This window comes from Schistocerca nitens, chromosome 8 (assembly GCF_023898315.1).
Source record: "Schistocerca nitens isolate TAMUIC-IGC-003100 chromosome 8, iqSchNite1.1, whole genome shotgun sequence".
Lineage (NCBI taxonomy): Eukaryota > Metazoa > Arthropoda > Insecta > Orthoptera > Acrididae > Schistocerca > Schistocerca nitens.
Genome location: NC_064621.1, coordinates 138,206,386 through 138,278,474, shown reverse-complemented (window position 1 = coordinate 138,278,474; position 72,089 = coordinate 138,206,386).

Sequence of the window (72,089 nt, the reverse complement as noted above, 5' to 3'; positions counted from 1 at the left end):
TTATGCTACTGTTTCAAATTGTCCTGTTGAGCAATGCCGAGCATGATTAAATCGGTGGGCCAAAATGGAATGCGCTAGCCCTCCCAGACTTCTAATTCTGTTCGTGTGAAAATCATATTTATAATAAAAGTTGAGCACAAATTTTTTACATTATTAAACATTTATATTTCTAAGGGACTACACTAGATACAGCTACGCGGTTTGTTGAAGACGCTAGGTTAACTACTTACGTTTTTATGGATATACTTACACATGTGCTCCGTTTATTGCACATCTAATGCCTAGGCGATACGCAGTTTTCTCCATATCTTTGATAACATCTCTTCTACCTCTACACAGTCTAGTATTCTTGCCAGTAAATGATAAACAAAAAAGTCAAGTCAGCTTATGTTAATGAAGTGGTCATGATGCTAGACCGTCTATACTAATCCATGTGTATGGAAAGGTTCCATCCAAGAACTGTCGAACAAGTAACCCCCCGTGTAGCGGAGCTCCATTGTGTTGAAACATTATCCGCGGCTGAAGCTCAGAAATCGGGTTCAGTCAGAGCACATGTAGAAGTGTTTCCACAAAAACTTCCTGTCAGAAAGTTTACAGGTAGTACTAATCGATGGAAAGTCATCGAGTAAAGCTGAAGTGCTATTTGGCGTTCCTCAATGAAGTGTTAAAGGCCCTCTGCTGCTCCTAATCTATATAAACGATTTAAAACACAATCTGAGCAATCTTCTTATATTGTTTGCAGATGATGATGTCGTTTACTGTCTACTAAAGTCATCCGAAGATCAAAACTGCTCGAAAAATTCCTTCGCACCATATCCGTATGGTGCGAAGAGCGGCTATCGACTCTAAACGATAAAGAGAGTGACGTCATGCACATGAGTACCGAAAGGAATCCGTTACATTTCCGTTACACGATAAATCACTGAAATCTAAAGACTGTCACTTTAACTAAATACCTACGGATTACAGTTATGAAAAACGATCACATGGAAAGTGTTGTAGGAAAGACGAACGAAAGACTGCATTTTGTTGGCAGAGCACTTAGAAGATGCAACAGATCGTCTAAAGAGACTGCCTACATTACGCTTGCCCTTCCTATTCTGGAGTACTGCTGCACAGTGTGGGATCCTTCCCTGGTGGCTGATAGAGGACATCCAAAAAGTTCAAAGAAAGAGAGCTCGTTTTGTACTATCACAAAAAGGGGAGAGAGTGTCACGGTTGTGGTATGGGGGTTCGGGTAACAATCATTAAAACAGAGACTTTTTTTGCTGCTGCGAGATCTTTTCACGAAATTACAAGCACCTAGTTTCTTCGACCTACATGGGAAGTATTAATCATCGTAATAAAGTAAAAGAAATCAAAGCTTCTGCGAAGAGATTTAACCATTCTTCTTTCCCGCACGCTGTTCGAGAGTGGAAAGGTAGAGAAATAGTCTGCAGGTGATTTGATGAACCATTGACCAGGCATTTAGGTGTGAATTACAGAGTAGACATGTGGATATATATGTTAGGTAGCATTTGCAACAAACCGCTAGGCTGTTTTCTACCCTAGTTCCTTAGAAATACATGTCTATGATCGGGGAAATACCTTAAACTCACCCTGTATATTGACTGAACCGGGTTGACATAGGGATAGGAAGACAAGAAATGCAAGAAACGAAAATAAATTCAAACACGCTAAAATAAAAATTAAGCAGAATGTGGCTGATATTTTTATGAAATGACTGAAATTGATTAGTAGAGTGCAAATCTGGAATAGGATATTGTCAAGGCAAAGTATACCTAGAAATTTAGCGATGCATTTCTATCGATATTTTAACTCGCCATCATGAATTAAATAGTGCCTTCTGGGTGAATAGAGTTACGTATAAGGAGGTGTTTTGCTTTGTTTTTCGACTCTGCTACCTCAACTGTTTCAAAATGCTTTTTAAAGAAAGAGTCAGTAAATTAGTTGAACAGTGCTCTCATATCTCGTACCGTGGGATTAGTTCAGTGAAGCTGTCCCCTTCGAATGAGAGGCGGCTCTAACTTGCAGTAAATGTTAATATTATTGGGGATAATTTCTAAAAAGCAAACCAAATGCGAAATCTTGAATCACGCGATACGTAGATATAAAAGTTGATGTGAAAAGACATAGATAATTTCAAGTAATTTTTTGTTTTAGCCAAATCTGTTATATTATGTTAGATCAGAACTAGCTTTCGTCGCCCGAAAATTTAGGTTATACTGAACAAATCCTCTTCCGTATGAACCAATCGATTGGACAAAGATCGAATGCTGTCAAGTTACTTTAGATTGACGAAAAGAGCGGACAACGCTACAGAATTGTATCACAACATCAGAAAATTTACCATCGGAAGATTTACCACAGTAGGAGAACTGGAAGCGGGTTCTTAATCAGGCATGTAATGGCGGCTTAAGATCTGTTAGCAGGGGAAGTAGCGTTTGTGGTTTCTATAGCTCACACCGATGGCCAAGAGAACTCTTTGCTTACCTCATACACTTACGCTATCGCTTCGGGGGATACCTGAGACATGTCGACGCAGCGGATGACCATGGACTCCACGGTTTCTCCGACCTCGAACGCAGAGAGATAGCCCACCGAATTTTGAAAGCACAGATGCACGTGGCGCTGCTCAGATTGCGTCGTTGCGCTGGGCAAGGCGTTACCGGGGCAACGCTTGTTTACGCACTGTAATCAACAGTGTCTTTCGAAGTGAAGAGATGACACAATTCCTTGTAGTGAAAATACGCACCGGATGTTTTATTACGAAAGTCTCGCGCTCTTACTTGAAGGATGGAAAGTGGAGTATGTAGTAGAAGTCTACATCTGAACGGAATGCGAGTGGACGTTGCTGCAATTACGGTGCAGAGAACCCCGCAGCAGCCGTGGGTCGGCAAACAGACTAGCAATTCTGTTTTTCCATAATTGGTGCACGGAGGGTTGAAATGGAGCAATTAATCATGGGAGGACATTGACACGAACTTTTCGACTAAGTCAGCGCACAACAGGAAATCAGTGATCACAATGCAGTTAAAGCTTCACTGAACACGGTTGTAAATAAGAACATAATGAAAGGTAGGAAGATATTTCTGCTTAGCAAGAGCGACAAGAAACAGATTTCAGACTACCTGAATAGTCAACATCCAATTTTCATTTACAGCACTGACAATTTTGAGCATCTGGAGACAAAGTTCAAGAATATTGTACAATGCGCCCTAGACAGGTATCTACCGAGCAAAACTGTGTGAGATGTCAACAACGGCATGATTCGACATCCATGTTAGAAAGCTGCAACGAAAGCAAAGAGAGGTTCATTGAAAATTTAAAAGTAGCAAAAGCCTCACAGACAAACAAAACCCGACCGAACCCAAAATTAGCGTAAGAAGAGTCATCTTCAAGTGTTCAACGAATTCGAAAGTAAAATACTACGTATCGACTTGATAGAAAATCTTAACAAACTATTGTCTGATGTTAAATCATTAAACGGACCGAAGCCGTTCAGAAACTCTTTGACCATAACGGCATCTAAACGGGGGAATGACACAGAGAAGGCCGAAATAGCAAACGTCTGTTTCCAAAACTGCTTCACTGAGGAAGAGCGCACTGTAGTTTCTCCTCCAAATCGTTCTACTTACACCAGAACGATAGAAATGGATATTAGTGACTATGGGATAGAAAACGCCACTGGACTTGCCAGAAAATCAAAACGATTCTCCACAAAGTATGCGAAAGAACTTTTGTCTCTTGTAGCAGTACTGTACCGTAGGTCGCAGGAAGAGCGATTGGAATAGAGCGCAGGTTAATCCCATTTTGAACAAAGCTCGTCGAATAGTCACATAAGGATATAGCCCTACATCTCTGACATGGTTCTGTTTTAGAATTTTGGAACCTGTCTTATGCTTGCATATTACGACATTTCTGGAGATCCAAAATCTTCTCCGTAGGAAGCAAAATGTGTTTCGAAAACTTCTCTCGTGTGAAACCCAGTTTGCTCCCTTCGTCCACGACACCGAGAAAGCGGTAGATACCGGCGCACAGGTAGATGCCGTGTTCCTCGACTTTCAGAAGGCCATCTATGCAGTTCCGCATTGTCGCCAAAATACGACCAGCTATATGACTAGACTGTAGAGTTTTTGGCAAACAGAACACAGCATGCAGTTCTCAATAGAGAGAAATCTTCGGACATAATAGTTACTTCAGGCGTACCGCAAGGGAGTATTATGGAACCATTACTTTTCACGATATACGTAGATGACTTAGTGGATAACGTTGGAAGTTCCGTGGAGCTTTTCGAGGATGATGCGGTTATATACAGAGAAGTCACAACCTTCAGACGATCGACACTTGATGCAGCTATTGGCAGTTGACCTCTCGACATAAACGAATGTAGCGTATTGCACGTAAACAGGTAGAAAGACCCATTATTGTATGATCACGAATTTTCTGAAAAATCACTGGAAGCAGCCACACCCACAAAATACGTAGGAGTATGATTACAGAGCGATATGAAGTGGAACGATCACATAAAACTAACTGCGTTTAAGACAGCTGCCAGACTGAAATTCATTGGAAGAATCCTCAGAAGTGTAGTCCACCTACAAAGGAGATAGCTTACGAAAACCTCTTTCGACCAATATTTGATTATGTATCGTCAATCTGGGATCCGTACCAGATGGAGTTGGTAGAGGAAATAGAGAAGACCAAGTTTGGTTACCAGTCCATTTAATAAGCACGAAAGTGTCTCTGAGTTGCTGAGTCAGCTCCAGCGGTAGACGCTGTATCATTGTGTTCGAGGAGGTACGTTCATAGAAGAGTCAGCCGATGTATTGCTTCTGTTGTGACTTGGAAATAAGTACTTTTTCGTCTGGCCACATCCATGTCTTGTCTGATTGCTCCGGAAGAAGGCACATCATACATGAACATTAGTTCAGTTTATTACATACATTTATAAAAGATCCACTTTGAGACAGATCTTTGTCACAGGCTTGCTTGATAAGTGAAATGTGGTAATGGTAATGACACACCAAAATCACGATAGTAATCCGTTGTAGTTGCTACATATTTTATTACAAACAAAAGTATTATAAAATCACAATCACAGTAATACATAAGACTGCCTTACAAGGCCAGATCACTTGGACAAATAACAAATAAATTTATTTAACCGGAATAAGACCCATATAAATTGAAATTTGAATATGACTAGGTAAATATATTCAGGTAAAACTTTACTTAAATAGTACAAAAGTCCATACAATTCCCATCAGAACTCTCATTACTTCCAATCAGCTGAGGAACAGATTAAGGGTAAGAACACAGATCTTTTAAGGTTTGGCTAGCCAACTTTCCTAAATAAAACTATATACAAATGACTAAAACAATTAAGGAGGTGCTTTAATTTTGACCACGCCAATCTTCAAATTTACTTAGTTGATTAATCAACAATATTCTTAGAATGATTACAACTAGAACATGACCATATGACAATACTCCTAAAATGAGGTCGCTTCAATATTGCGTGTGAATTAGCGATAGACGCGAGCAGACCAAGGATTCAAATCAATACGAGAGATCCACAAGACAGGAAATGACAGAGAAATGTACTCAACTTTGCACTGCAATTGAACTTCGGATGCTATAATTCTCCACCGGAATTATGGAATCACGCAACAGTGACAACGTAACCCAGTATGCTCGCATCGACCGCTGCCAATTATCTGTAACACAACACACATCACCGGCAGACAATATTCTGAGACATAAACTACGCAATCTTATCTAGAGTGCAGGTGATCAATACAACTGAAGAGAAACAAATTACCCTTCGTGAGTTACTTGGCCAGTGCCAGCTCTTAATCTTCGATTAATAAGTGCGCTGAAAATCGTGCCCTAAAGTTAAGATGACAAGAATTGTCTCGGCGCACATTTACACGTCAAACTACCAAATGAATCACAAGGTAGAATAGAGGACGTATCTCGACGTGTCTTGAAACGCTAGAGCCGGACTTACTACTCGTTACACTTCTAGCCACGTCTTTAACCACACTTTATGTCGGTTTGTTGGCCGTAGCCACACTTCCTCAACTGCCGTCAAGACAGTTAGTCACGACACCGAGGTGGGTGATAAACAACTAAAACAATTCCAAAGGATTTTTAGTACACTGGCATATTGAATTAATCCGTACGCAACCCACCAAAACAACTCGGCGACTCCAATTCAATCGGCCGGCGTTAGCTTATAACAGACTCGAAGTAGCTTATCCTTCCGATGTCTAGGAAAACCAGATCACCATGGGCGGTGGATCTGCCCTCACGACTCAACACGCCGTAGCCGCTGGCCCCGTTCCTTCGCTGTCCGACTCGTCCTCTTGCCGTTCTGTCTACGTACACAGCCCCACGTGACTCCCGCTCACCGCCGATCCCGACACACCTCCCCAGCACAGAGCACGCGCTGTCGTTAAATCTGCGCCGCCAAAGATGAGCAGAAGACAAATAAGCATCGAAGTCGACTCAAATATCAAAATGACGATCGATGGGAACTGGAGCCAGAAAACGCACCAGCTCAATAAGTTGCAACTGTTACTGACTATTAAAGCATCACTTGATGCACAGATTAACAAACTGTTTTCTTGCAGTACAATGTTCCAAATTTAAATGAAGAAATCCATCAGGAACTTTATCTGTCACGTTGGTGCTAAAGTATGATGTTGACTCCTTCAGTTGAGGTCACGAACTGGATCGGAGCTTTTGCTAGCTCGACCCTATACTGATCTCGGTGTGAGGGGTGCCGCTATGCTGGAAGGAGAGGTGTGGTCTTAAAGAGCTACTTCCATACCTGGTTGTGGTCTGCAGGAGCCCTCTATAATGTGTGTGGTATCAATTCACGTTGCTAACTTTGGTGTGGCAACGAGGTATCTATATGAGACCGTAGCTTCCTCCTACTTATATCACACCAAAAGGCCATGACAGTAAAATTAGAGAGATTCGATCTCACGCGGAGGCTGACCAACAATCGTTCTTCTCGCGAACCATTGCTGACTGGAATAGGAGGAGGAAACTGGCACCCAAAGTATTCTCCGCCACGCACTGTGAAGTGGCTTCTGGAGTATGGAAGTAGAACCCACTTGTACTCCGATGTTGGGACAGCACGGGGGTCTAGTACAGCGATGCAATAAAAGCTTGCGTCAGGGCCAAAATGTATGACATTACATTAATTGTAATGTCATATTTAATTGTATTCAATGGAAACATGGACACTGTCTGGAATATCGAAAAGTGTCCGATATATACATTTTATTTATTTGTAGCATGATGTGGCATGACAGAATAACACACACACCAAAAAAAGTTTTGCATCACGCCGGTTTGCAGATCTCCTGAAGATAGACGTTGACTGTGGACATTTTATCACAGACACAGTCCCTTTGACTGTTCAGAGATGTCACTAAACCCACCCAAAGATGTCAGTAACCATGCGTGAGCAGCGCTTTTTAGAGGGAAGGGGTCCGACAGCCGATCAATTCCAGTCATTCCACCACGAAGGAGGTACACAGTTCGTGTTGTCTGTAGTTCAACCATGCGTAGACGGTCAATACCGCGGTTCGATCGTGTCCGCATTGTTACTTTGTGCCAGGAAGAGCTCTTAGCAACGGAAGTGTCCAGGAGTCTTGCAGTGAACCAAAGCGATGCTGTTCGGACATGGAGAAGATACAGAGAGACAGGAACTGACGATGACTGACGATGACATGCCTCTCTCAGGCCGCCCAAGGGCTACTACTGCAGTAGATGACCGCTACCTACGGATTATGGCTCGGAGAAACCCCCTCAGCAACGCCTCCATGTTGAACAATGCTTTTCGTGTAGCCACAGGACGTCGTGTTACGACTCAAACTGTGCGCAGTAGGCTGTATGATGCGCAGCTTCCCTCTTAACTTCCATGCCGAGATCCATCTTTGCAACCACGACATCATGCAGCGCGGTACAGATGGGCCCAACAACATGCCGAATGGACCGCTCAGGACTGGCATCACGTTTTCTTCACCGATGAGTTTCGCATATACCTTCTTACCAGACAATCAAATGATTCAAATGGCTCTGAGCACTATGGGACTTAACATCTGACGTCATCAGTCCCCTAGAACTTTTTTTTTTTTTTTTTTTTTTTGGTCATCAGTCTACTGACTTATTTGATGCGGCCCGCCACGAATTCCTTTCCTGTGCTAACCTCTTCATCTCAGAGTAGCACTTGCAACCTACGTCCTCAATTATTTGCTTGACGTATTCCAATCTCTGTCTTCCTCTACAGTTTTTGTCCTCTACAGCTCCCTCTAGTACCATGGAAGTCATTCCCTCATGTCTTAGCAGATGTCCTATCATCCTGTCCCTTCTCCTTATCAGTGTTTTCCACATATTCCTTTCCTCTCCGATTCTGCGTAGAACCTCCTCATTCCTTACCTTATCAGTCCACCTAATTTTCAACATTCGTCTATAGCACCACATCTCAAATGCTTCGATTCTCTTCTGTTCCGGTTTTCCCAAAGTCCATGTTTCACTACCATACAATGCTGTACTCCAGACGTACATCCCCAGAAATTTCTTCCTCAAATTAAGGCCGGTATTTGATATTAGTAGACTTCTCTTGGCCAGAAATGCCTTTTTTGCCATAGCGAGTCTGCTTTTGATGTCCTCCTTGCTCCGTCCGTCATTCGTTATTTTACTGCCTAGGTAGCAGAATTCCTTAACTTCATTGATTTCGTGACCATCAATCCTGATGTTAAGTTTCTCGCTGTTCTCATTTCTACAACTTCTCATTACCTTCGTCTTTCTCCGATTTACTCTCAAACCATACTGTGTACTCATTAGACTGTTCATTCCGTTCAGCAGATCATTTAATTCTTCTTCACTTTCACTCAGGATAGCAATGTCATCAGCGAATCGTATCATTGATATCTTTTCACCTTGTATTTTAATTCCACTCCTGAACCTTTCTTTTATTTCCATCATTGCTTCCTCGATGTACAGATTGAAGAGTAGGGGCGAAAGGCTACAGCCTTGTCTTACACCCTTCTTAATACGAGCACATCGTTCTTGATCGTCCACTCTTATTATTCCCTCTTGGTTGTTGTACATATTGTATGCGACCCGTCTCTCCCTGTAGCTTACCCCTACTTTTTTCAGAATCTCGAACAGCTTGCACCATTTTATATTGTCGAACGCTTTTTCCAGGTCGACAAATCCTATGAAAGTGTCTTGATTTTTCTTTAGCCTTGCTTCCATTATTAGCCGTAATGTCAGAATTGCCTCTCTCGTCCCTTTACTTTTCCTAAAGCCAAACTGATCGTCACCTAGCGCATTCTCAATTTTCTTTTCCATTCTTCTGTATATTATTCTTGTAAGCAGCTTCGATGCATGATCTGTTAAGCTGATTGTGCGATAATTCTCGCACATGTCAGCTCTTGCCGTCTTCGGAATTGTGTGGATGATGCTTTTCCGAAAGTCAGATGGTATATCGCCAGACTCATATATTCTACACACCAACGTGAATAGTCGTTTTGTTGCCACTTCCCCCAATGATTTTAGAAATTCTGATGGAATGTTATCTATCCCTTCTGTCTTATTTGACCGTAAGTCCTCCAAAGCTCTTTTAAATTCCGATTCTAATACTGGACCCCTATCTCTTCTAAATCGACTCCTGTTTCTTCTTCTATCACATCAGACAAATCTTCACCCTAATAGAGGCTTTCAATGTATTCTTTCCACCTATCTGCTCTCTCCTCTGCATTTAACAGTGGAATTCCCGTTGCACTCTTAATGTTACCACCGTTGCTTTTAATGTCACCAAAGGTTGTTTTCACTTTCCTGTATGCTGAGTCTGTCCTTCCGACAATCGTATCTTTTTCGATGTCTTCACATTTTTACTGCAGCCATTTCTTCTTAGCTTCCTTGCACTTCCTATTTACTTCATTCCTCAGCGACTTGTATTTCTGTATTCCTGATTTTCCCGGAACATGTTTGTACTTCCTCCTTTCGTCAATCACCTGAAGTATTTCTTCTGTTACCCATTGTTTCTTCGCATCTACCTTCTTTGTACCTATGTTTTCCTTCCCAACTTCTGTGATGACCCTTTTTAGAGATGTCCATTCCTCTTCAACTGTACTGCCTACTGCGCTATTCCTTATTGCTGTATCTATAGCGTTGGAGAACTTCAAACGTATCTCGTCATTCCTTAGTACTTCCGTATCCCACTTCTTTGCGTATTGATTCTTCCTGACTAATGTCTTGAACTTCAGCCTACTCTTCATCACTACTATATTGTGATCTGAGTCTATATCTGCTCCTGGGTACGCCTTACAATCCAGTATCTGATTTCGGAATCTCTGTCTGACCATGATGTAATCTAATTGAAATCTTCCCGTATCTCCCGGCCTTTTCCAAGTATACCTCCTCCTCTTGTGATTCTTGAACAGGGTATTCGCTATTACTAGCTGAAACTTGTTACAGAACTCAATTAGTCTTTCTCCTCTTTCATTCCTCGTCCCAAGCCCATATCTCCTGTAACCTTTTCTTCTACTCTTTCCCCTACAACTGCATTCCAGTCGCCCATGACTATTAGATTTTCGTCCCCCTTTACATACTGCATTACCTTTTCAATATCCTCATACACTTTCTCTATCTGTTCATCTTCAGCTTGCGACGTCGGCATGTATACCTGAACTATCGTTGTCGGTGTTGGTCTGCTGTCGATTCTGATTAGAACAACCCGGTCACTGAACTGTTCACAGTAACACACCCTCTGCCCTACCTTCCTATTCATAACGAATCCTACACCTGTTATACCATTTTCTGCTGCTGTCTTGTGACAGCCAGAGCGAGAGCACCAGCAGCAGCGAGTACTGTTTGTAGAAAGCGTTTATTTTGCATTTTGTTTACGACCTTCCACTAAGGAAGGGATTCTATTTGTGTTTATCTGCTCTGCATAGAAACTAACAGTTCTTGATCGTTAGGAAAGAAATTTATTTTGTACTTATTTGCTGCGCTTAGCTTTTAAATAGTTTTTCTGGGAAAACCTAGCGTAGTTTTCGCGTCTCGTATTTCAGTGAGTGTTTCTTGATTATCAGAGTAGCTCATCAGAAGATTATCTTGGGAATTTGTCACCGTATAGAGTAGGGTAAACATAGTCATGTGTAGGGACTGTGGTTGTTGTGAGCGGACGCAAGGAGAATTGGCCACTCTTTGGGGGCAGGTGGAGGCTTTGTCTGTTAGGCTCATCGAGCTCGAGGCGCAGGCGTCGGCTCGTAGTGGCGTTGGGGCAACTGTGGTGAGACCCATGCCTACTTCGGTGGCCTTGGAATCACATGGAACCCCTGATGTCGCTGCGTCTTCCGGCAGTGAGCATCTTACCGGTCAGCCATCACTCCAGGGTGAATGGCGGACAGTGGTGGGCTCGCGTGTGCCTGGCCGAAAGGCGAAGGTGGGATCTGGCCGCGTGGCAGCTGCCTTACCCCTTTCCAACAGGTACGGGGTGCTTCCTAGTGGTGATGACATCGTTTCCGAGCCACCACAGGATGCCTCGCCTGTTGGGCCAGTGGCCGATTGTCCGGCAAGGTCCCGACAGTCACAGAGGGCGGGCCTATTAGTTATAGGGAGCTCCAACGTTAGGCGGGTTATGGAGCCCCTCAGGAAAATAGCGGGTAGGTCGGGGAAGAATGCCAGTGTGCACTCGGTGTGCTTGCCGGGGGGTCTCGTCCGTAATGTGGAGGAGGCCCTTCCGGCAGCTATTGAACGCACTGGGTGTGACCGGCTGCAGATAGTAGCACATGTCGGAACGAATGACGCCTGCCGCTTGGGTTCTGAGGCCATCCTTGGTTCCTTCCGGCGGCTGGCTGATTTGGTGAAGACAACCAGCATCGCACGCGGAGTGCAAGCTGAGCTTAATATCTGCAGCATAGTGCCCAGAGTCGATCGCGGTCCTCTGGTTTGGAGCCGTGTGGAGGGTCTAAACCAGAGGCTCAGACGACTCTGCGACTATAATGGTTGCAAATTCATCGACCTCCGTTATTGGGTGGAGAACTGTAGGGCCCCCCTAGACAGGTCAGGCGTGCACTACACACCGGAAGCAGCTACTAGGGTAGCAGAGTACGTGTGGCGTGCACACGGGGGTTTTTTAGGTTAGAGGGACCCCCCCTTGGGCGAAACGATAAAATACCTGACGGCTTACCAGAGAGAACATCAGCATCGTTGATAAAGAACGTCCGTCCTCAGAGACCAAAAACAGGAAAAGTTAACGTAATATTGGTAAACTGCAGGAGTATCCAGGGCAAGGTTCCTGAATTAGTATCGCTTATTGAAGGAAATAGTGCGCATATAGTATTAGGAACGGAAAGTTGGTTAAAACCGGAAGTGAACAGTAACGAAATCCTAGACACAGAATGGAATATATACCGCAAGGATAGGATAAACGACAATGGTGGAGGAGTATTTATAGCAGTAAAGAATTCAATAATATCCAGTGAAGTTATTAGCGAATGCGAATGTGAAATAATCTGGGTTAAGTTAAGTATCAAAGGTGGGTCAGATATGATAGTCGGATGCTTCTATAGACCACCTGCATCAGCAACCGTAGTAGTTGAGCGCCTCAGAGAGAACCTGCAGAACGTCGTGAAGAAGTTTCGTGATCATACTATTGTAATAGGAGGAGACTTCAATCTACCAGGTATAGAATGGGATAGTCACACAATCAGAACTGGAGCCAGGGACAGAGACTCTTGTGACATTGTCCTGACTGCCTTGTCCGAGAATTACTTCGAGCAGATAGTTAGAGAACCAACTCGTGAAGCTAACGTTTTAGACCTCATAGCAACAAATAGACCGGAACTTTTCGACTCCGTGAATGTAGAAGAGGGTATCAGTGATCATAAGTCAGTGGTTGCATCAATGACTACAAGTGTAATAAGAAATGCCAAGAAAGGAAGGAAAATATATTTGCTTAACAAGAGTGATACGGCACAAATCGCAGAATATCTGAGTGACCACCATCAAACGTTCATTTCTGAGGAAGAGGATGTGGAACAAAAATGGAAAAAATTCAGAAACATCGTCCAGTACGCCTTAGATAAGTTCGTACCGACTAAGGTCCAAAGCGAGGGGAAAGATCCACCGTGGTATAACAATCATGTACGAAAGGTACTACGGAAACAAAGAAAGCTTCATCATAGGTTTAAGAGTAGTCGAATCATAGCTGATAAGGAAAAGCTGAACGAAGCGAAAAAGAGCGTAAAGAGAGCAATGAGAGAAGCATTCGACGAATTCGAACATAAAACATTGGCAAACAATCTAAACAAGAACCCTAAAAAGTTTTGGTCATATGTAAAATCGGTAAGCGGATCTAAATCCCCTATTCAGTCACTCGTTGACCACGATGGCACCGAAACAGAGGACGACCGAAGAAAGGCAGAAATACTGAATTCAGTGTTCCGAAACTGTTTCACTGCGGAAAATCGTAACACGGTCCCTGACTTCAGCCGTCGCACGGACGCCAAAATGGAAAATATTGAAATAAACGATATCGGAATTGAAAAACAACTGCTATCACTTAGTAGCGGAAAAGCATCCGGACCAGACGAGATACCCGTAAGATTCTACAGTGATTATGCTAAAGAACTTGCCCCCTTTCTATCAGCAATTTATCGTAGATCTCTGGAAGTACGTAAAGTACCTAGCGACTGGAAGAAAGCGCAGGTCGTTCCCATTTTCAAGAAGGGTCATAAATCAGATGCGAATAATTATAGGCCTCTTTCGCTTACGTCAATCTGTTGTAGAATAATGGAACATGTTTTATGTTCTCGTATTATGACGTTCTTAGATAATACAAATCTCCTTCATCATAACCAACATGGATTCCGCAAACAGAGATCATGTGAAACTCAGCTCGCCCTATTTGTCCAAGAAATTCACAGTGCCGTAGACACTGGCGAGCAGATTGATGCCGTATTCCTGGACTTCAGGAAGGCATTTGATACGGTTCCGCACTTACGTTTAGTGAAAAAAATACGAGCTTACGGAATATCGGACCAGGTTTGTGATTGGATTCAGGATTTCCTAGAAGAAAGAACACAACATGTCATTCTTAACGGTTCAAAATCTGCAGATGTAGAGGTAATTTCGGGAGTACCGCAAGGAAGCGTGATAGGACCTTTATTGTTTACAATATACATAAATGACTTAGTTGACAACATCGGTAGCTCCGTGAGGCTATTTGCAGATGACACGGTTGTCTACAAGAAAGTAGCAACATCAGAAGACTCGTACGTACTCCAGGAAGACCTGCAGAGGATTAATGAATGGTGCGACAGCTGGCAGCTTTCCCTAAACGTAGATAAATGTAATATAATGCGCATACATAGGGGCAGAAATCCATTCCAGTACGATTATGCCATAGGTGGTAAATCATTGGAAGCGGTAACGACCGTAAAATACTTAGGAGTTACTATCCGGAGCGATCTGAAGTGGAATGATCACATAAAACAAATAGTGGGAAAAGCAGGCGCCAGGTTGAGATTCATAGGAAGAATTCTAAGAAAATGTGACTCATCGACGAAAGAAGTAGCTTACAAAACGCTTGTTCGTCCGATTCTTGAGTATTGCTCATCAGTATGGGACCCTTACCAGGTTGGATTAATAGAAGAGATAGACATGATCCAGCGAAAAGCAGCGCGATTCGTCATGGGGACATTTAGTCAGCGCGAGAGCGTTACGGAGATGCTGAACAAGCTCCAGTGGCGGACACTTCAAGAAAGGCGTTACGCAATACGGAGAGGTTTATTATCGAAATTACGAGAGAGCACATTCCGGGAAGAGATGGGCAACATATTACTACCGCCCACATATATCTCGCGTAATGATCACAACGAAAAGATCCGAGAAATTAGAGCAAATACGGAGACTTACAAGCAGTCGTTCTTCCCACGCACAATTCGTGAATGGAACAGGGAAGGGGGGATCAGATAGTGGTACAATAAGTACCCTCCGCCACACACCGTAAGGTGGCTCGCGGAGTAGTAGATGTAGATGTAGATGTACCCGATACTCATCTGACCAGAAATCCTTGTCTTCCTTCCACTTCACTTCACTGACCCCTACTATATCTAGATTGAGCCTTTGCATTTCCCTTTTCAAATTTTCTAGTTTCCCTACCACGTTCAAGCTTCTGACATTCCACGCCCCGACTCGTAGAACGTTATCCTTTCGTTGATTATTCGATCTTTTTCTCATGGTAACCTCCCCCTTGGCAGTCCCCTCCCGGAGATCCGAATGGGGGACTATTCCGGAATCTTTTGCCAATGGAGATATCATCATGACACTTCTTCAAATACAGGCCACATGTCCTGTGGATACACGTTACGTGTCTTTAATGCAGAACTACTTAAACCTAACTAACCTAAGGACATCACACACATCCATGCCCGAGGCAGGATTCGAACCTGCGACCGTAGCGGTCGCGCGGCTCCAGATTGAAGCGCCTAGAACCGCTCGGCCACACGGGCCGGCCAACCAGACAATCGTCGGAGACGTGTTTGGAGTCAACCTGGGCAGGCTGAAACGCATTAGACACACTGTCCAGCGAGTGCAGCAAGGTCGAGGTTCCCTGGTGTTTTGGGGTGGCATCATGTTGGGCCGACGTACGCCGCTGGTGGTCATGGAAAATCCCGTAACAGCTGTACGATATGTGAATGCCATCCTCCGACCGACAGTGCAACCATATCGGCAGCATATTGGCGAGGCATTCGTTTTCATGGACGACAATTCTCCACTCCAACGGGCTCATCTTGTGAATGTCTCGCTTCAGGATACCGACATCGCTCAAGTAGAGTGGCCAGCATGTTCTCCAGACATGAATCCTGTCCAACATGCCTGGGATCTACGCCGAATTTCCGTTGAGGAGTGGAACAATCTGGACCAACCGTGCCTTGATGAACTTGTGGATAGTATGCCACGACGAATACAAGGATGTATCAGTGCAGGAGGACGTGCTACTGGGTATTAGAGGTACCGGTGTGTACAGCAATCTGGACCACCATCTCTGAAGGTCTCGCTGTATGGTGGTACAACATGCAATTTGTGGTTTTCATGAACAATAAAAAGGGCGGAACTGATGTTTACGTTGATCTCTATTCCAATTTTCTGTAAAGGTTCCGGAACTCTCGGAACCGAGGTGATGCATAACTTTTTTTATGTGTATATATGAGGAGCTTCTCGTAAGAATCGACTTGGAAATCACTGACCAGGTGAAGGGACTGGACGATAGGACATGTGTGAAGACATAAGGGAATGACTTACATGGTACTAGAGGTAACTGTAGAGAAAAGAAATTCCAAGGGAAAGACAGAGATTGGAATATATCAAGCAAACAGTTGAGGACACTGGATGCAAGCGCTACTCTAAGATGAAGAGCTTGGCACAGGAGAGTAAGTCGTTGAGGACCACATCAAACCAGTCATATGACAGGTGGCCGAAAAGTAAATAATGACGTGGTTCAGCTTTACTTCATTACCTGCAAGACGCTTAATATGCTCTGGTAGATTGTTGAATACATATGTCCCATGTATGTGCCTCCTTTCTCCTTACATCTCTCTCCTAGTGTATCTTTCTAATTTTGCTATTTTTTGAGAAAAGATAAATGTTGCTAACGATAAAGAAATCAAAGAAATCAATTTTTGTAAGAGGTCCCTTCAGGATTCTCACCAGGTATACTCGTAGTTTTCATGACGTGAGTCGGTATTCTGAAAATTAGCCTACTTTGCCTATAGCTTGAGTTATCTCAAAATATGATTCAGTAAATCATTAGGTTTACGCAAATACGCAACATAAATCAGTTTCTTCCTTTTCAAACCATCTTGCAAGTGTAGGTGAACTTGACGCTTCATTAATTTTGGGCTGTGTTTCCCAATTAAGGTTGTGATCTGCGAAACGATTGCGAATAATTTCAGTAAGACAGAATAAGAAGTGAAGTAAATACCGTTGCGTATTTCTTTGATTGTGACAATCGGATTTGTACGTTTTCGTGAGGGCACACATTTTCCTCTATTTTTTTCTACATAAATCTATGTTCTTCTTTCAGTTGATGAAGCCTACATAATCTCTTGCCGTTTTCCATGCGTTTTCCGTAGTCTTTGTGTGTGGTCACTGATAATACCTACTATTTTAGTTTATGCAAATTTTATAACAAGCGCAAAAGTCTGTAACTTTTTTGTGCACGTGGATTTTATTATTTTGTTTGTTAAGAAGTACATCTTTTAATTCTGTAGATGTGTCATTAAATATGCCTGCTTCTTACAAAATGAGTTTAAAAGTATACGATAGAAGGTTTTGTAAATACACTTTAAAGTAGCACGCTTTGGAAACTCTAGTACGCTTAGTATGAGGGAAAACATGTTTTAGGAGTACCATGTATCTCAGCCATTAATCATAAGCAATATTGAATATAGTTATGACAGTTCAGATTATATATACACTCCTGGAAATGGAAAAAAGAACACATTGACACCGGTGTGTCAGACCCACCATACTTGCTCCGGACACTGCGAGAGGGCTGTACAAGCAATGATCACACGCACGGCACAGCGGACACACCAGGAACCGCGGTGTTGGCCGTCGAATGGCGCTAGCTGCGCAGCATTTGTGCACCGCCGCCGTCAGTGTCAGCAAGTTTGCCGTGGCATACGGAGCTCCATCGCAGTCTTTAACACTGGTAGCATGCCGCGACAGCGTGGACGTGAACCGTATGTGCAGTTGACGGACTTTGAGCGAGGGCGTATAGTGGGCATGCGGGAGGCCGGGTGGACGTACCGCCGAATTGCTCAACACGTGGGGCGTGAGGTCTCCACAGTACATCGATGTTGTCGCCAGTGGTCGGCGGAAGGTGCACGTGCCCGTCGACCTGGGACCGGACCGCAGCGACGCACGGATGCACGCCAAGACCGTAGGATCCTACGCAGTGCCGTAGGGGACCGCACCGCCACTTCCCAGCAAATTAGGGACACTGTTGCTCCTGGGGTATCGGCGAGGACCATTCGCAACCGTCTCCATGAAGCTGGGCTACGGTCCCGCACACCGTTAGGCCGTCTTCCGCTCACGCCCTAACATCGTGCAGCCCGCCTCCAGTGGTGTCGCGACAGGCGTGAATGGATGGACGAATGGAGACGTGTCGTCTTCAGCGATGAGAGTCGCTTCTGCCTTGGTGCCAATGATGGTCGTATGCGTGTTTGGCACCGTGCAGGTGAGCGCCACAATCAGGACTGCATACGACCGAAGCACACAGGGCCAACACCCGGCATCGTGGTGTGGGGAGCGATCTCCTACACTGGCCGTACACCACTGGTGATCGTCGAGGGGACACTGAATAGTGCACGGTACATCCAAACCGTCATCGAACCCATCGTTCTACCATTCCTAGACCGGCAAGGGAACTTGCTGTTCCAACAGGACAATGCACGTCCGCATGTATCCCGTGCCACCCAACGTGCTCTAGAAGGTGTAAGTCAACTACCCTGGCCAGCAAGATCTCCGGATCTGTCCCCCATTGAGCATGTTTGGGACTGGATGAAGCGTCGTCTCACGCGGTCTGCACGTCCAGCACGAACGCTGGTCCAACTGAGGCGCCAGGTGGAAATGGCATGGCAAGCCGTTCCACAGGACTACATCCAGCATCTCTACGATCGTCTCCATGGGAGAATAGCAGCCTGCATTGCTGCGAAAGGTGGATATACACTGTACTAGTGCCGACATTGTGCATGCTCTGTTGCCTGTGTCTATGTGCCTGTGGTTCTGTCAATGTGATCATGTGATGTATCTGACCCCAGGAATGTGTCAATAAAGTTTCCCCTTCCTGGGACAATGAATTCACGGTGTTCTTATTTCAATTTCCAGGAGTATATATATATATATATATATATATATATATATATATATATATATATATATATATATATGAAATAGTTATAACAGTTCAACAGTTCAGATGCTTGTTTACAAGTCTATAAAAAATCTTCATTCACAAATTGAGTGCGGGCAGTCATCATCATCATCATCATCATCATCATCATCATCATCATCATTTTCTGCAGGCTGGGCTTCGAAAGCTTCTTTGTAGAAATCTAGTTGGTCCCAATGATGCCCTTTGCAAGGAGCAGATTTTTGAAACCTGACACCTTAGCTGAACTGGCCCTGTTCGAACAGTTAATAGTCTTCCGAAGGAAAACCCCGTTCTTCAGGGGAAACATTTGCTTGAAAATGTCACGGGTGGTGCTGACCGCAGAAAAGTACACTCTTAAATGTTGGCCCATTGGATGAAGGGTCAGAAAGTCCCAAAACATTGTCCTCTGTTATTCTGAAGGCCTTTTCTATCTTCAGCCGATTTTCACGTCCTGTTTTCCAGTCCGCAACCTGTGCATGAGAAGTTGTAAACAGAGTTCCCATTGTTGAAAAAATATCCTTATATTTCAATGGATATTTTCCTTTTTTTCCAGCAAACCAAATGCTCTGTCAGCAGGCGCACAAGTTTGTACACATATGGGGGAAAAACCACTCGAGCTGAAGTTTCTTCTGCCGGCTGAATCGAATCACGAAAGTTAGCACTATGTAATACTTGTAGTGCCACACACAAGAATCGGAAAAGAAGCGAAGTCACATTGTTTAGTTTCTCACTCATTTTATTGCTGAGGAAATGATTCAAATAGGACGTTACTTCGTTGCAGCCCCTGCGACGTCTGTGACTAGCCACCTGTAGAAGGAGAGTATATGCTTGTCGAATGATTTTTCTGGTGTACGAATTATTATCCCTAATGCATAATACCGTGATACCGTGTGGGCGGGCATAATATGTTTCATCTATGTTGATCTTTGACAAAGGCAGGTTTTGCACAAAAATTAATGCTTAAAGTTTCTTCAGGCAACAGGTTTAACTCAGAAAAAACGCTTTGCTCGAATGTTATGCGCAAGATATGAAACAATGAGATTCTTCTCTTCTGAAGTGTTTGTTTCTGTTTATCACAAGGTCTTTGGCCTCAGACACTCACTGAAAATATTACTTTTTAAGGAACCAAGACCTAAATTAAAGACTAAACGAAAAACAGTATAATACAACGATTACTGAGACTGTTTGATGTTTTGTTAGTTATCTTAAGAAACTCTTCATGCATTTTACTTATAGTTAAATGAGCTGTTAAATATTTTCTTCCAGGTCTGTTTTTCCTACCATAGCGATTTTCACGACATTTGAATTCTTCGTATGATCCTTTATTTCCTCTTTAAGTAAGTTCATCTCTTCAGTCACTCTCTCCATCGTTTATGTCTCTTCTTCCATAATAATTTTAGCATAATGCTCAACTTTCGACCTTCCTACGCTTAAAATTTCAAAAAATGCTTCTTTACACATCATCATAGGACGTGTGTTTGAAAAGAGTAGATTGTGCTACATTAACAGCTCCTTTCAGGATTTTTTGTAGAACATGTCGATCAAGGTTACTTGAATTTCCGCTGAATGTATTGTTTTTATTTAATGGCATATTAAACAATTCAGAACTTCAATGTCATTTTCTTGGCCTTAAAGAAATTAATACTTCTTTGATTACGATTCATATTCCATCCTTTGTTTCTTTTGTCTTTTCGATCCTTCTTTGTTAATGCCTCGTTTTCAATTCTTATCATCAAAATCTTCACTTTAGAACATTTCAACCAACTTTTAGTTACCACTGTTCAAACAATGAACCCGTATGCTGAATGCTCTTTACAACACGATGTTACTACTGGAGGAGAGGTAGCAGCACTGTTTTCTTGAGAAGTTAAAAAGCGCGTTTTGTTAATTAATGTTGTGTTGCTGTACATTTAGTATACAAAACGGTAGATTATGGCACAACAGCAAGTAAATGGTATCATATGGAAACAAAATTACATTGCAGGCCACTAAATATAGGAGGTTTCGGGAAAAAAAATATCTTGAAGATTAGAACGCAGTCGACCATAATACAGTAGGAAGAACAAGAAATGTTCTCACCATTGAATTCACAAGGTGCAGATGAAGAACATCGATCATCTCAAAAAACAACACGTTTTGGAAATAAGATGTTATTATGACTTCAGGGGTCAGATAAACACTGGCATAACTCAAAGCCTTTCACAACATAATAATGTAATAAATCCATTAAGATTTCGATATTAATAACACAAATTTAATTACTGTAACAGTGACAGGTGTAAATATACGAATTACTGTGACATTCCGGTGAATTAAAGTTTGTTAACACGTTCTCTGCTATTTTAAATCATGTACTTTTTACTGACCTTATCGTTTTTACTTAGAAAGTTCATGACATCTAGATTCTGGATTTTGTTTATGTTATGACAGTGATGAAATTTTTTTCAATAGTATACGTCGATGAATATTTTAACAGTTGAACAATAAAATAGTTAAATACAAGTGTATTAGTTTTCAAGAGAACAAGTGTATTTCTGTGTCATACATCTATGTATATGAAGTTTAAAGCTGTCCCTGTAAGTAAATACAATATGCAGTACGAGTATCGTAATCCCCGATTGAAAGAGGTATCGATAGATTCGTTTTGTACAACCCCATCTGCTATATTTCAGGCATGTACATAATCCCCAAGTGAAGTGTTTTTTTCCTCGAGTCTCCTGGAGGACTTGCTGCGGCCCGTCACGATATCCTCTCCTCTGCCAACCTTTCCAGATGCACTAAACGTTTTCAGTTATATGATACATGCATTCCAGTATCTGTCTTCCACTACAGATGTTGCCCTTTATTGTTCTCTCTAGTACCATGAATATTTTTTTTCCAGATGCTTTATCGCGTCTTCTGGCATTCTGTTTTAATTAATATACTACTGGCCATTAAAATTGCTACACCACGAAGATGAAGTGCTACAGACGCGAAATTTAACCGACAGGAAGAAGATGCTGTGATACGCAAATGATTAGCTTTTCAGAGCATTCACACAAGGTTGGCGCCGGTGGCGACACCTACAACGTCTCTGACATGAGGAAAGTTTCCAACCGATTTCTCATACACAAACAGCAGTTGACCGGCCTTGCCTGGTAAAACGTTGTTGTTGTGTCTCGTGTAAGGAGGAGAAATGCGTACCATCACGTTTCCGACTTTGACAAAGGTCGGATTGTAGCCTATCGCGATTGCGATTTATCGTATCGCGACATTGCTGCTCGCGTTGGTCGAGATTAATGACTGTTAGCAGAATATCGAATCGGTGGGTTCAGGAGGGTAATATGGAACGCCGTGCTGGATCCCAACGGCCTCGTATCACTAACAGTCGAGATGACAGGCATCTTATCCGCATGGCTGTAACGGATCGTGCAGCCACGTCTCGATCCCTGAGTCAACAGATGGGGAAGTTTGCAAGACAACAACCATCTGCACGAAGAGTTCGACGACGTTTGCAGCAGCATGGACTATCAGCTCGGAGACCGTGGCTGCGGTTACCCTTGACGCTGCACCACAGACAGGAGCGCCTGCGATGGTGTACTCAACGACGAACCTGGGCGCACGAATGGCAAAACGTCATTTTTTTCGGATGAATCCGGGTTTTGTTTACAGCATCATGATGGTGGCATCCGTGTTTGGCGACATCGCGGTGAACGCACATTGGAAGCGTGTATTCGTCATAGCCATACTGGCGTATCAACCGGCGTGACGGTATGGGGTGCCATTGGTTACACGTCTCGGTCACCTCTTCTTCGCATTCACGGCACTTTGAACAGTGGACGTTACATTTCAGATGTGTCACGACCCGTGGTTCTACCCTTCATTCGATCCCTGCTAAACCCTACATTTCAGCAGGATAATGCGCGACCGCATGTTGCAGGTCCTGTACGGGCCTTTCTGGATACAGAAAATGTTCAATTGCTGCCCTGGCCAGCACATTCTCCAGATCTCTCACCAACTGAAAATGTCTGGTCAATGGTGGCCGAGCTACTGACTCGTCACAATACGCCAGTCAATACTCTTGATGAACTGTGGTATCGTGTTGAAGCTGCATGGGCAGCTGTACTTGTACACGCCATCCAAGCTCTGTTTGACTTGTAAGTAGGCTGTTTCTGTTTTCTTAATGGTAACGCCACGTAGCGCTTTGTATGAAAATCACTGGCTGTGCTGTGTGCAGTCTGTGGCTAGTTTGCATTGTTGTCTGCCATTGTAGTGTTGGGCAGCTGGATGTTAACAGCGCGTAGCGTTGCGCAGTTGGAGGTGAGACGCCAGCAGTGATGGATGTGGGGAGAGAAATGGTGGAGTTTTGAAATTTGTAAGACTGGATGTCATGAACTGCTATATATATTATGATTTTTCAACACTAGTAAGGTAAATACATTGTTTGTTCTCTATTAAAATATTTCATTTGCTAACTATGCCTATCAGTAGTTTGTGCCTTCCGTAGTTTGAATCTTTTATTTAGCTGGCAGTAGTGGCGCTCGCTGTATTGCAGTAGTTCGAGTAACGAAGAGTTTTGGTGAGGTAAGTGATTTGTGAAAGGTATAGGTTAATGTTAGTCAGGGCCATTCTTTTGTAGAGATTTTTGAAAGTCAGATTGCGTTGCGCTAAAAATATTGTGTGTCAGTTTAAGCACAGGCATGTTTAATTTTGCTAAGGGGATGTTTCAGACTCAATGCCCAGGCGTATCAAGGCCGTTATTACGGCCAGAGGTGGTTGTTCTGGGTACTGATTTCTCAGGATCTATGCATCCAAATTGCGTGAAAATATAATCACATATAAGCTCTAGTAAAATATATTTGTCCATTGAATACCCATTTATCATCTGCATTTCTTCTTGGTGTAGCAATTTTAACGGCCAGTAGTGTTTTTTCTTGTGTTCATTTCGATGTCGTTTCTGTGACGAAGCTCCACGTTTCTTATCTCGCGCTTAATTTTCTGTAAAACCACACCTCAAACGAATCGACTGTCTTGTTTTCCGGTTTTCAAATAAAAAATACAATTGTGTCACAAAAATTGTCTGAGGAGAAATTTCCTACGTAAAAGTTTTAGAATGAGCCATTCCGATAGTTAGAAGACATTAGGCATTTGTCTCGTATGATCAGACATTGAGGAGCAGCCAATATGTCAGCTTTCGTCAGATGTTTAGAGATTTTGTAAAGGGACACTAACTTGTGACGTCGAAATAATGCACCGAAAACGAGACGTAGACGGGAAAGAGTCTTTCATGCAGGCCGTGCTAACTTTCAGTAAAATTCTGAACAGTGAGATGGGTGGCAATGAACTGATTATTTATCAAATGGTAGCGTGCAGAACATGTGCTGCGACTGTAATTTCACTCGGGTATCAGACGATAAGATTTGTTATGCAAATTATCTGTGGAATTAACACCGTAACAGTAGTAAGCAACGAACTACTATAGTAAGCAGTAAGTTGCTAAGAAGGGATAATCCGGTACAACAATGAAGAGATCTGCGCATGTTTGCAACCAATTCTGGTTGTCAGCCGATACAACACTGTTTTGATAGTTTTCACAAGGCATGCAACAGTACTTTCGGAACAGTTCGGAACTAATTCTGCATGTCATCAGCAGATGAAATTAAATTAAAATTAGCATAAGTGACTGATTCATATTCAGCTACAAGTAGAATACTACTTAACGTAGTTGTCTGTTTTAATAATTACACTTCAATTCTCATATGAATTCTGTAATAGCCTTTACGGTTCGCTGGTATGAAACGACCAGGAACTGATTGTAGAGCAATCATCGCCAACTGGGAAGTGCTGCATAGAAACTTCACTCCACTATCAACTTGATGGACCCCTGGTTCAGTATAATTGTCCTCCTCAGTTCACTTGATATTTGGTTGTCATTTCCTATAAATAATCCTTATGATTCTCTCTTGAGTTAACAATGGGCAGTGAAATGTATTATTTGATTCCAAGAAGGTCGTTCCATACTGAATCTTTAAGTAATCTCATGGTCAAATTACGAATTATCTTTGCTAACATGTCTGGATCGCTAGCTGAGCGCTAAAATGGCCACTTTGGCATGCAGTAACTGGAGATTCTAATCTCTCTAGAGGCGTAAGTACTTCTTCTGCTTTTTACTTATTCTCTTAGCTTGCTAAGAGCTTCCAGACAGAAAACTCTTAAGGAAACCTTGACTTTATCATTTTAAGTCTTCTTGCTATCTTCATTCAGTATCCCCTGGATCCAAAGGTGAAAAATTGAAGACATTGTGACGTTGCATCCTTGTTAAAACTTATATTTTTCTGATTATGCGAACATACTGCTGTCTTTTTTCGTAATGGTATTTTGGTACGTTGTAATTAATTTGTGTTAGAACAATACAATTTATAGCGTTTCGCATTGGTTTATTGACTGTAAGATAAAAATATAAGATAGAGATCAATTATCAGCAATTTATTCCCTCACATTAACTAAAGCAGCCCGATGATGCTCAGACAGTTTTTGCATTCCACGCCCATAGAAAACTACTGGTTCAGAGATAGAGATTTTGTGACTCGAAGCATAAAGTCAATTTTCGTCCACAAAGAAATTTTCTTGTTGGTTGTTCGATAACGAACGAGAAAGGTATACCTCTGAGGGACCTTTATTGGAGAAATAAGTGCGTTAGGGAGTGTTTTCCAGTCAGGCTCCTGAGTATGTTCTTATGTGAAACCACCAGAGCGTAGACGGGCTTTCTCATGCAGTAGCAACTCGTGTTGCAGTTTCTTGCTCGCTTTTCGAATGTGGCGAGCGCTTCGTGTCTAATGATCTTGTTGTCGTCGGGACGTCTCACATCAAGCTTTCTTTCCTTTATTTTACAGCAACATTTTCTACTGAACGCAAGTGCCCCGCGAAAGTTAAATGGTCACAGTTCATCACAATTGCCCATAATCTACTGAATCATACTGGTAAGCCATCAAAGCAAGTTGGTCTTTTGGAAAGTGGTGAATAATTCACATCTAAACGATCCTACTCGAAACGAGAAAACTATTTTCCGACGAGATTTCTGCTATTCTGTGGTGACGTGTGGGTGCTATTCTGTCATTCTGCGCAACGGATTAATCTGAGATGTACCCTTTACCCTGTGGCTCCTGCAAGATACAATTTCCACCCCCACACTACTACAGAAGTCAGGCAGACGCTCCTAACGTTCTAAAGAGAAATGGCTGAAAAACTTTCAGCAATAAATATCTTCTGGAGTCGTCTGCTGTAAGGAAATGACACAAAAATTCACAAAATTTATTACGTAACTATTGGGATACTTGGGTACTGGAGTAGTGCTAGTTAGTGTAAAAAAACATGAAACTAACGAAAATTATTATTTATTTTGCAAAAATTCTGAGAAATCACAATGGCACTTTTAGTTACGAACTGAACAAGTTATTTCTGGGTTCTTTCCGGAATGTGAAGTTACCTCTTAAGGATAGGATTCGCTAATGAAATTTCTATACAAAGTTTAAGATTGTTATTGACTTGGCTGAATGGCTGAGAGCTTGAATAATTATCCATTAGAATGTTGCTAGGTACAGTCGAGGCGGTCGCGTGTGAAATGCAGTGAAGTGTACTGTTGTGATGGAAATATGGGGCCTGCAAGAGCTGTAGCGCACAATACCATAAGCTGCGATGACTGCTGTCTGCACCGCTCGTTGCTGACAAATAAGATAACTCTCGTTCTATCTGGATTGACCTTCGCCAATCAAACTCTTCCTACACCTTGATGAAGTCAAGGACTCCTACTCGCCCCTAATCTAACTATTGGCGTGGTACGCCGGTCAGATAACCAGTCCACCATGATGTCACTCAAAAATTCGCTCGCAGGCGTTTAACTATAACTCTGTCTGTTCACACCGCACAATAAGTGTGGTGGCCAACACAGTGAACAATGCTTAATCGCAAGGACTCAATATAGAGTCGCACTGATTCGCTCTCCACAGAGGTGCTCTCCCAGTGAAGTACTGAGGAGAGACTTGTTCCTCGCTCTTTGAGTACATGTACGGGCGCACATGCTCTCGTTACATGTTCACGCTCCAAGAGCGACAACGGAACGGCCCCTCTCCATGCCAGACATGAAGGCGTATATCTTTCGGTCTCTTCCATTACTCCTTCAGCTCAAGGCGTCAGGAACATCGTCTGCCAATCAGCATTGCTCTTCTAAAACGGGAGAATGACGTTTCGTTTAAGGCGACCAATCCGGAAATCTGTAGCATCAGCGTTTGGCGTTTTCTATCTCCCTGTGAAAACCACTGAAACTGGGTGCTATGTTTGTAAAGAATGCGTGGGCTCTGCACTCCCACACAATGTAGTGGAATTTACTTTTAAGCCGAACACGAGGTCGTTCTCCCTTTCACCCGGGCAAACGCTGTCTGATCCACGGGCGGTCGCCGGCCGATGTAGATAGGTTGACTCATCCTCTGAAGGGACCAGCCCTCCGGCGTGCGGTTTGCCTCTCCCGAATTAAGAGCCGCTGCGACCGTCATGTCTTGAATGTGTATGTGTATGCCAGCCTCGAGTATTTCAATCTCGGTGCGCACTTGCGGTTTACAAGTTATTTGCATATCGTTTACATGAATTCATACAACATTGACTTTATCTTATCGAATTTGGGTTCGAATGAAGCGTCTTCATAGGCAGAATATGATTGTGAGGGCAGAATATGTAAGCAATAAAGGTCAGGAGACCACAATGTATTACACTATTCACCTATGCCATAAACGGCTCAAATCTTTGTAGATGTCTCCTCTGCCTGCAAACCTCTATTAAATTAAAAGAGAACTAAATGCCCCAAATGTTAGAATTTTTTCTCGTTTCCCACTCTGTCGAATAATAAATTACTTTTGATAAATATGCTCATTGCAACCTCCATGACAAGACACAAAACAAAATCTACAAGAAATCTTGAACTAACTTAGTTTTTTTTTTTTTTCAGGCAAATTTTGTCGTGGTGAGTTACATATGTCAGTAAGCTTCACATAATATGCTGCATGAGGAAAGGTCACTGTGGTATCGATATCTACGATGCCACGGCGTAGGTAAAAGTTCTTAGGTTGGCACTACGACACCGACACCGACGACAGCGCCCTCTAGCTGGCGCTGTGCAGCTTTACGAGCGCCGCTCCAGATTCACCCCATTTGATTCCGAGTAGACGACCAAGCAACATTATTTCTATTTCATAGTGGGCGAGCCACTACAGGTTTTGCCTGTGTTAGCTTTGATACATCCGGCTTCGCACCTATGTGCTCATCATGGCCAAAGTTATGTAACCCTGTATTTATTGTCTTACCTAGAGTAAAACCACATTTACTTTAAAAGCAGTATTGAGATTTTTACCTCACCTGCTCCTGCTCGCTTCCTATATTCGGCCTACCCTTCAATTTACAGGAGCAGACCCACTCGCCGCCTATCCAGGCGGCATACAAAAACTGGCGACGATTATGTGGTTTTTTTTTTCTCGGTACTGCTTTAGCTTTGTCAATTTGCCTGTGTGAATCAGTGTATGAATTCTTCCGCCATTCGCTATAAGGTTTTCTTTTGTGTAAACCATGGCTATGCAACAGGAACAGGCTTCGCCATCCGAGCATGCACATTTTCAGGCCCAGCAAATGACGCACTTGCTTGCTGCCATAAATGGACTGCTCACGCTACAAGCTGCAGCTACTACGACGCCTCAGACGCCACCGCCTGTACCGCCGACGGCACCTCCGGCGCCGCCATTTCGTGCCTTCAATCCTGACACTGAACGCTGGCCAGAATACATCGCCCAGCTCGAGGCACACTTCGCAGCATACAACATTAGAGTAGATTAGATTAGATTAGATTAGTACTAGTTCCATAGATCATGAATACGACACTTCGTAATGATGTGGAATGTGTCAGGTTAATAAAAGGTGTCTATACAAGAAATTACATTACACAAGATATTACATGACACTAAATTTATTTATTTATTTATTCTTTTTCTTTTGGTGGGTGTTTGGGAAATTACCCACTTACTATATCCAAAAATTCATCTAATGAGTAGAAGGAGTTGTCATTAAGAAATTCTTTTAATTTCCTTTTAAATGCTATATGGCTATCTGTCGAACTTTTGATGCTATTAGCTAAGTGACCAAAGACTTTTGTGGCAGCATAATTTACCCCCTTCTGAGCCAAAGTTAGATTTAACCTTGAGTAGTGAAGATCATCCTTTCTCCTAGTGTTGTAGCCATGTACACTGCTATTACTTTTGAATTCATTCGGATTGTTAATAACAAATTTCATAAGTGAATATATATATATATATATATTGTGAGGCTACAGTGAAGATCTCTAGCTCTTTAAATAAGTGTATGCAGGATGATCTTGGATGAGCTCCAGCAATTGTTCTGATTACATGCTTTTGTGCAATGAATACTCTTTTACTCAATGATGAGTTACCGCAGAATATGATGCCATACGAAAGCAGAGAATGAAAATAGGCGTGGTAAGCCAATTTACTAAGATGTATATCTCCAAATTTTGCAATGACCCTAATAGCATAAGTAGCTGAACTCAAACATTTCAGCAGATCCTCAGTGTGTTTTTTTCCAGTTCAACCCCTCATCAATTCATACACCCAGAAATTTTGAATATTCCACCTTAGCTACTGATTTCTGATCGAAGTCTATATTTATTAATGGTGTCCTTCTATTTACTGTGTAGAACTGTATATTCTGTGTTTTGTCAAAGTTTAATGAGAGCCCATTTGCAGAGAAACACTTAATGATTTTCTGAAAAACATCGTTTACAATTTCACCACTTAATTTTGTCTGTTGGGTGTGATAGCTATACTTGTATCATCGGCAAAAAGTACCAGCTTTGCATCTTCGTGAATATAGAATGGCAAGTCATTAATATATATTAAGAACAGCAGAGGACCCAAGACTGAACCTTGCAGCACCCCATTCTTGATTGTTCCCCAGTTTGAGAAATCACCAGTTTTTTTTGCATATTATGTGAACTGTTTATTTCAACTTTCTGCACTCTTCCAGTTAGGTATGATTTAAACCATTTGAGCACTGTCCCATTCATACCACATTACTTGAGCTTATCTAGAAGTATTCCATGATTTACACGATCAAAAGCCTTTGATAGATCACAAAAAAACCCAACCGGTGACTTTCGGTTACTCAGAGCATTTAATATTTCATTAGTGAAAGTATGTATAGCAACATACCAGGTACAGAGCGACTTGCCTTTTTCATTGCCAACGCGGGTGTTGTGATATACCATATGCTCGTAAGATTGTTTCCCACCACCCGCCCAGAAACTAAAACTTACGACGAAGTGATTGACGTTTCAAATCCCACTTCTGTGACAGTGTAAATGTAGTAGCTGCACGCAACAAATTCTTACGTCTCCGGCGTGGTTCTACTCAGTCCAATAAGTCTTGGTTAGCGGGCCTTCAGGAACTAACTTCTGATTGCGACTTTAATTGCTCATGTGGACGCTCATACGCGGATATAATGATTAGAGACGCTATTTTGCAGAATGTGGTGGATCATCGCATCTGCGAGCAAATCCTATAATTTAAAAACCCGTCTTCGCAGGAAGTAGTGGACTTGCTACACAGACGAGATACCTTAGATATGGCTACTTCCGCGTTCGACGTGACCCCGGGTGTGTGTACTGTTAGTGCGGCACAACACGTGCTCTGCCACGCGGCCCCGGTACAGCACTCCATGCCGCGCCGCTCACGTGCAAGTAAACAAGTTTCCTACCAGGCACCTACTCACAAGGGAACCTCCCCATCGCACCCCCCTCAGATTTAGTTATAAGTTGGCACAGTGGATAGGCCTTGAAAAACTGAACACAGATCAATCGAGAAAATAGGAAGAAGTTGTGTGGAACTATGAAAAAAATAAGCAAAATATATAAACTGAGTAGTCCATGCGCAAGACAGACAACATCAAGGATAGTGTGAGCTCAGGAGCGCAATGGTCCCGTGGTTAGCGTGAGCAGCTGCGGAACGAGAGGTCCTTGGTTCAAGTCTTCCGTCGAGTGAAAAGTTTACTTTCTTTATTTTCGCAAAGTTATGATCTCTCCGTTCGTTCATTGACGTCTCTGTTCACTGTAATAAGTTTAGTGTCTGTGTTTTGCGACCGCACCGCAAACCCGTGCGATTAGTACACGAAAGGACGTGCCTCTCCCATGGGAACGTAAAACATTTGATCGCAAGGTCATAGGTCAACCGATTCCTCCACAGGAAAACACGTCTGATATATTCTATACGACACTGGTGACGGCATGTGCGTCACATGACAGGAATATGTTGTCGACCCACCTAACTTGTACACTTGGCGAATGGGTAAAAAGATTCTTCTACCTTGCCCGAGTTAGGTTTTCTTGTGGATGTGATAATCACTCTCAAAAAAGTGATGAAAACATAAGAATTTGTCACATAAACTGCAACAAATGAATGCAACAGTTTCACAGTCGCACAGTTTTCCCTGTGCTCTGTCAAAACATATGTTTTTAACGTTTTAAAATTTTTCCGTGTGTAGACAGTCAAATCCTGCATATGTCCAAGCAAATCTGAACATGTCCTGGAATTTCGGAGAGCGAAGGTGATTATGTGTGAGTGCCTGAACTTTGATAATTGTCTGAAAATAAAAAATTAAGATTTTCGCTCCAGGGAAGACTTGAACCAACGACCTCTTGTTTCGCGGCTGCTCACGCTAACCACGGGACCACGGCGTTTCTGAGCTCACTCTATCCTCAAAGTTCCTTATCATACCCATGGACTACTGAGTTTGTATATTTTGTTAATTTTTTCTTAGTTCCACATAACTTCTTCCTGTTTTCTAGATTGATCTGTGTACAGTTTTTCAAGGCCTATCCACTGTGCCAACTTATAACTAAATCTGAGGGGGGTGCGATGGGGAGGTTCCCTTGTCAGAAACTGAAATCATGTCCGAACTGCTTTCGTGACCACCCACGGGACAGTTGCCCATCCTGTCAAGCACAGTGTTATTTTTGTAGTAAGACAGGACATGTGCAAGCTGTGTCTGATAAGAGAAACTCTAATTCACAACATGTCTCCCATTCGCGTGACTCGCGTGGACATCAACGCATCGGAAACCGCCATGATCATGATACAGACCAGCCTATGGACGTTAATACCACTGATTCAAAGCCTTCTGCTTCACATGCTTCTACAGCTCATCGTGTGAATCAAGTTTTGCCAACCACTTCCTCTCGCATTCAGTGCAATACAAGGAAACTTTTTGTGACTTTGAACATTTGTGGACGTTCTGTTCGCATGTAGCTGGACCTTGGTGCATCAGTTTCTTTACTAAACAGATCGACGTATGACTTGCTTGCTTCGCCCCCGCTTCGTCATTCACATTCCACACTCATTGCATTTACAGGAAATCTCAGTGCTCGGCGTGTGTAGTTTGCAAGCCACGTATAGTGCAACGACGAAAACTGTGTCTTTTAATGTGCTCTGCTCTTGTGATGCTCCGAACATTTTTTCGTGGACGCATTTGAACTTTTTGGCCTCGCAGTTCAGGACAATGTACTTTGCATCAACGCTAGTGACCATGCAGACAGTGTTGCCGCACTATGCGATGATTTTGCTGAGCTCTTTTCTGATGGCCTTGGTTGTGCCACGGACTTTGCAGCACATGTTGTAGTTAAAGACAATGCCATGCCTATTTCCCGGCGCCCACGCCTGGTACTGCAGGCACTACGCGACGCCGTACCTGCTGAGCTTACGCATTTGCAAGACAGTGGAATCATTCAACCTGTTTCTGCTTCGCCATGGGCTTTGCCTATAGTGTGTGTGAAAAAACCAAACGGTCATCTCCGTATTTGTGCTGACTTTAAGTCTACCGCAAATCCCCAGACAGTGGACGCTATGTTTCCCTTATCGCATCCTGAAGACATATTTTATAAGCTTGGTACGGGAAAATTCTTTTCCACGATTGAATTGCAGGACGCATACTTTAAAATTCCGCTCGACGAACAGTCGCAACACTATTTTGTGATAAACACCCACCTTGGATTGTTCAAGTTTCACCGACTTCTGTTCGGTTGTGCTTCGGCTCCTGCTATTTTTCAGTCTTATTTGCAGCAGTTATGTGCCACTGTACCTGGTTGTTCCAATTATCTGGACGATATAGTTGTGTCGGGTCGAAGCCCTGAAGAACATTAGAAGAATTTTTGTGCCTTATTTACTGTACTTTTGCAGGCAGGACAAAAGTGTAACAGAGACAATTGCAAATAGTTCCAAACTGAGATTCAGTATTTAGGACATATGGTTAAAGGACACGGTATCCACCCCTCGCCATCACATCTGAGTGCGATTAGAAACTTGCCAGCAACCAAGAAATTGAAAGAACTTCAGTCTGTGTTGTGCAAAATTACATATTATGTTCGGTTCATACCAAATGCAGTGCAGATTGCAGCGCTTTTGCATCGCCTTCGGTGTAAGAACGTTTCTTTTGTTTGGTCTTTGGAATGTGACGCTGCTTTCCACAAGCTCAAATGCACTTCGTTGAGTGATCGCTATTTGATTCCTTTCGATCCCTCCAAACCAGTTCTTTTGGCTCTCGATGCATCTTCTCACGGCATTGGAGCGATTCTTTCGCACCGCATTAACTCTGTCGATTCCCCGATCGCTTTTGTGTCTAAGTTGCTCAATTCTGCCCAGAAAAGTTGTTTTCAAATCGAGAAAGAAGCTTTAGCTACTGTATATGGAGTGACAAAGTTGCATGGTTTTTTGTACGGTCGCAAGTTCTATTTGGTCACCGACCATAAGCCTTTGATGTCATTGTTTCACCCGTCAAAGCCAGTTCCAGCCCATACTGCACAAAAGTTGCAATGTTGGCCCTTGTTTTTGTCTAACTACAATTACGAAATATTGTTTGGGCCCACGGCCCAGCATTGCAATGCTGATGCTTTGTCTTGTCTGCCTATCGGTCCTGACGAGCTGTTTAATTCTTCCGAATTGTCACGCATGTTTACTGACTCGCAAGATAAGGAATTAGCTGTTGGTTTTCCAGTGGATTTTCGTCGCATTGCTTCCGTGACAGTCGCCGATGCTTCTTTGCAGATTGCTTTGCAGTATATTCGTTCTCAATGGCCTCCACCTGCTACCCAGATTAGTGATCCCCTTGTTCAGCGTTACTTTGCGCAACATCACAACTTGTCTGTACACCACGGTGTTATTTTGTAACGAACTGATAATGATCAGTCTCGTGTGGTTGTACCTCGTTCGATGCAGTCGGAAATCCTCCGATTACTGCACGCTGGTCGTTGGGGGTATGATGTGGACAAAGCAATTAGTGCGTCGTCACTGCACTTGGGTCAGCATTGATTAACAAATTGAGAATTTGCTTGCTAATTGTCGCTCTTGTGCGGAGCATCAATCTGCTACCTGCCAGCAGTTCTTTGCGTGGCCAACTACTACTCACCTTAGCAGTGCGTTCCTATTGATTTTGTGGGTCCTTTCTGGGACACCAGCTGGTTGACGGTTATTGATGCATACAGCAACTTCCCTTTTGTTGTGCCTATGTCTTCTACTACATCTGCCAGTACTGTTTGAGATCTCTTTTCTGTATTGAGGGCATTCCTGAAGTTATTGTCTCCAACAATGGCCCCCAATTTGTGTCCTCCGAGTTTGAAGCATTCTGTGCTGCTAATGGCATTCGCCATCTGACCTCAGCCTCGTTCCACCCCAGTCGCATGGCGAGGCTGAACGCTTTGTGCGAGTTTAAGTCACAGATGAGCAAGTTGCACACCACTCACTCTCGCGAGTGTGCACTATGGACTTTTCTTGGTTCATATCGCTCCCAGCCACGCGGCACCCGTTCCCCAGCGGAATTTCTACATGGCCGCGCCCATCTGTCGCTCCTGCAGCTATTGCACCCGCCCCGCGTGCTTCGCGCTTCGCATCATTCTTGCTTGGCGCCGCATGATTTGGTGTTCTATCGCGTTTTTTCTGGCAGGCAGCGCTGGGAGCAGGGGCGCATTCTTCTTCAGCTCGACCACTCCTTACTTGTCATTTCTGGTCCCTCCGGCACTGTCTAGCGACACCGGAACCAGATCCGTTTGTGCCATCCTCGGCTTTCTGCCGCTGGTTGTTTTCAGGATTGGGGGCTTCGCGGCTTCTGCCGCCTCAGCCCACGACTCCACCGACGGCGCCTCCGCCGCTCGCGCCCACGCCGAGGGCGCTCCTGCCGCCGCCGACGCTGACTGTCCAGTCTCGAGCACCGGGTGGAGGGGGCCTCTCGCAGCCGCCACGGCCCCATCTTCGGCCGCCGCCGCTGTCGCCACCGACGTGTTCTTCCGCGGTGCCAGAACCGATGGACACTGAGGCTGCTGTCACGCTGCCGCCGCCGTCGCCCATGGAGGTCATTGCTCCGCCTCCTCATCCGAGCATACCCAGTGGTGGTGCGCATCCTGGGGAGGTTTTCGACAGGGCGTTTTCCTCGCCCTCTCGCGAGTGATTCGGGGACAAGGGTGAGCAGCACGCCCCAGCATTTCTGCTATCTGACCCCTCAGTTGCACCGCCCCTGGGTCCCTCCACCCGCCGTCGGAAGTCGTGCTCAACGATGGTGCGCAGTTTTGTGGGGGGCGGGGGGGGGGAGGGGGCGGAGCGGGTGGTATCGATAGCTACAATGCCATGGTTAGGTAAAAGTTTGTGACGGTATTTGAATTACGTAACCATTACAGCACCTCATCTGAACCTCTCGATACCAGTAATATTCTACTGTGTTTCTGTAGTTTACATATTTCTGAGATAACATTCAGATTTGATTTCATTTGTGATACATCGATATGTTTACATTGCAATGATATTATTCTTATGTGTATTCTTTCTTTTGTCACTATGATCTTTGACGTACTTGTAACTCTGTTTTTGGGCGCGTAAGCGATAGTTAGTTAGTTGTTAACTTGTTAAAGAGTAGGACCTTGAGATGGTCAAGTCTTGGACGTCATGTTGGAAAGACGAATATTGTCGTCAGCTTATAAAATGTGAACTTTAACAGTGACTGTGGTTGGTTGGTTGGTTTCGGGGAAGGAGACCAGACAGCGAGGTCATCGGTCTCATCGGATTAGGGAAGGAATTCGGCCGTGCCCTTTCAGAGGAACCATCCCGGCATTTGCCTGGAGTGATTTAGGGAAATCACGGAAAACCTAAATCAGGATGGCCGGACGCGGGATTGAACCGTCGTCCTCCCGAATGCGAGTCCAGTGTCTAACCACTGCGCCACCTCGCTCGGTAACAGTGACTGTGAGGAAGATATTTTCAAGTATGTTTTGTATTGTGATGTTTTGTGTTTACGTGGTATTGCAATTAAAAAGAAGTGTAACTTAAATTCGGAGTGCTGATTATTTTTTTACATCACCATTGTCCAGCAAAAGTGTAATCTTCAAGAATGGTTTGTGAAGCGCATATACAAAAACTTTTGAATATAGCAGAATAAAACCTAGGCCTCTTTGCATCCGAGCTTGGAATCATAACCACCTAGATTTTCAACGATTGAGCCATGATTTTACGACGAGACCAGCGTGGGAAACAGAAAAAGATGAGTGCCTAGTTTTTTCAGTATTACATGAAATGACTTTATTAACTGTGCTCTAATGACACCTGCCACATAATATGACTGTTGTTGCCCGAAAATGCAGTATTTAGCAGCGTGAGCAACACCACAATTGTTATTAAATGCTGACCTTTGTTGTGGTAGGGTTGTTAGAAGTTCTTAGGTTGCCACTACGACACCGGTACCGAAGACAGCGCCCTCTAGCTGTGCAGCTCTGATCAGCCTCCTGTGGAGTTACTTCATCGTATGTACAACCACTAATCTATCTTATTCTTAAGGGCCTCCCTCATACCGCGAGAGGTGCGAACATGTAATGCACCGAGGATATTGTCGGACATGGTCGTTTTGGTGGTCCCAGTTTTATGGCGTGTGCAGAAATATGTTGCATGGGCGACTGACCTCCAAATGATAGGACATGGCGCTGTCACTGGTCAACGTTACTGTGACTCCTTCCCTATGTGCATCTTTTCTGAGATGCATTCAGGCGTGACTTCACTTTCTTAAATGACAATGTGCTATCGCATCAAACTGCGCAGGTGAAGGAGTTATTGCAACCAGAGGATGTTCGGTGAATGAAAAGGCCTGCCCTTTCCCCCGACTTCAGCCTCGTAGAGCATCTATGGGACGCATTGGGGAGCCGTATTCCAGCGCATCGACATGCACCAATGACAATCAAACAGTTGTGGAGGAATAGAGCGCACTCCTTGGAGCACCTAGCAGAGCGTACGTTGCCGTCCACGATCACACACACAGGAGGCCATAATAAACCGTGGTCACTTCAGTATAATTATTGTCTATGAATAAAAGTGTCTTTTGTGTTCGTCTCATTGCGTATTTCTTTCATTTGCCTTCTGCACTGTACTGTAATCTACTACAACAGTTCTTTCTGTGTATGGTCGAAGTTTCACAGTCCTCGCTACTTGCCAGTGACATATCATGGGGAAATTACTTTCGTCGGTTTGTTCTGCACATTAGTCTGTTAACAAAAAGTGAATGTGTAGTGTTAGCAGTTAGCCAACACTACGCACACTACTTGGTTGAGGAGGCCGAATGCACGCGTTAAACTCACGCAGGCTAGAGATAGGTCTGAAACAGGATACGTAATGAATGCTATAAAGAAAAGTACGTAGCTGCTGGAATACTTAACTTTAATCCATCATTGTTGTACATCGCTCTTGACGATACAAGTGAGACTCTGTAGATCATGCAATGTAATACTAATGGCGCCTTGCTAGGTCGTAGCCATTGACTTAGCTGAAGGCTATTCTAATTATCTGCTCTGCAAATGAGCGAGGCTTCGTCAGTGTGCATCGCTAGCTAAGTCGTCCGTACAACTGGGGCGAGTGCTAGTCCGTCTCTCGAGACCTGCCGTGTGGTGGCGCTCGGTCTGCGATCACTGACAGTGGCGACACGCGGGTCCGACATGTACTAATGGACCGCGGCCAATTTAAAGCTACCACTTAGCAAGTGTGGTGTCTGGCGGTGACACCACAGAGTGAATAAGGAAAAATTGTTTAATAGTAATAAATAAAATAGCCTAAGACTGCAGCTTTGGTTTCATAAGTTTTATTCCATGATCGATTTCGAGACTTAACATTTCATCTTCACATGTACTTCAGAACTCATCTGATCGACGCCACCTAATAATTTACCGGATTACAGTAGGCTGTAACCAAAACTTTCGGTTGACAACCTGTTATGATCTGGGAAATATAAAACGGTAACTGCAGCCTGGATCTTTCTTTTTTTTTTTTTCTTTTTTTTTTTTTTACTAGCTGGGGTACCCGGCTTCGCTACAAGATTGCGTGGTAGTTGGAATAAAAGGATAAACTTTAATTATAAGGGGTAAAAGATTTTTATTGAAAATATATTCTAACTATTTGCAATACTTGTTAAACTACAAGAGGCAAAATTATTTTGTTGAAATCGTCGGCTCTAATTGTAACTTTGTAGTCATCATAAATTATTGGTCTAGCGCTGGTTCGAATATGTGAATCAGTTGATTGTATTAGTGTAAGATCCTCTGTGCTTCTCGAGCTACTTCTAATCTCAATCCACTCATATTTGTGTATCGTTGATCAATTTCTGTTCCTTCATTTCCGATGAAATATACATGCAGAAATGTATTGCCTTCGTTGGGTAGTGGTAGTAACGACGGTATGTTGAGATAGATTTGTCCTTGGATGGAAAAAAAAACTTCATGGCACGCTTGAGTTCGCATTTTTTTTTTATTATAAGGTTATGTCGCAATTCTTGATTCTTCAATCCATTCATTTCATTGCTCTTCGATTTCTCTGCTTCTCACGGTGCTCGTTCTCGTTCGTTGGGAACTTAAACGTGCTAATCCGTTTCATTTTTTTTCTGTTCGTTTCGATTTCGACGTTTTGCTTCGTATCCGGCAAGATTTTCTCCTCTTTTACTTTTGGCCATTGCCTAAAATATAAATCGAATCAGCTTTTTATTGACAAATACACTAACTGCACTTTACACATTTTTCATACTTTATTTTCGATTTATATTCAGTCACTGTATCACGTATCACTTTGACTACTCACACTTCACTGTTTGTTTTTGTCCACTCACTGCACTACTTTTTCGGTTCCTTCCTTCGTCACTAATCAGAAACTAACATTCGAACCCACGACGGGTCTTTACCAATGGGTAACCCCACCAGTGGCAAATTCCAGAACATACCAAAATGGCTTGGAATGGTCCACAGTGTTCCACAACATTCCACAATATTTGAGAGTGTTCTGGATCATTGCGGAACGTTCCAGAACATTTTGAGATGTTGTGGAATGTTCTCCAATACTCTCGAATCTTCTAGAAATTTCTAGAGGGTGAAAGTTCCCAGCCCTTATATCTTCAAAAGCACGGCTTTCAGGTAAAAACGGGAACCTTCTTCACGGATGGTCTTACCGGGACTCGTCTCTGACTTTAAGTGGCACGCACATTGTACTTTTATATTGTACCTTTACAATGTCCACGGGATAGGCAAAAAAAAAAAAAAATGTGAACACCTGTACTTACTTCGGAACGGTTTATTATTAAGGGGTTGGACCCCCATTTGCCCGTAATACAGCTACGATTTTTCTCGATCAGAACTTATCCTAACTCCTGTACTGACGAGGGAGACGGAAATCTGCTTCTGAGTCTGCGCACGAATACCGCTCACAAGGGTTTAGTAATGTTCGAGTCCGGGGACTGTGCTGGCCAGGGAAGACGTTGCAGTTCACTTGCATGCCCCTCATACGACGATTGTACTGACATAGTTGTTTGAATGGGTGCATTAGCGTCCTGAAATATGGCATCATAGTTGTGGAACGACTTTTGAATCGTGGGGTGCACCTGATCACCTAAAATGATCACATAATCGTTGGCTGTAACACGGCCTTTGAGAGTAATGGTGGGACCAGCAGAGTACCATGACATGGCTGCCCACACCATCACACTTCCGCCTCCATGCTTAACTGCTAGAATTAAGCAATCAGGATTGTATGCTTCTTTTCGCGTTCTCCAGACGTAAGCCCGGCCCGATGTTGGAAATAACGAAAGCGTTGACTATACGCACCATATGACGTGTTTACACTGGTCAGCCGTCCAGGATTTACGCTCCTGACACCGTGTTTTGCACTTCCTTGCGTTGGTTGTCGTCACTAATGGTTTCGGTGTAGCAGCTCGTCCATGAATATTCGCTTTATAGAGTTTTCGACGGACAGTGTCGATAGATATGGAGTCTCGAATATGGCTATTGAGCTTTGCAGTCATTTTAGCCTCCGTAGTTTCGTACTGTTTTGACACTATTCGGTTACTGATGCTCCATCTAATCGGGCCGCCACAATCTGCCCTCTTTGTTAGGTCTTTCATCGCACGTCGACCTCGGCCTCTGAATGCAAATACGAAGTGTGCACTACTTGTAAACAACCTGCACTGATGCCTAGTCCGTACTGAATACGCACAAGTTATGCATTATACAAGGTGCATTCAAGTTCTAAGGCCTCCGATTTTTTTTCTCCGGACTAGAAAGAGATAGAAACATGTGCATTATTTTAAAATGAGGCCGCGTTCATTGTCAATATGTCCCAGAGATGGCAGCACCGTACGGCAGATGGAATTTTACCGCGAGCGGCGAGAATGAGAGCTGTTATAAATACTTAAAATGGCGACGTTTTCCTTACTTGAACAGCGTGCAATCATTCGTTTTCTGAATTTGCGTGGTGTCAAACCAATTGAAATTCATCGACAGTTGAAGGAGACATGTGGTGATGCAGTTATGGATGTGTCGAAAGTGCGTTCGTGGGTGCGACAGTTTAATGAAGGCAGAACATCATGTGACAACAAACCGAAACAACCTCGGGCTCGCACAAGCCGGTCTGACGACATGATCGAGAAAGTAGAGAGAATTGTTTTGGGGGATCGCCGAATGACTGTTGAACAGATCGCCTCCAGAGTTGGCATTTCTGTGGGTTCTGTGCACACAATCCTGCATGACGACCTGAAAATGCCAAAAGTGGCATCCAGATGGGTGGCACGAATGCTGATGGACGACCACACGGCTGCCCGTGTGGCATGTTGCCAAGCAATTTTGACGCACAACGGCAGCATGAATGGGACTTTCTTTTCGTCGGTTGTGACAATGGATGAGACGTGGATGCCATTTTTCAATCCAGAAACAAAGCGCCAGTCAGCTCAATGGAAGCACACAGATTCACCGCCGCCAAAAAAATTTCGGGTAACCGCCAGTGCTGAAAAAAGGATGGTGTCCATGTTCTGGGACAGCGAGGGCGTAATCCTTACCCATTGCGATCCAAAGGGCACTACAGTAACAGATGCATCCTACGAAAATGTTTTGAAGAACAAATTCCTTCCTGCACTGCAACAAAAACGTCTGAGAAGGGCTGCGCGTGTGCTGTTTCACCAAGACAACGCACCCGCACATCGAGCTAACGTTACGCAACAGTTTCTTCGTGATAACAACTTTGAAGTGATTCCTCATGCTCCCTACTCACCTGACCTGGCTCCTAGTGACTTTTGGCTTTTTCCAACAATGAAAGACACTCTCCGTGGCCGCACATTCACCAGCCGTGCTGCTATTGCCTCAGCGATTTTCCAGTGGTCAAAACAGACTCCTTAAGATGCCTTCGCCGCTGCCATGGAATCATGGCGTCAGCGTTGTGAAAAATGTGTACGTCTGCAGGGCGATTACGTCGAGAAGTAACGCCAGTTTCATCGATTTCGGGTGAGTAGTTAATTAGAAAAAAAATCGGAGGCCTTAGAACTTGAATGCACCTCGTATTTACGAAGATAATGCCATGTTGGGATCAGAATGGTAGTTGTTGAGTAATTCGTGTTGTTTCCGTTTTCGGCCACGTTACTGCAGATTATCTAGCATCTGTTCTGGTCGTGGGTCAAAATAAATGACGCTGATTGTGTAAGTCAGTTACAGTCAGTTTGCGGTTCCAAGTTTGAGGTCCTTCGGATCAATAAAGCTGGGCATAGGAATTTTTAAAGTATTTCTTATAAGCAGTAAAAACAAAATTTTGTCAGTGAGAAAATGTACTGTGGGCTCAGTTTTGTGGTCAGGAAGATACGTTTTTAAGTGAGGAGAAAGCAAGTGATCTCCTTATATGGGAAATTTAAGGGAGTCGGTCGCTGCCGGAACGGGGCAGAGGAAAGCGCTTTAATATTTTATTATGCGAACGCTTGACTGTTACGAGGCCTTTGAAGTCGAGAAAATCAAAAAGTGTTCCGTATGCGGGCCGCTCTCGTTGTATGTTTAAGGGGCGGTATCCAGGGCAGGAGAGCGGGTCGGCACTAAACCTGCGTCGTATACAGCTCGCTTGATTTTCTTATCCGCGCAAAGAGGCAAAACTACGTACTTACAATATTTTCCGCCAAGCTGTGACGTGAACAAAAAGTACTTTAAAATGTTACAACGCATTTCAGACTTTTATCTTTGGATGATTCCACTGTTTACACATTCATATGTTGTGCGATCTACGCTGATAGTGTCACGAATGAGCTAGCCTTTGATTTTCCTACAATTCTGATAGACGTGTTCATGTGTGACACTCACAGTATCTTTATATGCATTTCCGTTCCGTCATGTAAAAATCGCGTGGCAACAACTAACGCATTTGGACGGTTACGATTGTTGTTGTTTTAATGCGAGTAAACGTTCTATGAGCTTTTACTATGTTTGATTCTTCAACTGATGGGATGTTAAGGTCTTGATAACTTTGAATTGTGTTTTTCTGAGTAAAAACTAATGTTTCCTACAAGAATGTATCAGCTGTTGATCGAAAACCGCGTTTCTAATAACAACCCTATGCTACTGACCGACTCCTGGTCATCAACTTTTAATGGAACCGTGGTTGTCCTGCTTAGGAATAGTGTTTTTCTGTTTCTTCCTACACCGCTCCTGTGTCTAGTTAGGCAGAGTATATCCCACATTATGGGTTACTGTAAGGTAACGAAGACATATCGCCTCGTTTTCCTACGGTGTCGGCATTGTTATGCAGGTTGTGGGTGTGTTGGCCGGCAATGGTGGCCGGATGTGAGAACGTTTTCGAGATGTTTGCATGGCGTGTACCTGAGGCTAGGACGTCGCTACCAAGTCAGTAGTCACTTACAAGGGGACCCTCCATACTGTACTCGTAAATCACGGATTTTGATGCGCTTCAAATATGTTATAGACGCACTTACCCTGAGTACCTGGCTAGCCGATTTTTTAGCGACGGGCCTTGGTTTTTGAGAAAATCAAGTCTGAAATTCATTGCGCGCTTTGGGTACCCGTTGCATTAAAGATACTCTGACCAAGTCAGCGTAGCGCAACGGTGAATGTTCACGGCTACTGCGCTGGAGGTACAATGTTCGAATCCTGCTCCCATAAGATTTTTTATGTATGCAAGAACCGTCCCGAAGATTTCGTCCTAACGTTCAGCGACGATTAGACGAATTAACCGGGAAATACAGAAATGTAATCGTGTCCTTCACGAAATCCTGGAAGTTCACGAAACTGGTGTACGAAGAATTTTTGTATTCTGTAATTCTTCCGTACGTGGGACAGGAAATTTTTTTGTACATCAGCGGTTCGTGGGGAGGGCAAACCGTTTAAACTTTGTACGATCATCTGTTCACTGATGAAAGGAACGTGAGCACCTGCGCCCTAAAAGAGAACCCACCAAAGTGCACTCCTTATTGCCAGCCCTGCGATGTTTATTTTTACCGACAGGTGAAAATCTTCACGAAAATTATTCAGAATGCTTCCGACTTGATGAAAGACAATAGAAAGATCGCTTCTAGATAAGATTCGATAAAATTACATTCGCTAATCCTACATCGATTCAGCGCACCTAATTTTGAAAGCATGATTAGATACACATGGTTCGCATAGAAATTAGCGGATGAAAGAGAAATCTATTTGAATACAAAAGAATTGTTTTTCTCGGTATCGCCCATGAAGAAACCGTGCGCCTGCAAGACAGTTTCTTTCATAAAATGCGCGTGGTGCTGCGATCATTTGTGCTTCGGTTTTTTGTATGATAAGTATAATCCACAATATTGTTCTGGCACATCAAGCAATGTGGACGATGAAAAATAAGGTTTTGTAATATTGTATGACAGAAAAAATTTATAACTGAATATATCTTTATAATTTCGCTTACCTTATACTGTTTGTTGATATTCTTTGAAATAAAATTGAAAAATTCAGTTGATTTGGGGAAAAAAGTTCATGATCAAGATTCGAACACAGTACCTCCAGCGCGATAGCCGTGAACCTTTACCGTTGCGCTATGCTGACTTGCTCGCAAAATATGTAGCGTTACAGGTATGCAAAGCACGCAATGAGCTTCAAAATCGATTTTCTCAAAAACCAAGGCCCGTCGCTAAAAAACCGTATAGCTAGGTACTCAGGGTAAGTGCCTCTACAACATATTTGAAGCTCAGCAAATTCCGTGATTTACAGTATGGAGGGTCCCCTTGTTAGCTGGATGTGAGAAAACGCCTAAAAACCACATCCAGGCTAGCCGGGTCGTTTGGGCAGGCTCTCCTCCGTGAACCCCGAAAGCGGTTATCCGAGTGGGTTGGAGCCATCTATAATCATCTGAACAGAAACGATTAAACAACATGCACACTCCACAAATTTCGAAAAGCCATTAGTCAGAACATAGCGTCCAACAATCTGAAAAGTGTCTACATGCACTGCGATAGCGCGCTACCTAAGAACTCTCTCTACAGATCATAGATCAGAATGTTATGTGGTCTCCTGTTCTAATTGCAGCCGAGATGTGACGCTCCGCCCTCTGTTAGTTTCGTGCAATGAAGGCCAGTATAGGCGACAACACCATAATGGCACTGGTACAGACATACTGAGAACAGCTGTGAAGAACTGACTCCGAGAGAGCACACGCCTAACTTCAATAGTTCCTGAGAATTTTATTTAACGATTGCGCAGATGCGTTGGTACTATTTCTGACATATTAGTCACAGTAGATATCACAAATGCGTCGAAATTTAAAATTTATCCTTTATTTTACCGTCTCAGTTGCGTATTTCTTTTTAGGTTGACTATTTTTGATCACTATTAGAACGTCTACGGATCTATGTTGTTGTTGGGCCACCTGTCATGTCCATAAGTAACTACACGTAGTTGTATTCTGAAGGTATTTCTTTTTATGTTGACTACATTCGATAAATATTTGATCAGCTTCAGATCTTTGTAGTCCCGTGAGCAACCCGTCACATCCGTACGCATCTACACATCACAATATGCTGATGTGTAGTTTCATATGGGTAGACGGATTGCTCACCGTATTATACAGATCTCAATGAGATCAAATATGTATCGAATACAGTAATAAAAAAAAAAGTAATGTGCAAATGCATTGTATGTAATGGAGACAATTTTCATAGTCCCGGCGGGGTCAGGGATTTTCTCTGCCTTGTGATGGCTGGGTGTTGTGTGCTGTCCTTAGGTTAGTTAGGTTTAAGTAGTTCTAAGTTCTAGGGGACTTATGACCACAGCAGTTGAGTCCCATAGTGCTCAGAGCCATTTGAACCATTTGATTTCAACCAATTTTCATAGCGATTTTATGCGGAAGGAAATTAACTTGAATTACATATGATATTTGAACGATCTGTATCATTTACGGCACTACCCATGTAAAATAACTGTAAATGGAATGTGAAAAGCACATAAATATGGTCTGAGATGAGACAGCATAGACACATCATTTGGTAACTTTTACTGTACAGTGTAGAAGAAGACATAGCGGATAATATTAATTATTTATGATGAAATTTCAAATTCAAACGGCACCAATTCCCCCATAAAATCGGCTATAGTATGGCGATTAACAAGGCACAGGACCAGGCATTCAAAGTTGCTGGAACTGACCTAAAAGTGCTGCTTTTTTTAATATGGCTAATTACACGTGGCCGTGTCGCGTGTGACATCAGAACTTAATATGTTCATTTTTGCACCTAATCCTCAAGACGTTATCAAAGCAGAATACAAAGAAACATTTTAAATACATAGAAAATACCTTCTGGACCAGAATTTATTCAACATGGGATTAGCTTATGGATGGTGATTTAAAGGATTTATTTAAACGCCTTTAGAGGCTTTTGTGGATGCTAGATGCAACACATTTTGTACGATTCTCTGTACAAAGTATATTACTGCTTTAATTTGGAGTTAGTATTCAGTTACCTAGCGTTGTCTGAATTTTAGTCTTAACTCTACGCAGTGTCCTCTAATCAAAATTACTGCTACTTCTTACAAGTCTTCCACCCGTAATACAAGTAAACCTACACAACGGATACACTTCGATTGCGATCAGCTTTTTTTACACGCGTCCATGCGGTCGCTGAGGGGATGGAACACTCCCTTGAAAAAAAAAAAAAAGAAGAATTTAATATTTATGAATGAATACCGTTGAAACGGTAACAGATATGAAGAAAGAACACTTAAAATAACAGTTCTATCGCTTTCAATGAGCGTTATGACGGTGCACCTACATTTGTCGAGAAAGGCTTTTTCTTTTCGAAATATCCTGTGCTTGGTGCACAAAATCAAAGTGCATTCAGCATTTTTTTGAGCCGAACAATTCTGTACTACCTCATTATTGTATAGATTTACAAAAATGTTACAACAGTAATGTAACGACAATTTCAAATATAAAATAATTAAATGTGGAAGTTTTACAACTTGAAGGACAAAAAAGGCAAATGTAAAAAGAAAACAAAAACGCAATACAAGATTAAAACATAAGTAAATTAAAAGAATATGAGGAAGATACGTTTAGACTACATTTATCTGGAAAATACTTATTAAACAACCCAGCATGGCAACTGTCACTGAAGCGGACATACGTGACATATATCCGGCGCACGTACAGCGATATGGAGCTATTTCTAGGTTATTTCTGACAAATGCGTCTTTGGAATAACACTTCAATATCATCATCATCAGATCGGTGATAGAGGACCCTGTATCATGCACCTACCCGCAATGCTCCTCCACAGGTGGCCATCTTGTGCACTTTTGATCCAGTTGTCGCGGACTCCTAGCTGGCAAAGGTCTTTCTGTAGCTCGTCCTCCCATCGCTTTCTGCGTCTTCCGATTGGACGGGTACCATCAGGTCTTCCCATAAGTACGGCTTTTGCCCGAGAGGTGCTAGGAGTAGCAACGTTGCCAGCCAAGCTTATTCTCCGCGCTTTCAGTTTTTGAACGATGTTCGGTTGCCTCATCAGCTCATACAATTCTTGGTTTTTTCTACGTCTCCACGAGCTCCCCTCCTGGAGAGGCCCAAGATCCTCCTCATAATTTTTCTTTCAAAGACCAACAAGTTTTCTTCATCCTTCTTTGCTGTGCTTAGGGTTTATGTCCCATACAACAATAATGGCACTATCACGGCATTGTGTGCTTTAATTTTGGTCTTAATTGACAGATTCTTGGATGACATTATCTGCTTTAGACTGAAATAAGTTTTAGACCCATTTACAATACGCTGGTCTATTTCCTGTTTTAAATTATTTTGCGTGTTCAACCATGTACGAAGGTATTTAAAATTTTCCACTTTAGCAAAAAATGGTTCAAATGACTCTGAGCACTATGGGACTTAACATAGGTCATCAGTCCCCTAGAACTTAGAACTACTTAAACCTAACTAACCTAAGGACATCACACACATTCATGCCCGAGGCAGGATTCGAACCTGCGACCTCAGCAACAGCGCGGTTCCGGACTGAAGCGCCTAGAACCGCTCGGCCACAGCGGCCGGCCCACTGTAGCAAATTTCCATATCCCTGCCTGTAATGGGATGTCATTAGGAGCTTTTCTTGATACCTTCATTATCTCAGCCTTTTCCGATTTTACTTGCATTTTGCGCTATGTCCTCTACAGTTTCTGCCATCTCTTCCTCTGATTCTGCTAGAACTGCGATGTCGCCTGCATAACACAATAAATCTGTCCTACCATTTAGCGTCACCCCTTTGTTTTCTCTTTTCATTTCTCACTTCAACATAAATGATTGAATTTGGTATTTACATTGCTCTACGTTTCGCTATTCATCAAACGTGGAAATGAAAAACAATTGGCTTTTGCGGCACATCTGGGTGAACCGTTGCAAAGTAAATTAACAACTATAGCACTTTTATTTGAAGCCTTTTTTTGTATCTGTTATCGTTTCAATACTATTCACTCAGAAATATTAAACGCAATTGTTTTCAAGAGGATGGTTCGGCCCCTTAATGGCCGTATAAAACAACATGTCTCTTATTTTGCTCTACATTACAACATATTGAAATCTGATCAGAATCGAAGTGTATCGGTTGGGAAAGTTCATTTGTTAATATTAACTTTCTCTGCCTCGTGATGACTGGGTGTTGTGTGCTGTCCTTAGGTTAGTTAGGTTTAAGTAGTTCTAAGTTCTAGGGGACTGATGACCATAGATGTTAAGCCCCATAGTGCTCAGAGCCATTTGAACCATTTTTTTGTTATTATTACCTATGCGAAGCCGAGGCGTGTCGCTAGTGTTCGCGATAACTAACGCCTGTCTTAAGATACGTAGCATCGAGCGATAGCGGCAACACTGTATTGTATTTTGGGCCTAAACGGAAGTCAGGTGTATCCATTTCATTCCGAGATACATGAGTAGCCAGAGGAAGAGAAGGCGTCAGGTATAAGCAACGCTTGGTTAACCATTAGAGCCAAGTAGGTAGCCTTGCAAAGTAGGTGCGTGCGCAGACACGTAGCTAGGCCAGTGACCCCTCACCGCTGCGAGCTTTTATTGCTCACAGTAAGACGCCGGCGCCCTTAATAAGGTGCGTTGCACATTTGTCGTCATGTGGGTCAGGCTCGCCGTTTTCCTTCTCTTGGGTGGGGCCACGGAGGGCAACCATGCGTTGTCTGCAGTACCTTTACTGGAGATCGGCATCGGCCGATCCTGCACGCTTCATTTAGGTGAGAGCCACCGGACAATCGGCGTGTTTTCATACTGTGACCAGCTACAGTAGCTTAGAAGGTCGCGGTGCGGCGATTGCACGCCTTCTAGGCAGACGCGTTGCTCGCTGCACGGGCAGGCTTTCCTGGACTTCTTAAGCGCCGCCGGGAAGCCTTTTGTGTGTGCCGCTGCCCCTCCATTGTTACCTGCAACGCTTAAAGCGAGAGAAGAAACACGAAAAGACTCTCATTCAGTACCTTTTAGTTACGCTGATTATCATGAAATGCAGTCTTCCTTTCTTTTATGTCTACGAGGCCTGGTCATAAAATAACCAAACATTTCGAATTATGCGCCAACATAGATATTTAATGATATGCGGTTGGCAGCACTGCCTTCCATATTATCTCCTCCGTAAAAACGTCTTTTTGGGGTGTTACATACCCTGTTGAGTTTTAGTGATATTATTGTTTAACTGCAAAGTGTTAGTTTTAATGGCGATTTTACTGGAGCAGAGATGCAACGTAAAATTTTACATGAAACTGGGAAAACTCTTAAAGAAACTTTTCAACTTTCTAATCAAGCTTCGGAGTTGATGCTCTGGATCGTACGCATTGTTGAAGATGTTTCTCGTCCAGGAAGGCCTTCCACTCGCACGTTCAGAAAAGCACCAATCTTGTGCTTCCAAATCGTCGACTGATTCTGACGGAAACTTTAGACATGTGTTATGCAGTACAATTCGTTCCACGCTTTATGGCAAAAAACTGAAAGAAAATAGATTAGACGTCTGTTGGGAGCTCCTTGAACAAGCCAATGACGATGAACTATTCACGCAAAGGATCATAACGAGAGACTTAAGGTGGGTTTATGACTTCGTCACTGACACAAAACATCAACCATCTCGATAGATTGGCAAAAGATTTCCACACCCTAAGAAAGCTCGCCAGTCTCGATCTAATGTGAAATCGATGCTCACACTTTTTTCGTCTTGAATGAAATTCTGCGTTTTGAATCAGTAACAAGGTTCCCGAATTTACAGCGCATCAGCAAAGTTCTCACTCCCAAATTACTCTTGGGGCCGAGAGCTGGCTGAAACCCAAAATAGAAAACTTCTGAAATATTTACGTATAACAGGTTTAGGAGAAATCAAGTTAATTTTCGGATCTTTTTACCGCCTGTCGAATCCACTACGACGGTTTGAGAGTAATTCAAAGACAGTGCGCTGGCGTTTCAAGTCCAGTGGAAATACGTTCCGAAAATTTTTGAGAGCATAGAGACAAGCGGACGTCTTCTGGCACACTGCGACTGTATTCTCCGCCCAGTTGAGGTGCTCATCCAAAGTTACACCCAAGCTCTTAACGGTTTTCTGATATGGTATTGGAATACCGTCGAGCTGAATAAGAGGCAGCCGTTAGCGGAAATGTTATCTTATTAATTTCTGATGCGCTATTAAGATTACTTGTGTCTTTTTTGCATTTAGATTAAGCCCCAGGTTTTTCGCCCATGTCAGTACTGAAGACAGATCATCATTCAGCTGAGCGATTGCAGTGTTAATATCTTTGGGTCTGACACTTAGGTAGAGCTGGAGGTCGTCGACATAGGAATGATATTTACAGGACAGAACCGACGAAATATCGTTGACATATAAAGAAAACAAAAGTGGTCCTAACACTGAGCCTTGTGACACTTCCGAGGAGACAGGTTTCCAGGAAGATTTTTCATTTACGCAGACAACACATTGCTGTCTGTCTTTTAAGTAGCTTTCAAACCATCTCATTGCACTATCTGAGAAATTACGCTGTTGCATTTTTCTGAGAAATATGTCAAAGTTAACAGTATCAAAAGCTTTGGTGAAATCTAGTACCGTCAATATTGTTGCCTTTCGGCTGCCGATGGCATATTTCAGGTCATCAGTTACTTTAATTAGAGCAGTGTTTGTGCTGTTTACGGAAACCTGATTGAAATTTGTCGTCCGCAGCTCGTGGTCGTGCGGTAGCGTTCTCGCTTCCCACGCCCGGGTTCCCGGGTTCGATTCCCGGCGGTGTGAGGGATTTTCTCTGCCTCGTGATGACTGGGTGTTGTGTGATGTCCTTAGGTTAGTTAGGTTTAAGTAGTTCTAAGTTCTAAGGGACTGATGACCATAGATGTTAAGTCCCATAGTGCTCAGAGCCATTTGAACCATTTTTTTCTGGGCTTTTAGGTCATTTATTGTTAACTAACATTACACTAATGTCCGCATGGTTTCATTTGGGATTCTCGTTTCCCTTGTGACCCACAGGAGATACTGTAGCTCGTATTAGTGCTACTACGTATGGTTAACTGGTACCAGAACAGTATGTTTGAAGTTATTTTTGCAGAACCATTTCTGTTATCTGTCAGAAGATATAGGGGCGTTGGCTATATGGTCTTCAGGAAAGATAAAATAAAAAATGGTACTGGCGACTTCTGTATCTCAGTAGTTGGCACTTCAGTACGTAGTTTCGATTTTGTACCGCACACTTTAATGCAATGTGCAGTTACTTGTGATTCTATTCTAGTACCAATACAGTGTGACAAAATTAATGTAATAAAGAACGGCGTACAATCCGCGTGTAATGGAAGTTATGAAATGTACTTTATCCCTTGTCATGTTAACTTTCATTCTGTCTCGTATGTCCAGTCATACAAAAATATCTGAACTTACTGTTGTATGAACCTGAAGTATATTTTACTATTGAACTATCGGCTCTGCAGATCCGGATGTTGCATTGTTATCGTACACTCCTGCAGTGCATTAAAATCAAACATTGTCATTCAGTTTCGATACTTGTGGCACTGCTTTTATGGTTAACATTATGTTGTTTCAGCTGTGTTGTCATTGCGTTTTACATTAGAAAGCTGAGTACTGTTAGTGAGTATGTGGGTCTGTTTCACATATTTTGTTATTCGTCTTCTATGGATGTAACAGTCATTCCGTAAATTATCTGGACAATTATTTGTTACGGAGTTTTATGCACTGTACAATAGTGTCTTCACTTGTTTAATTAAGGCTAAAGCTGTCTAATACCTCTGAAGATGTAGCGTGATTTAAATAACTGCTTCGATGTTAATGTAGAATGGACTTTATCGGGGTTACATGATGCTAAGTTCTTTATTTAAGCTGATTTTCTTTCATGAGGTATTGCACTAGCTGCGGTTACGGCTTATATGCATAATACTCCGTACGAAGCATTTGCGCTTTATCGATTTTACTGTAACAGTAGCGTGTGCTTTGTCTCTGAACATAACGCGATATCTTACGCCGTTGCCTCCTGAGACGTCAGCTATAAGACGTTTGTTATTCTGGAAGAGGATCTGTGGGCAGACACACAAATAACTTCTTGATGGGGAATTGCCTGTAGATCCGGCATACTTTCGCTGGACGTCATGGCTGAAGCTAAGAAGCACAACCCCTTTTGCTATCTTAGCAATAAACACGTAATGGTATTTGATGTTAATGCTGTTGAGGTTGTCATGCTCACAAACGTATCATACTTGATGTCTATATTAAATGGCCACATTACCTGGCACTGGGACTATTGTACACGCGCTTGTGTTAATTTTGTTATTTACCCCATTTGACTTACATTTACGAACTTCTGTATGTATGTGGTTTAGCCGATGTATTTTAGTATTGTTGCATATTCTTTAGATCGGTACACACTTTACATGTCATGATGTTGTACACCGCTTGCTATAAATTTGAGAAGATTAAGAAACTATGTTGCAACCTTACGAAAGTTGATAAAGGGCAAAGAGGCGTGAAACTGCTCGTAATCAAATAATAAGATCACAGAATGTTGGTAAAGTCTCTTTAAAAGTTTAAAACGTTATTACACAGCCGAGTAAAAAGACAATTACAGCAGACCTTCATCAATGATAGCAATGGCATTAGTAATCCTCTGCTTTCGATAAGTGATGTCACATACATTTATTTGACCCACGATATCTTTCAAACATAATCCCGCAGAGGGAAATCGGGGGAAGTGTTATCTAATGAAGGAGATGGTCAGGGAATTGGGCTACCCATTCAAATCCACAGGTCTGGAAATGTTTGCTTTAGAAATTCACGAACCGGCGGTTGCTAATATAGTAGTGCACCATCTTGTGAAAAATAATGCTTGGTAGCAGGTAATGCTAGTGCCACGTGTTCTGTCAGATCATCGAAGAAAACGTAGCAGTTGTGTGATTACATTTCATCCCACACCACGTATTCTAATTTGGCCTATTTCGAAGAAGTGCCCTAGTGAAATGGGGCTTTTTTCATTTCCATGTTCTCATATTCTGCGTGTTCGGTTTTCCCGAGAGATGGAAGGTTGTATGGTCACTGCAACAAACTGCTACGTAAGCAGAGCTTTATCACAGATTCAAAAGAAGTAAAAACCTAGGTGACAAACGAATGCTGAACGAAGCGAGAATGCACGTAAGGAGAGCAGTGACAGAAGCGTTCAACGACTTTGAAAGTAAGACTTTGTCAAGCGATCTGAGTAAAAATCCTTGATCAAGCTTTGATCTTACGTAAATCCGTAAACGGTTCGAAATACTCTGTTGATTCACTCATTGACCATACTGACTCCGAAGCGGAAGATCACAGACAGAAGGCCGAAATTCTTAATTCGGTCTCCTGAAACTGTTTCATCGCGGAAGGTCGTAACACGGTCGCTCCTTTCATTCATCGTATGGGCGTCAGAACGACAGGTACTGAGATAATCGATCGCAAAGTAGAAAAACGACTATAATCGTTTAGTAATGGGAAGTGTGACGTCCCTTCACTCCTTCTATTTTTCTGTCGTTGATCCATTGCTCTCAAGGTTTGTAACTGTTCATCAGTACGAAGGTTAAGTCCGATAAACCAATACCACTCAGTTGAAGTCTAACACTCGTCTTACTATACCGTCGCGTTGAGAACGGTAAAGATTAACTTTCGTCACTCGAATGACTGAGCAATACTTCAGTCTCTACCTCACGAATTATCAAACTTCCAAAACTGAAACAATCTAATAACTGTGAGTGTGATCCTGAGTCGTAAGCTGATGTCAACCACATCTTATTTATGTGCCCCAAAATTTGACCGTGAACGGTTGGTCTTTCTGAAGGCATTGCTGAGTATGGGCTACCATCTTCCTCAATCAGCTTCTTCTCTTTTGTGTACTAAAGACGTTCGTCTATATAAAGTGATAGTTAACTTCATCAAGAGTACTGGTTGCAATCTGTAGGTTTTAATGATGTACGTAAATTATAAATCTGTCTTGCTGATGAAGATCTTTCAGAATTGGTGTGAATTGTAAGCCAAGACACTTTTAATTATTTTCCAATTCAGTTCAATTCAATTTTCAAAACATTATGTACAAAACTGTAACAGTTAAGCTTTTTATTCTTGTAAATATGCATTTCTGTATTTGTTTATTCAATTATGTGTACATTGTCACTATGTGTTGCCGGTGGCTAAATTGAGTACACACTCAAAGGCTAAATAAAAAAAAAAAAGTCTGCGTGTAGACAACTATCGCAAAAGTACTCTAGAGCGACTCAAGAGCAACTAACTAACTGAACATTTCCATATCCGATTTGCAATTTCCGCATTGAATTTCCTTTTCGATGTTGCGACGCTCTCTTCCATGTTACGATAAATGTTATCTTTGACTGAATTACTTTCTTGGATTTAACCTTCGTTTATATGATTTTGAAATTATTCTATAGATGTTTGATAAAGAATCTATGATAATCCTTTCCTTTTATCTCCCCTTTTTGTATGCTGTTCTCAGTATTTGAATGATATAGGTGTTAATCAAAATATTACCAGTGTAGATTTCATTGTCAGTAGTTGCCGTCACTGTCAAGATGACTCACTTCCCTACTTTAAGTTACCACAAAGTTTATTAATTGGGATCTTCTGACCTTGGGGCGTTACACACGCCCCCCGGACGATGAAGTGGGTACGTGACTTCCTGCTTCAACGTCCCTAGCCACAGACACACATTCACACAAACACATCCACAAGATTGAATTTTTACATCATTCGGTACAATCATATGAACTTAAGGTCCATAATTATAAACTTACATAATTATTTTTCATTTTCTTTTCTACTCATAGCCACACTGACGCTGCGTCTGCACCAGACCATGCGAGCTGCAAACATGGCCCGGTTAGAAGCCAGTTTTTTCTCCTCCTGCACCATGGCGAGGCTGCCACGGCATCGGATCGTATAAGGCAGCGAGTACGATCCGATTACCCGTGCTCGTCTGGTGACCTTCGTTGTCGAGTGGCTGCTCTCCTGGTAGACTGCACTAATAACTCGTACAATCTTCCGTAAGACGGTCCGCATCACCACTGTCGTTTAGCTCACTTCTCTCTTATGCACATACATGATACTACATGTTAATTGTTTTCATCATGGCGCATTGTTTCTGCACTTAATTGATCATGTTTGCATCTAGTCTGACTACTCTCTTATCACTACACGTGTCCTATCGGTCTATTAACCAGTACAGCTTTTTAAAAACTGCCACTATTTTATTAGTAATGTTCTATCATTGAAATGTTTTTCGCCATTTTAAAGTTTATTGGTTTATCTGTTTATATTTATTTCCCTTTACTCGTCTCTTATCTCGTTTCTCTCACAATAAGTGATCTTCTCCTTTTAGATCAATTTCTTTATTCCAGAATGGCCATGACAAGATGCCTCAGTGTGCTTGCGAACTTTATATTAAGCTTATGCCTCGTTTATTGCATAACATGATGCACGTTAGTAAAAGAATAACAAACATTAATAAGTAACTTAAAATGGACATATACTTAATTACTCAATAAACTTTTAACAAAAGCCGTCATCTTTCTCGATGACTTACAAAACAAAACTTAATGAAACATGCTGCTGTTCCTTAGTAAACTTTAAATGAAACTCGTCATCTTCTTTGATGACTTAAAATTTAACTTAAGTATTACAAGAACTATTGATTAATTGTCCACTAATTCTATATAGAAAAGTTCATAAACATTGTTCACGTCTTCTTGCTTCCCATCTTACCCTACTTCACATATGCAAAAATTTAAATTCTTATTCAATTGAAATATTTCTTTAATTCTATATGAGGATATACTCATCTTCCAGTTATCTTCATCTTCCAGAAGATAACATCCAGCGTGTGGTATTTTAATAATCCTGTATGGTCCTTTATGTAAGCTACACCCTTTTCTATTTAATTTCTTTATCTTCGAAGATTTGGGATGATTCTTTAGTAACAAACAATCACCTACTTTGTAGCTAACTTCTAAACCTAGCTTCTTATCGAATTGACTTTTTCGAAGATTAGCTTCATGTTGTAAACTTAAATATACTTTATGTATAACCTCATCACGATCCTTTGTCTTATTACGTAAGCATGGTAACTTACCAAGCCACTCATTTCTATGTTACTTATTAAATAAAATCTCATTAGGTGAATAACCGGTTGACATGTGGTAATTAATCATTTCTTCAAATTTTCCGATTAATTCTATCCATCTATGATGTTGGTTATGCACATACGTTCTTATGAATCTGTTCAATTCTCGGAAGACTCTTTCTATGGGGTTCCCTGGCGGATTAAAGCGGGTAATGAATACATGAGGAATTCCCCATGTCCTCATTGTTTCGCGCCACGCTTTAATTCGAAAATACGATGCATTATCATAAATTAGCATTGCAGGTTTCCCCACTTTAAATAATAATTTATGATCCTTAACATAGGTTTCACATTAGTTGATCATAACGCAGACAATTTTACATGTTTTGTGAAAAGATCATACATCACAAATACATATTTAAAATTTCCTTCCGCTACTGGAAATGGCCCACTCGTATCATATGATACGATGCTTAGAGGTTTCCTAGGTAATATCGGATGCAACACATCTTTAACACAATAATTGACCGGCTTCGTCTTTTGACATATCCTACACCTCTTGAGTATTTCTTGAGCTCTTTTCAGTAAGTCTGGATAGAAACATAGTTGTTGTAATTCCATTACACACTTATGAGCTCCGAAATGTCCCCATCTCACATGTGTGAACCACAACACGGAACCAATATACCTTGAGGGAATGCATATCTTCCACTCACCCTTCTCAGTTTTACGGTAAAACAATACGCCTTCTTGCAATGGGTAATGACTATTAACTTTATGAATCGTTCCTGTTCTTAAATCACTTATTATTTTTCTCCATTTACCATCTACTTTCTGCACTTGCCCCATTCGCGAACACATTTAATTAACCTCTTTCCTATATGGGAGTGTTCCTAACATCATCATCTTAAAATCCATTACTCGCTCTTCTTCAACCTCATCGATCTTGGTAGTTGGTAACCTCCACAATGCGTCAGCTACAACATTATCTCTCCCTTTGACATGCTTAACCGTCACGTCATGTTCCTGTAATAATAAGGCCCAACGCGTAAGTCGGCCATGTAACATTCTACTCGTCATTAAAAACGTCACTGCTTTATGGTCACAATATATCACTATCCGTTTACCATATACAAAATATCGGAACTTTTTTAGTGCCCATATAATTGCTGATACTCCCAGCTCAGTAGTATTGTATGAGCGTTCACAACCTGATAAGGTTCGACTAGCGAAGGCAATAATTTTTATAGTTTCTACTTTATTGTGATCGTCCATTTGGAACAATGTAGCACATATTCCTGTTTCCGCCGCATCTGTTGCTATGAAAAAATCTTTATCCATCTGTGGATGATGCAACAACGGAGCATTTATTAAAGCATTGTGAATCTCGTCAAAGGCTTTACTACAAGATTCTGTCCATTACCATGATACATTTTTCCTCAACAATTGCAGCAGACAGTCTTTATTTAATAATTGCTGAGATACAAACTTTCTAAAGAAAGATGCCAGACCTAAAAATGACTTTAGCTGTTTCTTATTTTGCGGATACGGACAATTTCTTATTGCATCCAACTTATTAGGATTTGGAATAATTGCTTCAGGAATATTCCTCAAGAATTTAATCTGATTTCTTCCAAATTTGGATTTTCCCAAATTAATCGTGACTCCATATTCTAGGAATTTCTCAAATACACGATTCATTAGCTCAATATGTTCTTCACAGGTCTCAGTGGCGAGCAGTAAGTGGTTAACATATACACTGACTCGCTCTAGTAATTCCGGACGAGTACTGTATCTAAAGGAGTTATAAAAACACCACCACTAACGTTCAGTTCAAACGGCATTACTTTAAATTGGTAACTACATCCTAGGTAAATGAACGCCGTATACTTTCTTGATTCCTTAGATATTTTAGTTTGACAGTATGAGCTTCGGAGGTCAAGGGAGGTCAAGAACTTCACTTCGTGAAATTTCTGTAATAGTTCTTCTAAATTCTCCGGGCAAGTCCTCACAGGCTTAATAATCTTATTAATATCACGAGCGTCTAAGGCGAACCGAATGTCACCGTTCGGCTTAGTCACTGCCAATAATGGGCTTGAGTATTCGGACGTGGAAGTCTCAATAATTCCCCAGTCTATCATCTTTTTGATCTCTCTAGTTACAGCTTCTCTTTTCGACCAAGGGGCTGAATACGTAGTTTTACAAAAAGTCGAATGAGGGTATATTTCGATACAATATTCTAAGTCCTTATTTACAACTTGTTTTGTATTTAATACAAGCAAAAATAATTGTACGACTTCTCTTAATTCAGTTTGTTGTTGTGGCGATAAATATTCCGATTCTTGTGCTTTTTCAGCGATGCTCGATACATAGGTCTCAACACCAGTTTGCCTAACACAATCATTATTCTTGAAATGCAAAGCATTTACAGGAAGACAAATAACGTTTAGATTCTGGCAATACTTTCCTAAAATAACCTTCTTCTTCAACAAAGTTACCTTTAATGGTTTGGCTGTAACTATAAAAGTACACACACCTTCCTTAATATCAATCGTTGCACCATAATCATATAAAAAATCCATACCCCAAATACATGACGTTGACATTCTAGACATTACCAATAAAAGTGCATTCTATGGCTACTCCTTGTAATTCCACTGTCACCCGTATCTGCTTAAGTATGCGTTGCGCTTTTGCGCTAAACGTCCCTGACACTGTGCAGCCTGTTATTGGAAAGGTGAGTATTTTTTTTGCTGACTAACCATATTGAAGCAACCCATTGTCATCGTCGCCCCTGTATCAATCAGTACATTAACCGGTAAATTATTAATCTTTACTACTACAATCGCTTGCAAAGTATACCCTTTTTATTCGTTTCATTACTTGGTTCTTTCATGAGATCTTCCCGAATATCCAGTTCCGTTTTATATTCAAGAATATTAGCTGACTCGCGATGTTTGCCTCCCTCCTCAATACCAGTCACCCGAGGAAGGCCTAAAACGACTGGTATTAGTTTGACCGTCCGTCATTTAGGTTCCTCGGCGGTTCATGTACCTCTACTAAATGAATTTCATTTCCTGTTGGTGGATATGTATTATCCGCAATTACATTTCTCCCATCTGTCAACGGTATGGGTCTGGTAGATCCAGAAGACGTACCTGTAGTATTAGTGTTTGTACAACCTACATTATTCATCTGATACGTTCCCCAATTTGATTTATTCGGTGGCTCAGATAGGTGCGCAATTATTCATACGGCCATCGTCGCAACATGGATTGTTTGACGACTGCCGCCCCCAAACTTTCTTTTCCTATTTGTATTTACAACGTCCACCCGTTGAAAACCTCCTGTTCCTGGTATTTGGTTATTATTTCCTACGAAATTGCCTTTAGAGTATTTGTAATTCATATTCCAATTTCGATTATTCTTTTGTGCGCGATCCACATGTCCACTACTGTTCTTAGAATTATTGTTACTTCGGTTAAAGTCTGGAGAATGACTTTTACTTTGATTACCATTATTCCGTTGATTGGTACATTATTCCTAGAATAATAATTACTATTATTATTTGGCCGTTGTCTCGCATCTTCCACCAGCATGTCGATCGAATTGATTACCGACTGAAATCGTTCTACATCACTGTCGGTTACATGAATAAGTTTCTCTCTTATGTTTATTAATATTCTAATAACCTCCCTACTCGAAATCGGTTCAGTCCAATAACGTGTCTTGTTGAAATAACTTTCAAAATACTGTCTCAATGTTTCTTTGAATTGTAAAATTCAGGCTCATAAACTTCTTTACGTAATCTCTCTTGTCTACTTATTGACCAATATTTTGCTAGAAATAGTTTTTCAAAGTTCGGAACACGTGTTGCAGGTTTCGCTTATCTCAGCGGCCAACAATGCTGCTTCTCCTACAATTTTTGATACTATGAATTGTAGTTTGTCATAATCTGTCCAACTACGTGGAAATCTCCTTTTAAAAGAATTAATAAATACTTTGGGATTAATGTTATTCTTTTCGGTCGAAAAAATAGGAAATTGTCTACTTTTGAAAATACTATGTTCTACCTTTAATGATGAAACAACTTCTTTGAACATAGGGATCATCCTCTTCATGCGATTGGCTGTTTACTTCCCATGGTTCACCTGTATACACGCTACGTTGTACTCGCCGACGTTTCCTCTCGCAGTTAGATTTTGTATGGCTACCTATATGTTCATTTTTCGACCTAGTATTACTACATGTGTTTTGTCCCGATGTGCGACGGCAACAGACTGCCGAGTGACACCCTTCGATGCTTTCATTGACAAGTTTGATGAGCAACGGCAACAGACTGCCGAGTGACACCCTTCGGTGCTTTCATTGACAAGTTTGACTGTAAATCTGTTTAAATTATTTAGCGGAAGTTTCTTTCAAAGAATAATCCCTCGGTGTCGGTCCCAGTACCTGCGTCTGTGCGCGCTCGATGTTAGATCGCACATTGCCGTCAACTTCTATAGTTCTATCCAGTCAGATAAATCTTCTTCTAGCTTCTTACTTTGGTCTAACAGTTAAGTATCTTGACTCCCTTCGGTGCATTCATTGACAAGTTTGACTGTAAATCTGTTTAAATTATTTAGCGGAAGTTTCTTTCAAAGAATAATCCCTCGGTGTCGGTCCCAGTACCTGCGTCTGTGCGCGCTCGATGTTAGATCGCACATTGCCGTCAACTTCTATAGTCTTATGTTCTATCCAGTCAGATAAATCCTCTTCTAGCTTCTTACTTTGGTGTAACAGTTAAGTATCTATTTTACTTAATGAGGCGCTGCCTAAATCATTTAGACGACCAGTTAATCCCTCTGTTTTTTCGGTAATACTGCAATTATTCTCAGTCAAGTGTTAACCCTTTCCGATACGACCCCAAACTGTTCTGAAAAATTACCAACACTTTCATGGATCTTGTCTACACGGTCAATAATTTTAACTTCTTCTTTTTCTCGATTAACTAATCTGGATTCTATATTATCAATTTTATTATCAACGTTAACCTGCTGTTGAATAAACTTGTCCTCCCAAGCAGCGATCATTTTAGCCTGTTGTTCTGCAAGTTTATTTTCTAAGGCCTGTTGTTGATCCCTAAATTTGGCATCGATAGATGCTTGCTGCTCCATTATCCTAGCACTGATGTCAGATAATTTTCTAACATCTCCCGCTGTTCAGAGAATTTATTATTTAAACTTGCTTGTTGTTCAGCTACATCAGAAAATTTAATATCACTGGTTGTTCAGCTAGCTTAGTATTTAAATCTCCCAACACATTTAGCTTTGATAGTATAGCACTAAGTACATCTATATTTCCTGAACCGGTTTGTGCAACATTCATCATGCATTTATTGCCTGATTGCCTGCTTTCTCCTTGGGATCAAAATTGTTATCATCTAATTCCGTAATCTTACTTTCCATTCCAGAACTAGATACACTAGGGGTAATAATTTTGTCCGACTCCGTAAACGATTCTCCTCCTACGTTAACGATTGTTCTGTTAATCTCCTCATGTTCAGATAATGCACTTAGTTCATCACCAGATTCTGGAATAGTTGTATCAAAATCGCTACGTAATCGACTTCGCTTTGACAGGATGGAAAATCTTGTTAACAACGGTTTACTACAATTATGATATTCAAACGACACTACATTTACTTCTACTTGACACAAGCACAATGAAAATCTCACTATTACCAGTATGGTACAATAATTAAATCTACGGTACCTGATCAATCACTTATTTTGATTAGTGCTTACTGTTTATCGTCTGTTTGGGGTTGCAGCTTCGCCAACGTCCCTGCCGGCAGCTTATGTTGCTATCTCGACCGACGTTCTGCTCTGAAACAGTTCTCCGACGCGTTGCGTCGTTCCGTCTGCAGATATCTCATAGTCGCGAAGCGTTGACCCTCACGTGGCAGTCGTAGAGGCGTCGTCGATGTGAAGCGCCAAACGATGTGTAGTCCGTCGTCGTCAGGCGTCGCGCTGTAGGCGAACGATGTGTCGCTTGCCGTCGTCGAGCCCCGCGCTGTAGGCGCCAACTGATGTGACGTCCCTTTCCTCCTTCTTCACTCGCCGGGAGGAGACGCGACTCATAACGATGTTCGTCCCCGTCGGTATGACGTGGAACAGCATCAGTAACTCTCGTAAGAACACAATTCCTCGCGTGGTTTAGAAATATTCTGTTATCTGTCCGCAACAGTCTTCTCAGCTTGTGCGAACTCGTAAACTGCAATCGTTTATTTTTATGTCCGGAAATAAAACCTTGATTCTTGATTTCATCATTACGGTCGTTTTTCATATCATCTACATCTACATACATACTCCGCAATCCACCATACGGTGCGTGGCGGAGGGTACCTCGTACCACAACTAGCATCTTCTCTCCCTGTTCCACTCCCAAACAGAACGAGGGAAAAATGACTGCCTATATGCCTCTGTACGAGCCCTAATCTCTATTATCTTTGGAGTCTTTCTGCGAAATGTAAGTTGGCGGCAGTAAATTGTACTGCAGTCAGCCTCAAATGCTGGTTCTCTAAATTTACTCAGTAGCGATTCACGAAAAGAACGCCTCCTTTCCTCTAGAGACTCCCACCCGAGCTCCTGAAGCATTTCCGTAACACTCGCGTGATTATCAAACCTACCAGTAACGAATCTAGCAGACCGCCTCTGAATTGCTTCTATGTCCTTCCTCAATCCGACCTGATAGGGATCCCAAACGCTCGAGCAGTACTCAAGAATAGGTCGTATTAGTGTTTTATAAGCGGTCTCCTTTACAGATGAACCACATCTTCCCAAAATTCTACCAATGAACCGAAGACGACTACCCGCCTTCTCCACAACTGCCATTACATGCTTGTCCCACATCATATCGTTCTGCAATGTTACGCCCAATCGACGTGACTGTGTCAAGCGCTACACTACTAATGGAGTATTCAAACATTACGGGATTCTTTTTCCTATTCATCTGCATTAATTTACATTTATCTATATTTAGAGTTAGCTGCCACTCCTTACACCAATCACACATCCTGTCCATGTCATCTTGTATCCTCCTACAGTCACTCAACGACGACACCTTCCCGTACACCACAGCATCATCAGCAAACAGCCGCACATTGCTATCCACCCTATCCAAAAGATCATTTATGTAGATAGAAAACAACAGCGGACCTACCACACTTCCCTGGGGCACTACAGATGATACCCTCACCTCCGATGAACACTCACCATCGAGGACAACGGTCTGAGTTCTACATAGTGAGGATGAAATTTTGCTGTCTACTATTCCGTTGCAATGCCGTTGCTGCGTCAAGTTATTAATAACGGTCCGACGTAACTCCAGAGATAACTTATGTTGGAGTAAATGTTTTTTTGATACGCTGTAATACTGGTTTAAACTAATCACTTTTCACTGTCCATTATTCATGTACTCAATCACTTCAAATGTTTAAAGAGTCAATCAACTTGCATTAATATACATTGTATTGTCCGTTTAATGAGTTAGGCGACACGCAAGATTTATCTTTTGACTGAGATTTTATTGTTCTTTCTGTAATTAATTGTTTGTCCCTGTAACACACGCACACCGATATATCATTCAAGATTAACTTTTGTTCAGTTCAGTAATCGTGACGCTGAGGACAACGTTTGACGAATCGGCGCACTTGTCTTTCTTCGTGTGTTCGTTTTATTGTGTCCAACTCAAGACTACGAATTGTTTTTCTGTCGTTGATTCATTGCTCTCAAGGTTTGTAACTGTTCATCACTACGAAGGTCAATTGAAGTCTAACACTCGTCTTACTATACCGTCGCGTTGAGAACGGTCAAGATTACTTTTCGTCACTCGAATGACTGAGCAATACTTCAGTCTCTACCTCACGAATTATCAAACTTCCAAAACTAAAACAATCTAACAGCGTTTGCGTCCAGACAACAATCGCAAAAGTACTCTAGAGCGACTCAAAAGCAACTAACTAACTGAACATTTCCACAGCCGAGTTGAAATAATCGCATTGAATTTCCTTTTCGATGCGGCGACAACTCTCTTCCATGGTAAATGTTGTCTTTGACTGAATTACTTTCTTGGATTTAACCTTCGGTCATATGATTTTGATATTATTATATAGATGTTTGATAAAGAATCTATGATAATCCTCTCCTTTTATCTCCCCTTTTTGTATGCCATTCTCAGTATTTGAATGATATAGGTGTTAATCAAAATATTACCAGTGTAGATTTTATCGTCAATAGTTGCCGTCACTGTCAAGATGACTCACTTGCCTACTGTAAGTTACCACAAAGTTTGTTAATTGGGGTTTTCTGTCCTTGGGGCGTTACAGAAGGCACTAGGATCAGATGAGATACATATAAGATTATGCGAAAAACTTGCTACCCATATAGAAACAGTTTATGGTAGATCGCTGGAGCAGCAAAGGGTAGCTACCAACTGGAAAAAAGCGCACGCCATTTCCGTTTTTAAGAAGGGCCATCGGGCAGATGCACATAATTTTAGGCCCATGTCGTTGACGTTACTCAGTTTTGGAATTATAGAACATTTATTATGCTCGAGAATTATGACGTTTTTGGGAACTAAAATCTCCTCTATAAAATTCAAAATGGATTCCGCAAACAGAGATCAGTCGAAATTTAGCTCGATCTGTTTGTCCGTTCGATCCACAGTGCCGCAAACTATGGCGCACAAATTGATGCCGTGTTCCTTGACTTCAGGAAGGCACCTAACACAGTCCCGCAATGCCGTTAAAAAAAAATACGAGCTTACTGAGTATTGGATCAGATTTACGACCGCATTCAAGATTTCCTTGCCGCTAGAACCCAACACTTATGAAAGTAATTTCCGGGTAGCTCAAGGAAATGTAATAGGACCGTTACTGTTTACAATGTGTATAAACGATCTAATAGAAAGCGTCGGAAGCTCTTTAAGACTGTTCGCAGATAAGGCGGTTGTCTATAACAAAGTAGCAAAGCCAGAAGACAGCATCGATTTGCAGCATGATCTGCAGAGGGTTGATGAGTGCACGCACTAGCACTTGACTCTGAACGTAAATAAATGTAATATATTACCGATATATCGTAACTACACTATCGATGAGAAATTTCTGGAAACAGTATCTACCGTAAAATATCACCTGAGCTAAATAGACATCTAGCTCAAAATCCCAAGCTGTTTCTAAGTGATCAATCACAGCTGCGCACATCCGCACTTTCAAGCTTCTCATGATGCTATTTACCAGCCACATACCCACAGACCGCCGCAATGACACATACTGCTGCACAAAACTAAAACAGAACAGCATGTCCTATTCCTTACCCCACAAACTTCAACAGTATAATTTATAATACTTTAATATCGTATGTTTTTCCTAGTGCTATGTTTAATATTGCCCATTGCATAAGAACGCCATATAGAAGGTAAAACATGTTTGATGCTCAACATAAGTTACTTCTGCTCAGTTAGATAACGTACAAGATTATGTATTCTAATTATTGTGTATAATACTGGTCATTGCCTAATGTGTTTAGTTTACAATGTTAAAAAACATGTTTGTTGCATCAGCTAACGTCAAGGCCACAAAAAAGTGTTATAACCGTTTAACCTGTAATACTATGTAGTTTAATTATTTATTATGCTTAACATTGTCCATTGAGTGAAGTTTAATTTCAATATTAAGAAACAAGTGTGATGCACAACATTCTGTGCAAGTGATTGTACGAGGGTTGTCCAGAGAGTAAGTTCCGACCGGTCGCTAAATGGAAAATCAGAAACATTTTATATGCAAGAGTTAGCTACACTTTCCAGATACTTCTCGATATAGTCCCCGCTCTGGCTTAGACATTTATCGGAGCGTTGTACCAAATTTCCAACACCATCGTCATAGAAGGCAGCCGCCTGTGCTCTCCGATAATTCTCTACGCTGGTCTATTGCGCGTAGCCTGCGCTCAAGTGTTGTCTTCGTATCCAGCAGTTCATGTGAACAGAGATGATACTCAGGACGAGCCAATTAGGGCTCTGTTGTGGATGATCGAACACTTCCCACCGAAAAGGCTGCAGGAGCGTCTTCACTGCGCTTGCAGAGTGCAGCTGAGAATTGCCATGAAGAAGGAAGTGCGTGGCCGTTGTGTTAGGTGGGCTGCATTCATTAAGGCGAAGCGTCTCAGCGGGCACTCCTACTTGGCGGAAGATATCGTTGTTCTAGTGTTCTAGACACCTTTACTCGCTCACAGTGCGCTCACAACTGAAAAGAGCGTCTTGATGTTACCGACGGTCATACTAGAGACACTACCCAACACATCTGTGCAAAGTTTCATCAGGTTTTCACTGTGGTGTCCATTTCACAGCCGATCGGAACTTACTTTCTGGACAACCCTCGTATCTTCGCCTATATGTTTGGTTACCTGCCGGTCGCGGTGGCCGAGCGGTTCTAGGCGCTTCATTCCGGAACCGCGCGACTGGTACGGTCGCAGGTTCGAATCCTGCCTCGGGCATGGGTGTGTGTGATGTCCTTAGGTTAGTTAGGTTTAAGTAGTTCTAAGTTCTAGGGGACTGATGACCTCAGATGTTAAGTCCCATAGTGCTAAGAGCCATTTGAACGATTTTTTTTTTTTTTGTTACCTAAGAACCAGTGTCCATTCCAGACGCTAGTAAGTTGTTTCCTCAAGATGGCCTAATAAGTCGAAAACTAGTTCGAAATAAACAAAAAATCAGTATTAAAAAAACAGTGGAACTGCTGTACCAAAGAGTTACGGAACAATACATAAACAATTCCTAGGAGTAACCAGATAGAACGACCTTGAGATTCATAGGAAGACTCTCAAGGGAATGTAACTCATCCACCACGGAAGCGGTTTACAATGTTTTTGTCCGATCGATTCTGGGTTCGTTACCAAGTGGACTGATAGAAGTGATAGAGAAGATCCAACGAAGAGCAGTGCGTTTAGTCACGGGTTCGTTTAGTCGGCGTGAGAGCGTTACAGAGATGCTCAACAAGCTCCTGTGGCAGACGTTACAAGAGAGGCGTTACGCATCACGGAAAGATTTACTATTGCATTTTCGATGAGGCGGACAACATATTACTTCCGCTCACATACATCTCCCGAAATAACCACCACGACAAAATTCGAGAAATTAGAGCTAATACAGGTCTTTTCAGCAATCATTGCACATGGAACAGGGAAGTTGAGGACCAGCCCATAGTAGCAAAAGTACACTTCGCCACACACCGTTTGGCGTTTTGTGGAGTATGATATAGACATAGATGTAGAAACTCGGGTGATGAATGTTTTTGATGGCCAGATATTCCTTCCAGAACGTTCACTGCAAAGTGTTTTCGTCTTGGTTTTATCATTTGGTTCTATTGTCTCTAACAATTGTACCTTGTAAGCGTGCAGTCGTAAATTTTGGTGTGCGACTTCGTGCCCTTTGTGCCATGTTCATCGTGGTTGCTGTAGCTATCTGGCAGCAGTACAGATAGAATTTTTGGGAGAACTATCGCAGGCTTGTCTTACGCGATCAACGTAGCCCCCAGATGGTTTTGGTCATCCGCTGATCCCTTCATCCAACCGAGTTACTGTGCCGTAAGTTGTTTGTATCATGCATAAACTGATGGACGTGACAACCGATTTCTTTCATAGTTAATTCCGAAGTTTCTATGTGTCCGCAGGTGCAATTTTGTGTCCGTAAATAATAATACTCACTGTACCTTCTCTCGAAATGTAGCCATTTTGTATGGGGCTCACTTACAGTATCTCATCTATCAAGAAAGCAGTTCACGAAGCGTGAAATATAGTGAAAGTGAGGAATCTTTTGGTGTTGATGAACGCAGAGTGTGTGAATATAACTGAGAGTGTTAGAGAACATTCAATTCTTATTTGGAAATTGACAAGATGCACTAGAAATGGCCTCTTTGTCTGATCAACAAACTGCTGTTACTGTTTGTGGTTAGGTTGAGATGCTGAACACGTCTAAAATGGAAGTGTAGCACACATAAAGCTTTGATTCCTAGATCCGCAACCATGAATTCAGGTTCTATGAATATGCAATTGCATGAAAATGAATCAAAAATACGTTTAGTCATGGCTCGAGAATCACCAATGGCATATCTGACAGTATTTCATGAGCATAATGATGAAGCAAAACAAAAATGTAATCAGAGAAATAAGAAAACGAAGCGAGCAATTAAGTGATAGTTTAGAGAAGCAAAATGGAAGTTCTACCAATCTGCGCATGAGTATAGGTGAGAGAATAACGAAACAACAGGATTAGGCGAGGAAACAGACTGAGGACCTGAGGAAGAAAATGAGGAGATGTGAGATAGTGTAGAAGAGCAGTTCTGAGAACTCAGCATCGAAATAAGGGACAGATTATGATCAAATCAAGAAGCGAGGTTCTCCAAAACCGAGAAGAGGGTTGAAACAGTAGAAACAGACTTGGTAAATATACGCAAAGAGAAAGAGCATGTGACAAGAAGATACGAAGTTAACCTCAAACAGTACAGATGGAACAAGGGAATGCACAGGAACGGATTCGGAACAAGAAACAGCAGTCTACAGCCTAAAATAAAAATTTGAAGCGTTAAAACAAACCGTATAAAATATGAGCTAGCTAAATTACCGGTAAACATGAAAGATATTGTGGGGAGACAACAAAGTAGCGACTGTACGAAACCGTTTGCAGCGGCGGTTAGTGATGAAGTTCTATCTTTATTGAGGTTTAGAGAAGGGCGATGCGAAATTAATCGGCTGCATCGTGCGCTGACGCGTGAGCTTCACGAGTACATGACGGAGGTAAAAGGGAAACAGAGGGATGCGTGGCTTGATACCCGTCCCCCAGCAGTGACAGATATCAGCGGTAGAAGGATTTCAGACTGAGGAAGTGGAAGCAGAGTCGGAGTACGACATTAATTTTGTCTGTGAGGAAGACCAAAGGGAGACGTTTTTAGACGAGGTAATGGAAACAAAAATTCCGGCAGTAAACCCAGCTGTGTCGATATCTGTGGGTCCAGAAGGTCTAAGTCTTGATTTCTATAATCAGTGAGAACATGTTTCAATGTGTGGTGGAGACATCCACCGTTAAATACTGGAACTCCAGAGGAAGTACAACTTGGCAGAAAGTCCATCTACTGACATTATGCATGAATTAGCACTTGCATCAGATGTAGGGATCAACAACAGATTTACACAGAACACAGAAGCATATTTGTGAAAGTAACGCACTTAGTATTATTGAATAGTATTCAATGAACTGTGGATGAAGCTCGACCAACAGGCATTACATGCACTGATCAAAAACGATAGTGCATTGAGAATCGCTAGTTTCTAGCTGAAATCTAGATCTGCCAAAAAAATTTAAAAAGGACGACTGATAGCTGAAATCTCTTATTTATAAGACAATCCATTTAATTATGATTACTACCTTTGTAAGTCAAGAGCCTATAGATGGTGGTAAAATAAGCTATTATATGAGGAAATGTGGTAGGAAAGTGTTTTCAGTAGATGACACGCTAAGGAGGCTCTTTTCCAGTAGATCTTTGGACGGGAAAGTGAGTTTTAAAGAGTTCCATAGATGTAATCCAAATACAAATCTAACAACAGAGAAGTGCGGAACGGTGCTCACCGATTTGACTCAAGCTATGTGAGCAGAAACAGGTAGATGCCCCTTTCAATTTCCTAGAATATTTCGCTTTAGTGATCCGCGGGTAAAGGTAGAACGCTCTCTAAAGATTAACGCGTAAAATATGACAGATTTCTGAGCAGCATTTCACACATTGACGTCGTAGCCCAGTGATGAGTTCTGCGTTGTGCACTGAGCGAGCACGTAATTGTTTACTCATCCGCTCCGTCGCAGTGCCGCAAGTGTTGGCGAGTTTATAACTTCAGTAGTGTTTATGGCGTTATTTGTGTGGCAGCGTCATTCTCTCGTTTCGCCCTTCATCTGGTGTGTGTCTGACGTCGCCCAGTCCGCACCTGTTGCTTTCCATGGCGTCAGAGAGCGCTCCACGTAGAGCTACAGTGCGTTTTTTATTTGATAAATCGACTCGCAACCTGCAGCTCAAATCATTAGTAATCCATGACTGATTAATTGATACTTTCGAAAATGGTTCAAATGGCTCTGATCACTATGGGACTTAACATCTGAGGTCATCAGTCTCCTAGATCTCAGAAATACTTAAACCTACCTAAGGACATCACACACATCCATGCCCGAGGCAGGATTCGAACCTGCGACCGTAGCGCTCGCGCGGTTCCAGACTGAAGTGCCTAGAACCGCTGGTCCACACCGGCCGGCAATTGATACTTTTCATGTTACCTCGATCTAAGAGCGTACCGCTTATTTTGACACTGAGATTTCTGTGTTTCCTGTGAAATTCGCAGAGCCCCTTCAAGTAGACAAGTTCCTTTTAAAGCATGGTAATCATGTTCACTTCTGGGAGGGAGATGGTTCGATCAGTATGGTGCTCCTTGGGAATGCGGATATTGATTACGAGCGTACCTATTTTCGAAGATTCAGTCTTCCACCCGAGGTAGACGATATTTATCTTAAGGATGTTTTGGCGCAGTATGGTGACGTGAGAGGCATTCGCCGTGACGCAGGTCATGTCGACACAGGGTCCAATGCTATAGCGGCACACGCTCGGTGAAAATGCAAATCAAAAAGAGTATTCCGTATCATTTGCAGGTTTGTGGATATCATATTCATATTACGTACAGAAAACATGTACGGGCGTGTTTTCTGTCAACGAAAGTGGCCATCTTAGAATCAACTGCCCACAGAGAGTTTTTGTTTTACAGTCTGCATTGGGACAGAAAAGTTGACCGTTGCTGACCTTTTCCCCACTGCTTGGCTCAGCGGTTAGCACACTGGACTCGCATTCGGGAGGATGACGGTTCAATCCCGCGTCCGGCCATCCTGATTTAGGTTTTCTGTGATTTCCCTAAATCGCTCCAGGCAAATGCCGGGATGGTTCCTTTGAAAGGGCACGGCCGACTTCCTTCCCCGTCCTTACATAGTCCGATGAGACCGATGACCTCGCAGTTAGGTCTCTTCCCCCAAACAACCCAACCCAACCCACTGCTTGGACGGCGGCGCACGCGATTCATAATAAGCGGCGCCACTCTCACGATGGTGATGATTTAGTTGTGCCATCTTCCCCTGACTCGTGTTTATCTGTTACTCCTACAAGTAGTGTGGTACCAGGCAGCCCTGGTGAGGTGGAGATTGGGAAGGCAATCTCCGGTACTTCTGCTGCTGCAGGTGTGACTCCTATGGCGGCGCTCCAGAGCGAGTGTGATTCGGAATCGTCTCTTTCGCAGCCTCCATCACAAGTACAACCGGTAATACAGCAAAGCCCTCCTTTGCCTCTCTCTGCTCTCAACGATGGGGATCATGATTTGGCGCCTATTGCGACTCTTGTTGCGGAAGTTGTTATCCCAGAGCTGTCTCCCGCTGCCTGTGAGATCCACTCTGATTGGCCTCCTTTAGAGAGTCGGCAGGTCTCTGACCCTGCGATGTCACAGATTGCTGTAGGAGTCGTACAAGGTCCGCCTACGCAGCCGACAGACAGCTTAAAAAGCATGTGTACAGGCAGACTATGCAGCGGCT